This window comes from Protopterus annectens, chromosome 5.part0 (genome assembly GCF_019279795.1).
Source record: "Protopterus annectens isolate FY-2018-M chromosome 5.part0, PAN1.0, whole genome shotgun sequence".
Lineage (NCBI taxonomy): Eukaryota > Metazoa > Chordata > Ceratodontiformes > Protopteridae > Protopterus > Protopterus annectens.
Window position 1 is genome coordinate 1,283,390,057 of NC_056735.1, and position 72,089 is coordinate 1,283,462,145.

The window sequence follows — 72,089 nt, forward strand, 5'->3', positions numbered from 1 at the left end:
TGAAAGCCTACAGATGTATAAGATACACCCTACATTGATAATTACATTACAGTGACTATAAAATAGTGGCAAACCACTTTGCAATTAAGCCATGACAAGGGGCAGATTATTATTCCAGGGATAAAAATTCAAAGAGGATATTCTATAGTGATTGTCTGCCACCACTGTTGTTTTGTCTTGGCCTTAACCTATTAATCTAACAAATTAGGCCAGCATTAGAATTTGGGCACCAGTGCACAACTTTGAACACTTCTCATCTTTTTGTAGATTACTTAAAACAGAGTTGTTATTCAAATGAAGAAATAAAAGCACAACTTCAATGGGTTAAAACATTTGCAGATTATATAAGAATGTCATTTAGTCTTGACAAATTTGCAAAAGAAATGTTTAAATCAGGAAAGCTGTGTCATCAAGAAAATGTCAGTCTGTGACAGAATTTGATATAAAGGAACTTGAGCAGGAGGGAGTATATAAATATCTGGAAACTGAAGAAGGATCTCCAATAAAACTCACAAAAGAATGCTTCAGAAGACTAAAATTAATAATGAAAGCTGATGTGACATCTAGGAATAAATTTGCTCTTCTTGTTCTTACATTTTAGGGTAACTGACTGGCATCAAAAGGTACTGGATCCGTTGGACAGGAAAACAAGAAAAATGCTTCATGCTTATCAAATGATATATAAAAATGACTGTATAAAGAGATTATCCCCAGGATTCATGAAGCGTATGCAGGATAATGCCAAATATGTCCGCCGAGCGATTCAGGTACGAACCAATTCCACGTGCACTACCGGCGTGCGCCAGATCTGCGCAGCCCTCGGCATAGGTATGCTAATCACCCCATGTGCAGTGTTGCACCATGCAAATGAAGGCATACAGCAATTCACGAAGTGGTACAGGCGTAACGTAAGCCCATGGAAATGTAAACCAAAAAACACAGTTTACATTTTCCCAAACAGAACATCAGATCTATGGAAGCAGACCAGACTCATGTATTACAAAGTTAACATATGCCAATGGCAAAATACACAGCCAATGGCACAAGAAAAGATGCACAACACCTAAAAAACATTTAATGTCATGTCCACAGTAACGCACAGTACAACCGCAGGGCATGTGTGCGCAAACAGGAATACAAAGAAAATATATACAAATGTCATAAAATCGCAATGTAAGACAAGTCAGGATTTCACCATAATACGCAATGGTAGGCATGGTACACCACAAGCAAGGCGCAAGGGTTGCCAAGGGCCCGCAACAGTGTTCGGCGTGGTAACTATGAATTAGTAGTCAATGCCATGCAAATGAGGCAGGTATTACTGAATCGCAAACGTCCCGCCAGATGAAGGATGTACCAGATGGCGCAGCGCTATAACACTGAGGAGTGTCTCAGAGGTGATACATGACATCAGCAGAGGGGTGTATCACCATAGCTGTAAGCACATTGGAGCAATGCAAATCTGGCCTGGCCGTTGCTAAGCAAAGCTGCAGGACAGGGGTGGGGAGGAGGGTCTAGGATCGTTCAGCTGAGAGCACAAATGGTGCCCAAAAGCGCATGTGCACAGGGATAAAAATGTGCCCAAAATCCGGTATGCGGATGCACGCACAGCGAACAATAGCACAAACAGGAAGGTCAGGTGAAGAAAAGAAGGAAATGCAGAAGTAGGGTAATTGGAACACTACTGAGCAATTAACACCAATCAACTCATGGCGGCCAATCGACGGCATTAGACAAGCCTGCATGCAGAAACCTGCAAAACAGGATAGGGGAGGCATAGGATTGCAAAGAAAGGAGGGGAGGAATTGGAATGCAAAGATAGGAGAACTGTCATAGCAGAGCAAAGCAAACCCACAGTAGACCGGCAGTAGAACACATTCCGCAAGATAAGCCAGGTCTAGGAAAGTACAAATGAAAGCAGGCTGCATGATGCATGCCAACAAATGGTAGGTGTAACATGCACAAATGTAAAGGGAAGGGCAGGAGGTAATTTACGGCAGCCAAAAGTAATGCAACACCAAAGGCAGCACAATAGTGGTTCCGGTAATAAAACACAGAAGATACCCTGTAGCCACGATCGTACATACACACCCTATGACATCATCAGTGTTCACAGCAAAACAGTATAAAGTGTGAAAGCACCCTACACACACCTGTGTATTCCCAAACACTGCACCATAGGTGTAAACAGACAGGAAACTTTTAAAATGTACATGTTGGAAGCTGCCATAGCTGTGATTCATCAGCATGTGTTACAGACCGATGGTGTTGTGGAGGATGATGCCGACAACCACCATAGGCCTCGGAGGAGGAGACGAGTGTTCAGACCAAGGGTAACCTACCAGGGGCTACATGATCTGGAGATAGTAGAGCGTTACAGGGTGGACAGGGACATCTTACAGCAAATAGTAGAGCTGTTCCGGCCACGCCTGAGAACCAGAAACAACAGAGGGGAACCCATCCCAGTGAACACGAAGGTATGTTTAAGCTTGCGAATACTAGTCACAGGTACCTTTCAAAGGCCAACTGGAGATATAATGGGGATCTCACAGGCATCAGCATCCAGGGTACTACACCAGTTCCTGGATGCCATGTTACCACATGCCAATGAGCATATATACTTCCCCCGAACTCAGGAGGAGTTGGCCAGCAATATGCGTCACTTCCACCGTGTGGCAAACTACCCGGAGGTACTGGGTGCGATAGACTGCACGCACATACATATCAAGTCACCACCCGGAGAGCATGGTAGGCACTACATAAACCATAAGGGATTCCACTCCATCAACTGCCAGGTCGTGTGCAATTCCCAGGGCATTATCATGGATGTGTGTGCTGGCAGCCCTGGAAGCTACCACAACTCCCATATCTGGCATGCCTCACAGCTGTATCAGTTATTTGTCAGGGGGGACATCCCACAAGGCCACCTTGTGGGGGATGCTGGATATGCACTGGAGCCATGGATGATGACCCCCATCAGAAATGCACACACACCAATGTAAGAACGCCATAATGAGGCACACGCACAAACCAGAATCATCATAGAGCGTGTGTTCGGGATGCTGAAATCATGGTTCCGGTGCTTGGACACATCTGGCGGAGCCTTGCAGTACTCTCCAGGCACGTGTGCCCACATCTTCATAGTATGTGCCATGCTACATAATATGATCCTGCGGAAACAGCTGCAGCAGGGTCAAAATGGGGGAGGGCCTCACAGCCCACCGCAATTGTTAAGGCCAACACAGGCACAGAGGGATCCAGACCATGGACACACTGTGCCAGCCCCAGTAAGCAGACGGAGGCGTGCCCAATATGCCTACACCTTGGCAAAGAGGGAACGTATAGCACATACTCTGACAGTGTAGGCCCCCACGGACTGACACTCCTCTCCACCTGCAAACACAGTAAAATGGATGGCACACAAACACGACCACCTGTAAATTGTGATGTATAGGTGGCCCACTGTGGAATCCTACATAGGCAGCCCTCAAACATTGTGCACGCAACAGCCATTGGAACACGGAATGTCAACACCTGAACAGTACATGCGCCTATCAGCATCTGTCGGTGCTGTGTGTATAGGTTCTCAGGTACATCGGTAGGTACACGCCCGACTGTCAGAGGCAAAACACCAAACAGGGCAAACAGTGTCTCCCGTCGCCACAACATTGAGTAAGCAACTGTTGCTTACTGGAGAAGAGGCAATCTTGGGAGCACATGTGTTTAAGCACTGTCCTGCACACTCTCAGCACAGAGTCCCTGCTGTGTTAATGAGGGGCTCCATATAATGTAATCATGGATGTTGTGTCAAGGCAGGGGATGTACCCATGACAGGTATTCGTCACCCCAGCATGCTGCACCCACGGTTGTATGAAGGTGTAGCACATTATCAGGTGTAGCTCATTGTGATATACATACCCAATGCCGGAGTACATCCAGTAAACATCACATGGACATACCATTAACTGGACTCATCAATATGTAAACTAACTGAGTTACCCATGTGAGTGCAGTGTGGAGTAACTGCTGTAGTCTACTCCACATACAAAATGACATAATACGTGTACAACTCCCAGATGTCCAAGTGGTATATGCAGTGACCGTTGTGCATGTTCCCGGTCCCACGTCCTGCAAGGTATGTAATGTAATCCCGATGGCACGGGTAATGCATTCCGGATGCAGGTCATCAGAATATGTGTAGCACACATTAGCGGGAATATGCGTTGCCCACTGCTGGTAAGTGATGTTTAAATATGACTATACGGATATGCGCGAAACAGGGCTAAGCTTCACTGACCACTGCGCAGATCACGGTCAGTGATGTACAGAACAGGTGAAACCAGCATTAGTCACCCCTAAACAAATAGCGCCTGCTCTGAAGGGTAAAACGACCACTGCCAGGAGTTGAACAGGCAATCATGTATACGATCACCCAACACTATTGCTAGCCAATATGTACCTACGGTAGGGTTGCCACATTTCAAATGACCAATGTGGGATATATGCCAGATGTCTGCAGGCCGACACATACGCCCGGCCAGTACGAAAACCAGAACGTCAGTGTTTTGCCTAGATAAAAGCTTATTCTAGTAATGGTCATAGTTACGTGTTCCGTGTCCTGTAACATGTAGGTGGTTCAGATACAGAATAAGTGTTGTATGCAACTATTACATAAACTATAGGGAATATGTTTGTCCCAAAGTCGCAGGACATTTGCCATGTTCACAAATATTTTGCAGGACACAACTGCACAAAGAGGGACTGTCCCTCGCAAAGTGGGACGGGTGGTAATCCTAACCTATGGCAGGTGTGTAATGTGACAGGTACAGACACAAATGTGCGGAGTCCAGGAAAAACAGTATACACCAACAAACACACAATGAAAGGTGTAGCATGCCTGTCACCACCCCTGTCAGAGATATATATATATATATATATATATATATATATATATATATATATATATATATATATATATATACACATATATAATACAGATAGAAAGGATGATAGTGTGATATATGTCGATATATAAGGAGTCACTGACATCTGCAAATATATAGATAGGTCACCAACATTCAAAACACCTTGGAGGTACAAATAAATAGGATACCGCCAAGTATGGAATATGTCACACACCGACACGCATAACCACGAGGCTGAAAGACAGAAAGAACACAGTACTGGAACAGTAGAACAGCGAGCAATATTATGCAAATAGGAAGGGACATGTAGTCACTGCTGCTGGTGGTGCGGTCCACGTAGGTACCGTGTACAACTGTGTTTGTGAGTGATGTAGCCTGTGTATGTGTGTGTTGAGGGTGCCATGTGTGTTTCCATGTGACTGTAATGTGTGTGTGTGTGAGTGTGTGTGTGTGTGTGTGTGTGTGTGTGTGTGTGTGTGTGTGTGTGTGTGTGTGTGTCTGCATCATGTGTCTGTAGGTGCCAACTCGGAGGTAGATCATAATGGTAGGTGTGGGTATAGCTAGCCATAGGCATGCGGTAAACACCTGTCCCACATTGGGAGGGACAGCCCCTCCCTGGGCAGGTGTGTCCTGACATGAAACATTACAAAGGGCAACTGTTCGAGAGTTTAGGACATTAGTATGTCCCAAATATTATGCAATAGTTGCAGGAAATAGTCATGCCTGTATGTAAGAAACGGAAATGTTACATGCAATATGATAAGTAGGCAAAGTCCAAGAACAATAGGTATGTAATGAGGATAAAAGTATGTGCTATCCTGTGTACTAACCGTGGCTATATGTCAGCCTGTAAACACCACTGTGTGACCTGCAAGTGTTCAACTATGGCCAAATGAAAAGGTGGCAACCCATGCCACAGAGGGTCTGTCACCGACACCACTGCAATGACTGCAAATATCTGGGACAGACATACACGGGATAGCTGTCATTTAGAAATATCCCTGCACATATCGCTGTACATCTGGAGGTATGGAAGTATCAACCTCACCTGCATACCATATAGAAACCAATTAACAACGGCCCAATGTAAAATCCCATAACAGAAGTCTACTAAGTGATAGCTCTTTAATTAGGGAAGGAGCCCACACACATATATATGGACTATGTAGAAATGCAAGCCCCACAAAACCGTATATGCTAAGTACACCCACCTACATCCCCCACACTGGAAACAATAGCAATACAGACCGTAATCACAGCACAAACATCCAGTTAGTCAATTACATCTGCTGAACCATTAACATACCTTGTGAGAGACACATTTAAAGGCGCCATGCAAAATTGTATCCGTTGTATAATGGAACAAACAGCGATGTTACAGGTGTTGTTTGCAATAGTCCGTTATCAGATGGGTGGGATGACAGGTACAGTCACATGTAGAACCACATACTCAAGCCGTCACACACAATCCACGGGGGACATGACTCCAAACTACACTTGGCTCTACACATAGCAGTTGCAATTACACACAACAAAACACAATACAGGCCATCTCCCCGAAGGTAGGGCAAATGGCCAACGCCCAAGTGGAGAATTCAATTATACCCCATTGTTGCCGTGTAATTGGTGAATGGAGTAGCTGCACAGCTGATGTGCACGTAATTAGTCACACAGGAACACCAATTGGCGGCAGTAAACCACATGTTGCAGGTATCGACGTATATAAGGATGACTTGCCAGATATGCAAACCGTATGCTCATACCATAAAACAGTTTAAAGAGTGATAGAGAAGAGCGAGATAGAGATGAAATACCAGAACGATATCAAGGTATGCAGAACACTCGGTATGTAACTGTATGTATAGCATGTTCTATATTAACTATGTCAGCCTGGTTTGCATTAATTAAAAGTGTCCGCAATGCATAAAGTGGGAAATGGCATTTATGTAGTGATGTCTTGCTGATCATACTAACGCTTGTAGAAGTTGTGCGTCCAGCAGTGGGCCACAAGGTAAACAGCACAGACACCACAAGGGATGCAACATGAGGGCTTTAAACAGAACAATGCCATACGACCCGCCGTCAGTGGCAGGGTATGTCCAACAAGTATGTGCCATAGCAGGGGATAGTATATGTTGATATACTGTAACAGTACGCATGTGTGTGGGCATATAACGACAGTGACATGTCTACGGTGGTCCCGCTGTGCAAGTATGCTTTGCATTATGGGATACCATGTACAATATGTGTAATGTATAGTATAGTAGATTGATATGTCAGATATGCTACACAGGAGAACAGGCATATTATGCATACCAAAGGTATTGTATAGTGATGTGAGTAGCATTATTTAATTAATTTATTTATAAACTGTTATGATGAAATAAATAATGTAATCCACTCTGTTCATTTGCAAAGGACGCAAACATTTCTCCCATAATAGAATAGCAGAAGAGATGTGACAGACAAACAAGAACATGATTGGCATGTACAATAACAGGATACATATGGCCTGTAGTCAGGGGACATTGTAATAGCGTGATAGCTAATCTAAATGGAAGAGCTACTCCAGTAACCATGCACAAAGTACATGTAATAGCTCCACAGGTTCATAGTGGTGTACCATGCAGTCTGGCAAGTCTATGTGTAACAACAACTACAGTGTTCACACCAGTGGCACCTCCCTAGGGTAGTGTCCTGTGAACAGAAGAGCCATGTGTAACCTGCACCTCTGCACAGTGCAGCCACTGCAGTGATCCCTGGCGTACATGTGTCCCCCATCCACCAAGTGAGGTATCACATGAACAGTGCTACTGAGTGTCCCTGCATGATGTACATAGGAATCTTGTTCCAAAGCATGGTGAGTGTCCGGTCTGGGAATGCAACCCCCAAGCACATCCCACCCATTGTTGAATGTGTGCACATATCCATGAGCATGATGCTCACAGTGGCTATTGTTTATGTTGGGTATGCGGAGTATATCCATTAACATAGTTGCAGACATGTGCCCTGTCTTTGCAGCAGAGGTCACCCCTGAGTATGTAGTCTGCAAATGTGTACAGACGTGGTGTCTGTACTTCAGCCGCATACATTAACTGTCGTAGCTCAATAAACATCATGGTGTGTTAATGTTGTGTTATGTAAAGATGTAGCTGTTGTGTAAGGTACACCCCAAGCGGGGTGTTGTACCCTTGCATGTGTGTATAAGTCCAGTGTTCAGAGGTACAATGGGTGCCTATGTACCAGCTACATACCCAGTACAGACAAGTGTGGACACATAGAAGGATATCCACACCACAGTGGCAATGTGGTAATCACAGGAGTGTGTGCAACATACGTGTGTAGTACGAACACGTACAATGCGACATGTATGTAGGGGACTAACACCTATGTGATAACCAGTGGGTGGATGGTGTACTGCAAAGGTGATGTTCATACACCTAGTGTCATGCAGGTTGAGGCCATGATGTTCATATCAGGTATTCGTCACAGTGACACCCGTATGGATGGGGTCAGTATCAGCTGGTGGATCAACAACGGCGCTTGGTATGCAGTGGTCTGTAAAGCTAGGCAGGGAAGGTCCCTCTGTGGTAGCCTGTACCCCAGGGAAGCATATACTGAACATGAGGGCCCCATGACTGAGGACTGTGGTATGCCAAGTGTAACTGAAATGCAGTATGTGATATGGTATGCTACCCTCATTGTGTGTGTCCTGTCCATTAGCCACTTTGCATAACATCCTGAGACATATGTTTTGATGTGCAGGTGGATGTGTATGTTGTCAATAACAGAATGGAGAACGGTGCTGAAAGGCAGCGAGAGGACAATGTAGGCTGTGTGGAACCCCATGTTGTCATCAACTACTCTGGTCACTGTATGAAAGGAGGTCACCAGGTGTAGGAGGCATGCTGTGGCCCCAACAAGACCAACCCGGGTGCCATCAAAGGACCGGAGCACAACAAAGTCTCAGCGAATGATGTCCATGATGATGTGCCCTATAGCTGTGCAGAACAGTCCAGTCAGGTGTGTAGGGCAATAGTCCCAGTTGTGCATTGTGGCGCCACCTGTGTGGAGTGTAACTGTCGCTGTGTGCCAGTCAGGGGCCACAATGTCTGGTACAAGGCTATTACTGAATATGGTGTCCCAGTGGGGAGACATGTCGTTCAGAGGTTTGTGGACATCACAGCCTGGGATTTTTAGGGTGACAAGGGGCCAGTGTCCCTGGACATATAGAGTGCAGGTCAGTACTGTGTAGGTGTGACCACAGGGACACCGCAATGTTCCTGCAAGGAATGTGGCCCCGTAGGGAGTGAGAGGGTGTAATGTGAGCATTGAAGCCATCAGACAGCATGTTGCCAACATCACCTGTTTCTGTCATGTTCCAGACTGATAGTTGTATGTGTGAGCAGATGTAGGTATTGCCAATGACTACTGACATACCACCATAATGCCTTGTGGTACATCCAGGAATGTGTCGCAGTAATGTTTACGTAGCTAGTTATGGAGTATGTGATGAGGGATCCTGTGGCTCTACCGAGGCTGACCAGTGAGCTACCCCACACATGGGAATGTACACCACTGTGCAACAGCCCCCACCTGTTGTTGTAAAGTATGTCCATGAAACTGCACCCCCAGAGTGGCGTCTGTTATCTGGTGTGTACCATCATGGATCTGTGTGGAATAGCATGATCCATTTTGTCGTGTACGTGCTAATGAAGTGCACTGGGGTATGTCTCAGCGTTTGTATGTACATTGTCCACCTGCACGTGTGTCATGACATCAACTACCGCTGTCATAAGACATCTGTAGTAGGTGTTGTAGTGCTCTTGTACTGTGTATGCCGTGAAGTGTGTGGTGCCGGTATGTGGCTAACAAGGGTGATTAGCATATGTTCGGATTCCACCAATGAGGGGATAACCCCAGGTTTGGAACAGCAGTCACATGTTGGTAGTGTCCATGTCAAGGATACTGTTGGTCTTGGAGGTGGTGTGTATGGATTGATCCTGCCGAGCGGAGGTTATGACTCACGGACAGCGTATGCCTAATGTGTCGGTACATGTGTGGCTATCACAGTTAAGTGTAAGTTACTGTCAGTCTCACATCAGTAGCAGCAGTCTGAGCCCAACTGTCCAGTACACCATGAAATGAGGTCTGGTAACCGTGGGGTATGTTGAATCTGCAGCTTGTAACACTGTGTATAGCAGTTCCGGACAGTTATTTGCACGTGGAGCACCTGTGATGCATTGTGCTAAGTAACCAGCCGGGATGTGTGTACAACATAGTAGAATATGGGGACACCTCAGCCGTGGGTGTGCCAGTCCAGGTATGTGCCTGAGAGGTACAGTCTGTCTATAACCAGTCATTGCAGGTGTGCTCTGTAGAGCATAGAGGCAGGTCCCAGTCACTGCAGAGATATTGAAGTGGTGGAGTATCAGGTGTGCCTTGCCTGGGTGCGTCACAGAGGATGATGTCAAGCATTGTGTTACATGACCACATGTTTCGCTAGCCAGTTCCCGTTCTGGTGGTGACTGTTATTGGACACTGTGCAAGACAGGCAGTATAAAAGCAGCAAAAGTCCAACATGTGATCCGTACTCCAAGGGCTGACAGGTGCAGGTGAACTGTGCCAAAGCATCATGTTGTTTGACCAGGTCAGTCAAAGTGGACAGGTACCAGACACCTGTGGAATGACAGCAGAAGCATGGGCAACTGTTGGAGTGACACAGTCGGTCATTGTACAGTGGTAACAGGTCCGGATGACTGCAAAATGCTCCCCAGGGCTCGGACCACACCATCTGGGCTACAAGATTGGTGGGCTATTGCATGTCCCTGCACACATAGTCTGTGCCCTGAGATACAACTTCAGTCACACTAACATGGAAAATGACAGTCACATCGTACCTGCTGAGGTGTGGCATGGGTGCATAGGTTATGTTGCAGAACCAGTTACCTGAAGCAGGATGTAAGTGACTATCGCCTTGTGTAGCCTGCTGAGTGGAACAGCAGTGTGACCGCCGAGAGAGTCACCTATGACAGGTGTGTTGTGTATGTTATGACACCCTATTGGCTGTATGTGATGGGCACACATGTGTCTGTGGGCTATAGGTTGGTGTGGTTGTGTTTTGTGATGTGGGCTGCCATTGGTGCCTACACAGAGTATGGAGGGGTACTGCACAAGGTGTCCTCGTATGTGTGGCCTGTGGTGGGGATTATGTGAGACTATGTGATGAGTGGGGTGTGTTGCGAATGTTACAGATCCCCACATGACTGTCAGGTGCAGTCAGGGTTGGTGACAGTATAACCCCCAGCAGGGCTGCATATGTGCATCCCCCACAGGCTGTACTGTTGTATGTTGGGAGGTGTGCATTGGCTGTGTACATGAGAATAGCTCTATTGCCACATGTACAACATAGTCATCATATAGACAGGCAATAGCACTGGTACGTGCCAGCTGGATATGCCTGTATATAACTGGTATATGCCAAGTGGACATGCCGTATAAACCACCATGTCTCACGAGATATGTGAGTGATGTGTGTACGACAGCTGTTGTGCTGTAAGCAAGCTGGAAATGTATGGACAGACAGTGTACCTGTGAGGACTGGTGTGGAATGGGTGCTATACTAAGCAGTAGCTCATAACATGCCAAGAAGCTCTGAACAAGTGCTGAGCATGAACATACAATACAGATAGGGTGTTGGATAATATCAACCCACAAGTGTTGATGACAGTCATGATTGGTGGCACCGCATCAGAACACTGCCAGGTATGGTCTGCAAGTCCATGAACCATTATCAATGTAGATGTTAGCAGTACAGATGTAAAAGACAGTACGGATGTTTGACTACAAATGCCTTTGTATGTCACAGGAGTGTTCTACCAGTGGCCTGTTGACAGACTCACAACTACTAAAGGTGCTACAGTGACATGTGCATATCACACCAGTGTCAGCTACAGTAAACCAGGGTTAATGTGTTGTACCCCACCCTCATTGTAGCCCATACCACACAGACAAATGTCAGCCATCTGTGTATGTGTGGATGTGAATGGCCATGACCTACGGGCAATAGTTGTCAGAGTTTTGTGAACAACATACAGAATGGGCTGTGTGTGTGAGGTGTGTGACATATGTGCACATTCTGGTGGATGATATCAGCAATGTCACCGCTAGGGGAATATCCCTGTACCCATTAAGTACCACCAAGGCTGTGGTCAACATTATGGACACTGTGTTAGGGATGGTGTTGTGCAGTACACCTCCCTGAGTTGGAGACGTCTCCATGGCCCTTTAGGTAGTCATCCGAGGTACCCATGTCATGACAGGGTGGCATCCATGAGCACGGCAATCATTGGACAGGCATACACAGCACCTGTGTGACCAATATTGGAACACATATCACCTTCCAGGGGTAGGGGCCATGCGTGGATGGCCGATACCAGCCTCTACAATACTCACCTCCAGTATGCAGCATGCTATCCACCTTGCATACAGACATATGTCACACTATGCTGTTGGACATGCTACATGTCCATAGCCTGATCTGAAAGGCATACATCATGGACAACCACTGTCCTACGACTAGGATGACCACATGCTGGACAGATCCCTGTGCCATACCTGTGACATACACCCGCCATACCATGCAGCCCTGTCCACATAGCTGCACATATTATCCCTGTCATACATGGTGTGATGGCCGTATGGTAGATGTAGTATCAACTGTCTGGATCAGTAATGTGTCACTGATGCCCCTCGCGGTGGCGTAATGGGTATCGGATACAGCTAGTAAACCCTGCCCGTACATGCTATAGCCGATAACCTTACCTGCGAATGACGTCCGACTAGCCATTGTCCCATGTCTATCACATGTGCAACACAGGCAATCCGTGGCAGGATGTTGAACAGCTGTACAGTGCAGTGTAGATGTCTATGGCAAAACAGATGCATGTACAGGTTTCCATGCGTACTTGTGCATTGTCACTGCCCAAGTCCATTAAGGCTGTGTCTGTGTTGATATGTGACATATACACAGCATCAAGGTCAACAGCATTACCGTGGACACATCCAGGCATGTGCAGATTGGTAAGAACACCAGTGCAGGCAAACAGACATGCCCACATGAAGACAGCAGTCACATGCAGTATGAACACTGTAATGAGGTGACACACATATATGGAGATGATATCCAATGCATAATGGGTGTTACATGTGTGAGACACCTACATGCTAGTCGTGTCAGTGTCATGATGATTTGCAAAGATAACTGTGCAGATGTACTAGAAATGTATGTGCAGCTGTATCACTGTACATGTCTGAAAATGTGACCTGTTACCTTCATTATGTCTTACAGATAATGCCTCGTACACGCCTACCAGCATATAGCCAACAGGAGGATGATGTCCTAATCCCGTACCTCCATGAGAACCATGAGGTGTTATTTAGCCATGTGCCACAGCATGCACAGCAGCGGGACAACCTGTGGCAGGATCTTCACAGGAGGGTCAACGAAGTGGGTGGCCACAACCGCACCTACCAGCAGGTGCGCAGACACTGCATGGACTTGATACGTCATGCAAAACAGCGTGCCACTGCAATCGCCAGGGAACAAGGTGAAACAGGTGGTGGGCCACCAACCCAGCCTCCACTCACATACACAGAGGAGCTACTGGCCAGTCTGGGGACACCCTCGAAACAGCTCCCACAAACACTAGCAGCTATCATGGAGGTGGGTGTCTCCCAACCAATGAGCCTGGAGTAGCCTGGTAAGTCTCTACAGAACATATGGCCAGTATATCCCAAGTACGTGCATGTGTCACTGTACATCATGTAATGTAACAACATATGCAAGGTATGTGGACACACATGCTGCATACTACAGTATGCTACCCTGTGTATGCACCATACCTCTGAACTGTACAGGTATTTGCAGAATGTCCAGATGTCTGCCTCATATTGTCGGTGTGTTCCCCTTAATATCTGTCCCTTTCTGGCAAATAGCTGAGGATTGGAGTCATTAAATGATGACAAACATTTGTGTTTACGACTGCACATTCCTTGTAAAAACCATGTGCATGCAAACCTATTATTCTAGCAACTTTCTAAGTTTGTAAGAGCAATATTTAACATCTGTCCCTATTTGTCCCCATCATAGCAGACTTTGTCCAGATTTATTGTTCTAAGAGGATGAGAGGTATGGTACGCACACATGTGCTTACTATATGCTATTGTACAGGTGAATGTGTTAACTTGCACAGTGTACCCTGTGGCTGTCATACAGTCATGGATAATGTTCATACTGCTCTGTCACCCCTATACATGTACCTCTGGCGTGCCGCACAGACAAGAGTCCATTGCAGGTGAGACTGTCATCGGTATCAGGCATGTCAAAGCATAGATCTATTCACCATGTGGCCAGTTAAAACTTGTACACATGATGTTCATTCCAGACATGATATACAGGTCGCATCACCCATCATCCACACAGGCCACCCATGTGCAATATATACAAATGAAATGACACACAGACATGAAACCACAGTATCTGTCATTGCTACATGTGTGTCCAGCTGTGCATACAACGGTGGAGGTGTTCTACAATGGAGGCATATGTACTATACAGTGGAACAAAACGTGTGGTACACAAACAGTACCACACAGTGAGCAGTGATATGGGCAGCCCACAGGTGTCACCATTGTGTTATATGCCCCTGCAATGGGTTCACACATTGTGATGTGCCATCTGACATGTCTCAGGCACATAGTGTTTTGGCTGCAATATTGTCAACTTTCCCATAACCCATACCCCACATACCACACATACACCTGTTGTCTGCATAGCCCTGTGCCCTGTGGATGGTGACATATCCAACATCTATGGGTGTATGTCATATGGGACAACACAGACATGTGTGATAGATGGCCATCACACACATATGACCAACACATGTGCACACATGGCCATGGGGGATGGCCAGAGACAAATAGCCACACAGTAGATGTGATGTGGATACACCCTATCTCACTTTGTCCACACATGGTCCAACTAGACCGATTGTACAGGTGATGTGGTACGCTGCACATCTTAAATGCCTGTGCACAGCTAGTGGAGGTGTCACTGACGTCTACCTCATAAGATGTGTTGAACATGACGCCTGTGTCATAGCATGACAGTAGTCACCTCTGCAGCTTCCACTGACAGTGACACCAGGCCACAGATACTGTACATTTTCCTTGCTGCCTTAGAACATCACTGTTAGCTGTGCACCTTGTGTGTGTGGTACAACAATGTCATATGTGAAATGGTGAAGTGACAGGTCCACTATGTGTGGACATGGTTGCCAGGCAGCTAACACTCTGTAGTTATCGTGCAGGAGTGTCATCTGTATGTCCTCCAGTGACCTGTCACATGACACAGCATGGTTTGGTGTGGTGTGTATACACCTCAGCATCATGGGTCACAATCCATGGGTATGTCATGGGTATGCATGCAGTTCTGGATATGCAATGTGTACATATTATGCACTGTTTAGCAATATAGACGCCTCATGATGCCATGCAATGGCACAGTGTCTGTACTTCACACTGTACAGCAATGTAGATGGCTCACAGTCCCCTACCATGCCCATACACATTTGCTCAACATGCATTCTATCTGTAGGGCATACGGACAACACCGCAATGTGATACCCAGTACAATGCTGTACATGTGTCAGGACACCATTGTGTCAGACATGTATGCATGTTAATGCACACGTCAGCAGATTACATGTCAAGGTCACATCAGCCATGTGTACTGTTATCCTGTTCTGGTCCACATGGTGTATCATGGGGATGCATGCATACTACCATGATCGTGTAAATTGCATGGCTAATTATATGACACCTGCTTGCTGTAGTGTGCATTCCAGGGGGTATGCTTACAAACACTATTGATGTCTGAGCCGCATGCTGTCAGCTGTATCACAAGCATGCTGCATGCCATCTGTCATATCACATGCATGGTGTGTCAGTGTGTGTGTGTGTCAGTGTGTGTGTGTGTGTCAGTGTGTGTGTCAGTGCATGTGTGTGTGTCAGTGTGTGTCTGTTGTAATTTAGAGTCTTTCTTTGCATTCACCATGTGATGTAGGTGCGTTACCCTCCTGCGGTCCATCTGATGTTAGTGTCCCTACAGATGCTAGCAGTGATAAACATATGCATGAGGTACAGGCAGGTTTGTCAGGGGCTGAATCTGTGCCAGTGGTTGCCATCCTAGCTATGTCCCCCTCTTCCCCGCTCACAGTTCAGCTGCAAACACATACCGCATCACCAGTGGCCATAGAGGAAGGACAGTCAGCGTCTGCTAGCGTTGACCAGGAATGTGTGGTGGCTACAGAAGGTGTGTCTCCACACCATGGTGTCACTGTACTGATTGCAGATGTGTCACACAGGCATGTGGCTGGTGCTGCTCGTAGGAGGACCTCTGGCAGACATGCACCTGCAGGACATAACGCAGCAGATGGAATCACCAAACGCATGTTCCAAACTGTAATGGTGGCACAGGCAGATGCTGAACAACAGAACAGAGAAGGGCAGAGGCTGCAGAGGGCTGCTATCCGTACCCTAAACAACAACATCCAGGCATTGGCAGGTGCTCAACAGCAGATTGCTGATGTTCTGGACAGGCGATTGGGTGACATGGTCAGAATCCTTGATCGTGGCATGGCAATCCGCGAGCGTGAGCTGTCTGTGCTGGAACATCTGGTAGGGGTGAGGCATTGGCCACATGGACGTAGGCCAGCTACACCACCTAGTGCAGGTCAACGTGAGTGTGCCACCTCACATGGCCGCTCCCATAGTGCTGGTAGCAGTAGCAGTGCAGCTGGTGCTGCGCTGTCCACACCAGGACACAGCAGGCCACGTGGACGTCACCCTGGATGTTCCCAGCGGGGACACGGTTCCAGTGGCCATGTGTAGTTAGACAGTAGCCATTCTGTACCTCTGCCTGGTAGTGCCCATGCAACCCCTGGCAGGCACAGGACACATGGCTATGGCCGGACACAGTGAGCTGTACAACCTGGTCTGTACAATCTGGAGTTGTCAATAATACCCTTGTGTAGGCCTCACAAATGACAGAACTGTGTGCACACATACACGCACACAGCAAACACAACAGTAAGGCTCCACAACACCCACATGCATACTGAACAGACATGTCCAATCAAATCACTGGCCCTTACCCACACACATGATGTCATCCATTGTTGCAGCCTATGCCCCTGGCAAACATTATCACCCTGTGCATATGATGAAGCCTGTGCTGCATCCCTGTCATCCACACCATCGGTGCAGGGATATGCTCAAATGGTCTGATGCACAGGGTGAACAGAATAGTGAGAGGTGTATGTTACATTATTTGTGTATGCATAGTTTGGGAAGTGTATGTTGCATTGGTTGTGTGTGAATAGTGAGAGACGTGTATATGACATCGGTTGTTTACTGTCGACATGCACCAGACATACCATGTAGTACAGGTGCAGCATGCATTGTGATATGTTCACAGTATGTGTCTTGGTAATGATGCCCTGGTTCCCTCCTATGGTGTACTGGCATGTGCCTACAGGTAGCAGTGTTTGCAGTCCCCCATGTGTAACTGTGGAGTACTCACAGGCACGTATGGCAATATCAGCATGTTAAACGTACCCTCAACCTGACTGTTGGAAAGTCTAACATGACACAGATGTCCGCACATATACTGCACCTGAAGCATGTGGTCAGTTGAACAGGCTACAGCGGCTAGAGATGTGACATACATACCAGGAAACATTACAGGTATGTTGACATGGAGCAGGGGTTGTACACAGCTGTCTGTCCAATGATGACGTTAGAGGCCACTTGGTAGCATGAGGCCACACTGTGTAGCAGTAATACCCTGTCACATTACAGGAACATGCCCACATTCACGGGGTCTACAACACTATAATGCACACCCCATAGTGTTGAGGTGAGGACCCTTGCCTATGTGATCATCACCTTCACAGTACTTTGCACCCACACGACGTGACACAGAGAAGGAACATGCACAGGTAGCCAGTACGACTGGGACCGATGGCATCAACAAGGTAGTAGACCATGAGGGGTTAGTGATCCTGTTTTCACTTTATGGTAGCATACACCCTCACACCAAGCACCAGACAGCCATACATACATACATACACACACACACTGTGGTGACCACAAATGTGTTTATGGATAGCTGATGTGTGTGATGCACCACACCTGCCGACATCATGCTTTCCACACTGCAGTATTTACAGATCTCTACAACGGTGTACAAGGGTGTGTAACAATTGGTACGTAATCCGCACCATATGTGGCATATGTGGTCACACAAGTGGACACACATGGCAGTGCTGGGAATGATACACCTGCCATATGATGAGACGTTTGACAGACATGCAGTGGTATTGTCCGCATTATGTGTACCAACGCTATGTCTGGTAATTGTGCTGCTATATGCACACGGGAGGATGTAAGTGTTACAGGTGTCATGTGACGTACAGTCGGTAACACCTGACCGCTGTGTAAGTGTTATGTCATCACCGTCAAGTAACAGTGACATAGCGTACTGTTTGCACATGTCATGGTAGGATGGCGTGTGACACACCTGTGAGTCGTCCCCAGCAAACATCCATCTACACAGGTGGATCACCACTTTATGTACACACATCCCTCCATACGTGATGTACAACCAACCGTACTGTCAGTATGTCACCATATACAGGTGTCAGTGATGGGGCTGCATTGCGACTGCATGTTGTAGTTAGGCACAGATGAGTTACGGACGTCAGCCACTGCACTTGCATGGTTGCTGCATGCACAGTACAGATTGTACATGTGTGTTGGTCCTACATGTGTCTCCTGTAGTCATGTTTGTATGCATTGTTATTGGTGGACATGTATGTTGACATACATAACACATGGACTGTGGTATGATATCACGGGTGTCATGGGTGACTAGTACAGGGGAATGTGTCCTTGGTCAACATTGCTACCTCCTGTACTGTGAGCATTCAACAGACATGGACCCACCTTCCATTTGCGTATGTATGATTGCTTAAGCCACTTGTCTGCACAGGGGACAGCAAACGCTATGCTATGTATATATGTGTTGTGTGTGTGGTCCAAGCACACATCCACTGCAGTCACATGTCTGACATATCCAAACATGTGTGTTCGTTGGTGTACAGCAACACTCATCTGTCACAGCTGTTTAAGACCCAGGGCCCCTAGTATGTCTTGAGCCGACCTAGTCATGTATAGTGGTATCATTGCAATGCATAACACCTGTTGGAACCCTGTTGGTACATGTGTACTCTGCACAGTTGCTGTAGACCTCTGTACAGTCCACTGGTCATGTGTCACACGGTGTTGTGGTAATGTGTGGCTGTGTATTGCTGCACCAACAACATGGTGATGTCTTGAGGGCTACAGTGTAGACTGCAGTGTGTATGTCTGTGATCTGCACCTGTGACAGCTGTGATGGCACCTGAGTGTGTACTGGTCACTGCATGTGAGTGTCCGCCCTGTGCGTGGGGATAGTTATACCTTACTGTGCCCTTCCATGTTTAGACTCTGTCTGCATGCAAGACGGCCCTTTGCAACTGCTGTGTGAGCATGCCCAGTACGTCGTTGTGTAGATGGACATACAGGACAGTCCAAACTGAGCCCTTGCGTGTTTAGACTCCGTCTGCATGCAAGATGGCCCTTTTCAACTGCTAAGTGTGTGAGCATGCCCAGTATGTCGTTGTGTAGATCGACCCACAGTACAGTCCAAACGGACGTGTATTACTAAGCGTGTGACCATGGCCAGTGACACCTTGTGTTGGTGATGTCCCTCTGTGCATGGGCATGGCCGTTGACATCCTGTATAGCGATGGTGGTCATCCAGGCAACAAATGTCCATTTTCAACGTCACGATGGATGCCTACCGAGTACACACTGGTCGACTATCTTGAAGGGTGTACTGTCTTTGGCGCGTCCCATGTCTATGTATTGTTGTTGTAGTGCTCCATAAGTCTTTAGTTGCCCCGATCACACCACTGCCGTGTGTTTGTCTACGTCTACTGTGGGACAGTGATATGTCTGTATGCTTTCAGACTGATCACTCTCTATACAATCCCTGTCGGCATCCTTGTCTTTGCGGATGATGACACGTGCCTAGAAGTATGCCTCTGGGAGTGCTGTGTTCAGTAATCTCGGTAGCGCATTCTGTAAATGCGTCATGCTGTAGTGTGATAGGGTAGTTAGGTGTATGTTCGACTCCCAGCCCTGCCAAGTGTGTGTGTGTGTGTGTGTGTGTGTGTGTGTGTGTGTGTGTGTGTGTGTGTGTGTGTGTGTGTGTGTGTGTGTGTGTGTGTGTGTGTGTGTGTGTGTGTGTGTGTGTGCGTGTGCATGCACGCATGCTTCCGTCTGCCTGGGGACTCAGTCATGCTTTTAGATGCCTCACAGCACAGATATTTCCTACCGGTGTCTTTGCCTTTGCGGATGATGACACGCGCCTAGAAGTATGCTTCTGGGAGTGCTGTGTTCAGTAATCTCGGTAGCGCATTCTGTAAATGCGTCATGCTGTAGTGTGATAGGGTAGTTAGATGTATGTTCGACGCCCTGCCAAGTGTGTGTGTGTGTGTGTGTGTGTGTGTGTGTGTGTGTGTGTGTGTGTCTGTGCGTGTGCTTCCGTCCGCCTGGGGACTCAGTCATGCTTTTAGACGCTTCATACCACAGATATTTCCTACCGGCGTCTTTGCCTTTGCGGATGATGACACGCACCTAGAAGTATGCCTCTGGGAGTGCTGTGTTCAGTAATCTCGGTAGCACATTCTGTAAATGCGTCATGCTGTAGTGTGATAGGGTAGTTAGGTGTATGTTCGACTCCCAGCCCTGCCAAGTGTGTGTGTGTGTGTGTGTGTGTGTGTGTGTGTGTGTGTGTGTGTGTGTGTGTGCGTGCTTCCGTCCGCCTGGGGACTCAGTCATGCTTTTAGATGCCTCACACCACAGATATTTCCTACCGGCGTCTTTGCCTTTGCGGATGATGACACGCACCTAGAAGTATGCCTCTGGGAGTGCTGTGTTCAGTAATCTCGGTAGCGAGTTCTGTAAATGCGTCATGCTGTAGTGTGATAGGGTAGTTAGGTGTATGTTCGACTCCCAGCCCTGCCAAGTGCATGTGTGTGTGTGTGTGTGTGTGTGTGTGTGTGTGTGTGTGTGTGTGTGCGTGCGTGCTTCCGTCCGCCTGGGGACTCATTCATTCTTTTAGATGCCTCACACCACAGATATTTCCTACTGGCGTCTTTGCCTTTGCGGATGATGACACGTGCCTAGAAGTATGCCCCTGGGAGTGCTGTGTTCAGTAATCTTGGTAGCGCGTTCTGTAAATCTTGGTAGCGCGTTCTGTAAATGCGTCATGCTGTAGTGTGATAGGGTAGTTAGGTGTATGTTCGACTCCCTGCCCTGCCAAGTGTGTGTGTGTGTGTGTGTGTGTGTGTGTGTGTGTGTGTGTGTGTGTGTGTGTGTGTGTGTGTGTGTGTGTGTGTGTGTGTGTGTGTGTGTGTGTGTGTGTGTGTGCATGCTTCCGTCCGCCTGGGGACTCAGTCATGCTTTTAGACGCCTCACACCACAGATATTTCCTACCAGCGTCTTTGCCTTTGCGGATGATGACACACGCCTAGAAGTATGCCTCTGGGAGTGCTGTGTTCAGTAATCTTGGTAGCGCGTTCTGTAAATGCGTCATGCTGTAGTGTGATAGGATAGTTAGGTGTATGTTCGATTCCCAGTCCTGCCAAGTGTGTGTGTGTGTGTGTGTGTGTGTGTGTGTGTGTGTGTGTGTGTGTGTGTGCTTCCATCCGCCTGGGGACTCAGTCTTGCTTTTAGACACCTCACACCACAGATATTTCCTACCGGCGTCTTTGCCCTTGCGGATGATGACACGCGCCTAGAAGTATGCCTCTGGGAGTGCTGTCTTCAGTAATCTTGGTAGCGCGTTCTGTAAATGCGTCATGCTGTAGTGTGATAGGGTAGTTAGGTGTATGTTTGACTCCCAGCCCTGCCCAAGTCTGTGTGTGTGTGTGTTTCCAGCTGCATGACAACAGTACATTGCTTTTACAGTATTCACTCTCCATAACATCCCTACGGCATCTTTGCCTTTGATGCTACTATCTGCAGGCTAGACATATGCCTGTGTGAATGCTGTGATCTAATCACGGTAGCACGTTCTGTAACTGTGTAATGCTGTTGTGTGGTACAGTGGTTACATCTGTGTTCTGCTCACAACCCTGCCAAGTGTGTTGTGTGTGTGTGTGTGTGTGTGTATATATCTATCTATTTATATATATATATATATATATATATATATATATATTGTATATAGATATGTATGTTGAGATTATCACTATTAAATGTGCTGCATTATCTGTACGTGATCACCTTGGATGTATGTACATCTGCTATGGCTCTGTGATAGTGCACATACTGTGTGCTGTAGTGATCCTGGGTTACACTTGTGTAGTGATCAGTTATTGTGTTGCTGGGTATTACAAGGGGCGTTGGAAACAATGTTAGTACAGCACCTTTGAATGGTTGTGTGCACATCTCGGCAACAGTCAGCAGTGGTTATTACTTTGGAGGGTAAGTATGTCTCATATACGTATGTATTAACTGACAATACTATGCAACTCAGGTTAACATTACTGACTCCCATTTATCCACAGGTTGTGGTACAAATCCCAGGACTGTATGTGTATACATTGACAGGTGCAGGACTGGGTTAGTGTTGGATGCATGGAGGGGTGTCTATGGCCAGTAATGGCGATCTGTACAGCCTGACAGGTACGGTCTGTGACTGTTCCACAACCTCCTGTATATGGCTGACACATGCTGTACCTGTGTATATGCAGACACACACACTTACCACAAACAGCTAGGGCTATCACATACACACACCCATTGCATCACCATTGGGCCATGCAATAACCGTTGTCCCTCACACACACACACACACACACACACACACACACACACACACACACACACACACACATACCTACGTATAGATTGGATGGCTCAATGACAGCTCTGGTAATGTAACACCACACCCTGTGCATATGATGTCACCTGTGCCACCACCTGTGACCTGTGCCACCACCTGTGATGTGTAACATTGATGCAGGATCAGATTAACCTGGTGCTGATGCACACGGTGGCTTTATACCACAGTATTAGTGTTAGAATGTTGTTAACACAAAGTGTGATATCCTTCTAGGTGTATATCAGCAGGCATGATGCATTGCAGCTATGACCATCAATGTAGCATAGTTTACAGCACTGTTAATTATGATGATGTATTCTCCATCCATGTGCCATTTCACTGATGTGTATAGTATTAGCAGCATGTGTTTCTGAGTGTGCAGTACGTGTGTGATGTGTGTAGTACACATTTATACATGCTTACAAACGCATACACTGGCTTACAAGACATTACATGGGCTTCAACATTCGTACACTAGCTTACTCATTCTTCAACACGTGCACACAGGCTGACACGCATGTACACATGCTTACTCAGGCGTACTGGCGTGCACAGGCGCAGACACACTGTAGGCAGGATTGCAGGAAACATCGGTGGTATCCATGGCGTACACCGTCAGTCTCCTGACTTTCCCTAGGATAGATCATAACACGCCTCTTACACTGATGAGTACTGACAGCAAACATGTGACACTGCTCCGGTAAGATTACAGTGTTTTATACATGCACACTCATGTTGTCACCTATCTTCTACTCTGATAGTCCCCTTATCCTACACTACACTTTGAGGCTTGGCCCATATGGCATGACATATTGTGATTCACTATCCTCAGCCTCACTTGCATCAGATTGCCTACAAATGCTTGGTTACATCTCTGACAGAGCGCTTCCACACATAACAACCAGTACGCAGTAGCCATGTTGTCTCCAGCTTGCCATTCATCTGCATGGTGAACTAACATCTAACTAAACCTACATTTTGTATGTATATTATACATATTTGACTTGTTTTAAAGCACAGTGCGTTCTCGTGCCGCTGCGATAGGCTTCCACACCGGTGATCGGGGGAGGACAACTACAGTTTTATTGATATCCAATGGACAATAATGCCACTGGCCTTAAATTTGGACATTGGCATGCTTCTTTGACTGTATTCATACTGTATTTGCAGCTGACATTGCTCCGTTTAGCAATGTGCAGAACGTTACTCGCTTAACATCCGGGTACATTTCTGCACATAACTCTGCTCTTGCACGGAAAGCTTACTGTTTCATGTATCGCATATTTACATCATTTGCATAGCTTTCACCTACAAATGGGGTGTGTTGCAAATCCCAACATTGTCCGTGCAACGTTCATGTTACGGGCGGTCTTACACGCCCCTACTGGAGTTTGCTGAATAGCTTGGCAGACATCTTTCCTTGCTCTACTCTCACTCTACGCGTATACGCCAGAGGCTTCGTGTATCATGGCCTAGGCTTTGCTGTGTGCTATGTCTATTTGTGGTGAATGCATGGCTGTGGGTATGTTATGACCTGCTACGTCTGGCATTTCTACAGAGCAGCTCCCACTGTCATCATTTGTAAAAGTGACAGCCCTATAGGTACTTTATATAGACTGCTGTGTCATTTGACATGTCAGCACATACCTGCGGTCAATACTGAACTTCCTACTGCAGCGCTTTTCATATCTTCTGAGTTATCTTGCAGTCGATAATACTGTTTCCTCTGACATGTATCTGTTTCTGATACGGGATATCATTTTATTACACCAATACACACAATATATGGCGGCATCACAGGCCAGATGCCATTATATTCCAATTGCAGGACACACCCACCCAGAGGGTTGTATTCCTCACAAAGGCCAACAGGTGCTTATCCACACTTATTATTCTATCATGTATCATGACCACTAAGATCCAGCAACAAAAATCACTTGCAGATCACTAAAGCCAATAACTCTGCTGGTGTAGCACTATTCTCTTGTGTCATAGCCAAATTATGGAACTCACTCCCACCCACAATTACCTCGATACCATCATGCACCCACTTCAAAACTTTACTAAAAGCGCACCTAAAAACATGCTGGCTATGCCCTTGCAACTCCCACTCTAATATCATCCACCCCATCAAACTACTACCTTTCTTTCCACTCCACTAACTACCTTGATTATAGCAAGCTCAGATGCTCATAAGCCTAGTACTTATTATACAGCAGGAACTTCTCATTGTTACATTTGTTAATGCCTGTTATGTACTTCACAGGTAAAGATTCTAGTTGTCTACTGATGTACTATGTTCTTCATCTGTAAATATGTTGTAAGTAATTTCTATGTTAAATTGTTAATCGCTATGTAATCCAATGTAACTACTGTCTGTTTATTTTACTGTGGAGCTTTTCTCCCCGGGCCTCCGCTGAAAATGGACCCACGTCCAGTCGGACGCTCCCGGTCAACAAATTTAAGTAAATAAATAAATAAATGTACCGTATGTGTTCGCCAGTATTTGCGCTTTCTGTCAGTGGCAGAACTCACGTGCGAGTGTGGGGGACTGAACACTGTATCGGGGACACTGCATGACACCCTGAGGGACACATTTCTTTTGATTCTATTAACCTTCCACATTGACTTTCACAGGGCATACGTTGTCATTCACATTTGTTGAGGTACATGCTTTTGACTTGTACATGTTTTGTCATTTGTCCTGACGTCTTTCTTCTCACCTGTCCACCTAGTATCACTAGTTCTGTACATTTATTTAGGACGGGTTACCTTCATACCTCTCACCTGTACACATTATGGGTAAATGTCCCGAGGTTTGACCTATGATTTTGTTACTTTTTTCGTAATAATGTGCATTTCTGGTAAATTACTGGAAAGGCATTAAGGACTGTGAAGTTAGAGAATAATGACTGACATTTGTATTTCATGATTAATAACCCTCATAACATTCGTACTCCTGACTACACCATTATTCTATCAACGTTCTGACTTTGTCTGAGATATATTTAATATAGTCCCTATTTGTATTTCACATACTATGCCTTTGTCCAGCTGTCTTATTCTGAAAGGTGGGAAGGTATGGTTACCATCTTGGTTGTACGCATGTCCATCCATGATAATCGCCTACATGACACTGATATAAGTCCCTACGTCTTCCCCCAATGGTTTACACAATATCCAGTAGATGGGTTCTACCTTTTTGGAGAATATAGGCGTGTGCTATACCCACACAGGTATATTGATCACTCCCATGGGGCGGACCTGATAAATCTGTGCCAACCAACACCTAGGCCCATATCTGCATACCCATGATTCCCATACCTGACACCCCTCCACAGTACTCATTAGACATATTTAATGTGAGCGATAATAAAGTATGAAGACACTTCTAAGCACTCTCTGCTCTCTGGATATCAGGTCGTACGTCATACATTCTATCGACCCATGTGTTATTACCCTTGCACCTGCTACTGTTGCATGTACAGCTATATCGTAGTTGCAGCTGTGACTCCTTTGCGTCGATGATAATTGGACACACTTAGTACGGGATCAGTTTTTGGGGTCCTGCAAAGGACACCTATATCCATGTTTAAAGTGTAGAACTTGCAGGCCTGTCACACTGGTACTTTCCGGGCAATGGTTTGGAAAGCAGCAGTGTATTCACCTTTCATGCATGTCTGTCTATCCATAATAGCTATGCCGTGACCTATTTATGTACATGTGTTATATCTACAAAGACATATGTTTATGTTTGTTGTGTATATATCTATTAATGTATCGTGTGTGTGTATATATATATATATATATATATATATATATATATATATATATGTTCATATATGTCTGAACATTCCTCATTTCATAAATTTCTTTGGTTTAAGTCTGTGGATATATGTGTATACACAGATATATACATCCATATCATACCTTTCAACTGTACAGATTTTCGCCGAATGTACAGATGTTTGCCTCTTATCTTTGGTCCGTTTTTCATAACTTTGTGGCTGTCTGGCAAATTAGTGGCATATCATTAAAGACTGACGTTGGAAAATAATGACAAGCATTTGAGGTTACGACTTCATACCCTTCAGAGAATCCATGCTAGTGAAAACTTGTTATTCTATCCACTTTCTATGTTTGTTAGGGCAATATTTGGGAATTGTCCCTATTTGTACCAGTTGTTTTCATGGCTTTGTCCGGTTTCTTACTTTATGGGGTTAACAGGTATGAGCCATATATATATAACGTGGAGAAAACAGCATTCATTTGCTATGCTGTGAGCGGATTACACATGGGCAGGCGCACTTGCATATCCTTATTGTGGGTTACATATGTTTAATAAATCTTTGTGCTTACTTGGGCTTTCCTAATTGTGACCGTAACAGTTACATATCTGTATTCCGGTTTACGGAAATATGCAAAACACACGTTCACCTTTACATATTTAAATGTGTTTACAGCACAAACGCATTCATTACACTTTAAACTTATATGTGCTGTGGTCGTAGTTCAACCGGGACTGCATTCACGTTGGCCGGATGCCGGAACCACTATTCTATTGGTGTTCTGCCTCATTGATATGCATACCCATAGTACTTAGCTACATCAACATATGCCTCACCGCTTCACTTACAGACACAGGTGTTTGGGCACCTGTCAGCAGCTTATTCTGTTGGCAATACATATTATGGGTGGGGTTGTTACAGTCCATACTCCATGGTGAGGGGTGTTCCCATTCACATTTGACTATTTCCTGTATTCATTCATACGGGGATTATTATTTTGGACATGAAGTGACTACAGGTATGCAGTTGTACATTAAACAAATGTGAAGGGTTGTTACTGTAAATATGTACGGACCTCTGTAATACGCTGTTGTGTTCTGGCAAAGCAGTAGCTAATCATTAAAGACTGAAGTCGGAACGTGATGACAGACAGTTGGGTTTCAGACTTCATACTCTTCAGGACATTAATGCCAATGTGCAAACTGTTATTCTATCAAATATCTATGTTTCTAAGAGCTATCTTTACAAATTGTCCCTACTTTTGGGCCTTTGTCTCACTTTTATTCATGGCTCTGTCCAGATATCTTGCTCACACAGGTTGACAGGTATGGTCGGTCATGCCTGCACACAGTAAGTGTCCCTCACACTTGTTCAGGGTTATTCTGTTTACGTCAGTGTCTTCATCACCCTTATGCCATTTGCCACTATGTGAATGTGTGCAATATATTCTCCCGCCTATTCGTGTCGGGACACGTGCGTCACGGGCAGGTGTTTTATCCTGGGTAGTAGGTTATGCATGACCACGTAGGGCTGGACAGTGTCATGGACCTCAACTGCACATTCTGACTTGTGTCCAGATATCTACAAGATTGGAAATTGTGTCTTCATACCCATTCAACTATTTACACAGGTTACTTATCCCATGAGGGATATCCCAAACATTTGACATGACCAAAGCAAGACAGATTCCGAAGATTTTTCTGGCGTTATGAAAATGTGCAGGGGGTTTTACATGCAAGGGATACATGGTTTGCAATCCTGGAACTGCCTAGGGTGACACTACCTACTACATATGTGTAGGGGTCACTATGTGTGGCTGTGTCTGCAACGAACCAGTAGGCCAAGTACGGCTGGATTTGGTGGACGTTCTGGTACGGGAGTGGGTTGTGTGATATGGAGGGGATGCTGGGTAGGCCATTATGCATCCAGGTGTGTTGCATTTGTTATGGCCAGTTCCATCAGGACCAATCTGTGGGTATGGGACGGTGACATATCTATACATTTGTATCGCACATTTCCATATTCATATGTTTGTGGGATTGTGTTCTACACTATGGCCTGTCTGCTTGTCTTGCAGCTGTTTCTACATGTGTTTGTGTTTCTTTCAGCTTCACCCGCTGCTCCCTCATACACCTCCAGTTCACCTTTTCTGCATACGACACAGTATCGCCTTGGAGGATTTTACCATTACCCATACACCCCACACACGCAGATTCCTCACACCCCATAGATCACTACTTTGGTTGTTGGCCCATGACACGGCCAAAGTAACACATTGAGTACCCTACATGTGTCAGGTACCTTTATGGTTGTGTGGACTACCCTGCCATGTTTCCTTTTCACATGCTATACCTCACGCACATAGGTACATGCCCATACTTTCATTACTTGGTTGGTATACCCGGGTACTACCCATTCGACTGTGTCACATACACGTTCGGCTTGTACCGCTGACTTCCGGATTTTGCCAGCCTGTTGTACTCATTGGTAGGATGGCACCTTTTCCTATGTCCAAGCTATTCCTTACACATATCCGACTGTTGTGGACAATGCCTCCCCACAGTCGACGGTAGTGTTTCCACCTTTTCAATTGGCCACAGTGGGACATTTGCGGTGATCACATCACATTTTACAGGCCGACACATGTCCACGGTCAGTTCGGCAGATAGAACTTACAATTCTTGCCTATATATAAGCTTATTCTTATATCATTTTAGTGGCTTATTCTGTTTCTTATGACATTTATGTAATATACGTACAGAGAAACTGTTTAATGCAACTATTACATAACGTCTAAGGAATAATTTTGTCCTATAATCTCTGGACATTTGCCATTTTTACAAGTTTTTGTCAGGACACATCTGCCCACAGAGGGACTGTCGCTCGCAAAGTGGGACAGGTGGTAATCTTAGTCGATGGTACGGATCATACTGTTACTTTCGGCCTACATGTGTCCTTATTGTTGTAGCTGTTTATATGCTCCTTCTGTTTCGTTTACATGTGTATTCTATTTCCTATCACATTTGGTATGTGAAATACGGACATTTATTTTATTTATTTATTTTACATTTGTTAACCGGGCTAGTCTAACTGGATATATTTCCATTTTCAGTAGAGGCCCGGGGAGAAAAGCTCCGGCAGTTATACAACTTAGAAAATCATCCGCAGGGATTAAATAAAAATAAAAATTACAAGTAAATAATGTTTAAAATTAAAAAGTATGCCTTATAGGAAGTAGTAATAATATAGAGTAGGAATTACTCTTTAGGCATATCAAATTACGAACAACAGTTAGTAAGTCAAGCAAGGAGTTAGCATGTAACAATCAATTTAGAGTATAAGTAGTTGAAGTAAGAGTAGAATAAATAAGAAATAAGAGGAGGTGAAATTAGAAAAAGAAGAAGAGAGGAAGAAGATTAGTCAGGATTGCTGCAGGGGCAAAGTCAGTGAGAATTTAGGTGTTTTTTGAGGTTGTGTTTAAATAGAGGCAAGGAAGAAAGTAATGTTAGTTCATTTGGCAGTAGGTTCCAGATTTTTCCAACTGTGTTAGAAAAAAGAGAGTCTCCAGCCAGGTTGTTAGACTTGCATATGCAGGCAATGAGTTTGTTAGAAGAGCGCAGGGAGTTAAGATTTTTGTACTGGAGGATGAGATTGGAGAGTATAGGAGTGTTGTTGGGTTGGTAGAAGATCTTGTGGGCAATGGTGAGTTGGGATACTATCAGTTGGTTTTGAAGTTCCAGCCAGCCTAGTTGCCTTAGATTCAAACAGTGATGGGTTCTAAAGGGATTGCCAGTTGCAAATCTGGCAATGTTATTATAAGAATTTGTTAGTTTGGTAAGATTATTTTTCTTTAGGTTAGTATATATGGGCGAAGCGTACAGAAGAGTTAATATTAAGTGAGAGTGAGCAATTTTAGTTGTGGCTATAGGGGTGAGGAAAGGTTTGATCCTGTATAAGGAACCAATTTTTCTATTGACAGTTTTGATAGTGTTATTGATGTGGGTATCAAAAGTAAGGTGATTGTCAATAGTTATTCCGAGCAGTTTGGTGGTTGTATCAGGAAGTATGATAGTGCTGTTATTGGAGGACACAGAGAAATCAATGGGTAAGGTTTTATTGGTGGGTGTAAAGAGGAGGAGCTTAGTTTTTTTCGCATTGAGAAGGAGGCATCTCTTAGTAAACCATGTTTCTACTATGTTAAATACATCTTGGGTTAGAGAGTGTAGTTCTGAAGGGGAGTTTGCTGAGCATACTAGTGTAGAATCGTCTGCATATTGAATGCAGGTGGCTTGTGGGAGTGCTAGATGGAGGTCATTGATAAATAATGAAAAGAGCAGTGGTCCTAGAATAGAGCCTTGAGGGACTCCGAGGGTCACAAGCTGGAGGGATGATATATTGTTTTGCCAGAGAACTGCTTGCTGCCTATTGCTAAGGTAGGATCTGAACTATTTAATAGTTAGGTGATTGAAGGCAAGGGATTCTAGAGTGTTGATGAGGAGGGCATGGTTGGCCATGTCAAAAGCCTTTGAGAGGTCAATAAATAGAGCAGATGAGAGGATATTGTTATTGCAGTTTCTGTTGATGGTATCAATAAAAGATAGTAGAGCAGTTGTGGTACTATGTGATGGCCTAAAGCCATGTTGACAGTTTGCTATTATGTTATGTTGAGATAAATGGTGTAGTACTTCTTGGTGAATGCATTTTTCCGTTATTTTTGATAGAGGAGATAATAGAGCTATTGGTCTGTAATTAGAGTAATCATTTGAATTGCCACCTTTATGAAGGGGAATAATATGGGAGATTTTCCAAATGTCAGGAATGGTTCCTTCTTTAATGGTTCTGTTAATGAGGATGGATACAGGGTATGCAATTACCTTAGCTGCTTTTTGCAGGTATTCTGATGGTATTTGGTCAGCAGAAGGGGTACTAGGTTTAAGTTTTTGGATGATTTTACAGATGAAAGTAGTAGAGATGGGTTGCAGTTTAAAAGATGGTAGAGAAGATGATCTGGTATTGTGAGGGCTTGAGTTATTTGGGATTAGTTGACTAGCTAGAGATTGAATGGTCTCTGTAAAGAAGGTATTGAATGAATTGGCAGTTTGAAGGGGGGTATTAGGATCAGTGTCAAGAGGGGTAGGTGTGTGAAAGCATCCAGGGGAAAGGAGTTTGTTTATACTGGACCAAAACTTTTGGGGATTATTTTGATGAGTTTGCTGTAACTTACAGTAATAGTTCTTTTTGTCCATAAGAATTGCATTTTTAGTGCAATTTCTCTGTTCCCTGAAGTAATGTTGATCAGAGATATTTTTATTAGCCCTCCACTTAGCCCAGGATTTGTTTCTTAGTAGAATTTTTTGTCTAGTTTCTTTAGAGAGCCAGGGGGCTGGTTTGGATTTCATACGGATAGACAGTATAGGTGCATGTTTGTCCAGGATGGATAAAAACGCAGAGTTTAGATATTTTATAGCTTCATCAAGTGGTAGAGTTTTTAAGGGGTTCCAGTTACAGGCGCTGAGTTCATTTTGGAATGATTCTTGGTTGAAGTGTTTATTGGAACGCGCAGTCCTAAAAGTAGAGGGTTTAGGCATATCTTGTTTTTGTTTAATAATGTAGGTTAAAGCATGATCACTTAAATCATCTGGGAGAGTGCCTACCTTATAGTGACTTGTGGGATATGATTTGGACATAAGATTGCTAAATATATCTACATTTCTCCTCGTGTATTTTGTTATGGGCACATCTGCCCAGCTATGTACCCTCCCTCACATTATGGGTCAGCTGGTGACCCTCTCCATTAGGCTGGATGTACCTACTGGCGGCGTGCTAAGATATGATGTGTTTCACTTCCATATGGTAGAGCTATCTACACTACGTTGGACTAAGGGCACACGGTTTTCCATGTCATTTGTTCAAGGATTAGGGACCCGTTATTCCCTACCGTGCATTTTTGTTTGCTTCTTTATTTTCTGTTCGTAGGAACTATCTTGCATGCTTTGCATATGTTTCAGTATCCACGGACACTGATAGGTGCGATTACTATTACAGCCGGAATATAATATTCAGCAGTTTAGGTTGCTCATCGACAGCTGACATTGACACGCCTCCATGCGCAACTTCGATACGCCCCATGCACTTGTGCACGTTTCCTATGCACGTGGCTGTGGCGGTTGCATGCCTTCATTAATATGCATATGGCGCTACTACTCCATATATACGCCGCACGGCCAGCGCAAGCCTTATGCTGGCCTTGCGCCGAGCTTCATGAATCCCGGGGTATATATTCCTGTTTCTGAAAGATGTATGAGCCTTCTCAAAATTAATTACATGTATCAATCTGCAGTCATGGGACTGCATACATATCTGCTGACCTCACTAGATCCAAACATAGTGAAAATTTTAAAACATGAGAAGTCTAACATGACTTCGCTTCTTAATTTAAAAGAAATATTTTGGTGTCAAGCAGGAATGGAAATTAAACCAGAAGTAGACAAAAAACATACTGCAGCAGAATATGTCAAAAAACAAAATAAAAAATGTAAGGAAAAGAATCAGATGAGAATGAAAGAAATGTGGAAAAGGCATAAATAGTGTGATCTTCTGGAATAACCTCATTTTGATCAGGATTTGACACAAAAATGGTGAGGAGAGGTGAAGTAAATCCAAAAGATGAAAGGTTAATAATGGCAGTCCAGGATAGTGGACTATGTGCACATTGATTTACAAACTCCATTGAGCATGTGGGAAAAACAGAGAAATGCAGATTCTGTAAAAAAAAAAAAAAAAACTGAAAACAGTTGCATATCTTTTTGCTGGGTGTGATGCACTCCTGACAGAGGGCCTGTTTACTGACGAGCACAATAATGTGGCAAGACTGTTACATTGGTGGCTGTGCACACATTACAGTACTGAAGTAGCTGAGAAGTATTGCAAACATGAACCACAAAGCATTATAGAGAATGGTGAAGTGTACATGACATGGGATCACCTATTACCAGAATTCAAAAATAGATAATGCTAGATATAGTAGTCCTAGAAAAAAATACAAAAGTAGCATTGATCATTTAAATTGCTACACTCAGCAATTACAGTGTCTTACATAAACAGAAACACAAAATCATAAAATACCAGGATTTGAAGCCAGAAACGAGAGCAATGTGAAAGAACTATACCCAGGCATTTATGTAGTAGTAGGAGCAATTGGTCTAATAAAAAAAATCTACAGTCTTACTTAGCTATGCTACCAATACATGTAACTCTATATGAATTACAGAAGGAGTCAGCTCTGGGCACATTATGAGTGCTGCAAAGAGCACATGTGGCTAACATCAAAGATTGAAATAATACTGATGTAATGAACTTTAATCATACCCAGACTTAGAAATGGGGTCCATTTCCATCATGGCATTAGAAATCTGAACTACTTCAAGAAATTAAACTGGGGTAGGAACTACAATCTAATGTTATTGCACCAGATGCATCCACATATAGGGTAATTGACTGACTGCTATGAGTAAAACAGCTCTGAGGCTCCATGGTCGCTACACCTGTCAGATCCCTAATTTCCCTGGCTTAGCACAGTGCTGCTGTGAAGCTGATTTCCTGAGGGGTTTCATGGGCCCACCTTGTTAATGGCCACACCAAAGCTACCTGGAAAGGATCAACTGGGCTTTCAGGAACGGGCTAGCATGGAAACTATGTGGGAACAACCTTGTGGCTAAGCATGGTTGTGAGACAGTCAGCCAAAAAAAAAATAGTGCAAGAACTTATAATGATAAGCATTACTAAACCAAACCGATGATAACATTTACAGAAACATCAGTGGTGAAATACAATAATACTGGGACATTTAAATGAGTATGTTAACTTTGCCTTTAATAATAGTAATAATGTGCTCACTTTGTATGGAGTTAGAAATGTCGAGCTTGCTCATCTCTCATTACAACTGTGTTAGCAGCAGCATAGCTAGGGCAGGATGAAGGGAGCAACTGCCCCAGGTGCAAAATGTTTTTTGGGGGGGGGGTGCAATCACTCTTTAATACATAACAGCTTTTAAAAGATGGTGTTGCATTTGCAGTCAGATCTGAGCACTGCAGTGCTCCATATGTTGTCTAATCTGTAGTGAATGCTTGCTGCACTTGTAACAAACTGTTTGCTTTAGTTTAAAACATTTTCTTTTTTTTTCCATTGTTAAATTAAATCCTGAGCTCTGTAGCTCTCTGTGCAGAGAATAAAATGTGACAAGTTTGCTAAATTGTAGCAAGCAGTTTGCTACAATTTAAAAGAGAGATATTTCTTCTCTCTCACTCTCTCTCTCTATTTTTTTTAAACAAAAGCCTGAGCAATGTAGTGTTCAGTGCAGAGAATAGAGATTTTTTACTGAAATAATGAGGAAAGAGGTTCGAGGTCAGGGTACAGAAATGGGACCTGATTAGCAGACCCAGACATATAAATTCTTTGGTGCGATACCAGGATGGAGGAAGTAGCAAATAGGCTAAGAGAAAACTAAAAGTAGTATGTACATGGGTGACCAGTGAAGGTAAAGCCTCCAGATGGATAGCGTCATGGTCTGTGGAAGACCCCCCCCCCCCAAAAAAAAAAAGACATGATTTTTTTTTCTTTCTTTTTCAGGCATGTGTTGACATGGCCAAAGCTTGACTTCCATGTTTCTACTGACTCTGCTCAGAAGTGAACAAGTGTTGTTATAGCATTTCTTTTGTTAGTTGGAAAAGTAGTTCATTACACAAAGATGGTATGTTTGGGGAAGGCAAGGATTTACTGTTTAAACCTTCGAAATGTGGAAAACAGATGCCATTAAGTGCTATGCATAGAGCAGACTGCCAAGGAACAAATTTCTCTGAGTTCCTGTTTTCAAGAGCTGTCACAGATGCAATGTTTAAAAAAATAATTATGCTGTCAGTGCCCCACAAAGATATGCCAAGGAGTGCTACCAAGATTTTTAAGTAATGATTATTCATTAATCAGCAAATATTATGGCTCTGGAGAAATGTACAACTGACTGGATGGCAAAATAAAGCATCAGGTAGAATTTAACTTTTCAGGAAAGTGCTTGGATGTCTCAGCATCTAATAGGATCATAGAAATTAGGGCTGCAGAAATAACACAAGGATCTTTGGACTTTGGGGGGGGGGGGGCTAGAGGGTTGAACATTTGGGTGTTTTGAAACAATAACTTTCATTGTTTCACAAGCAGTAATTTTACTGGATACATATATTCTAGCTCTGTCCTAATCTTAGTCCTTTAAAAAACAGAATTACAAAAGATGTGAAACATTATTTGGCCAGAACAGATAAAATTATATATCTCTTTATTTTGATAAGGTGGGCATACTCTCTAAATTACCAAAACCAGAGCTTAAGTTTCTTCATTTGCTTATGCTGGTGGGGAAGAAAATAATCAACAGAAGTTAGAAAAAAAGACATCTCCCTGTCAGAGATTTATGTTCCTATGAAGCAACTTAGAGTTTGGGAATGCTGTCATATCAACATGCCTTGTGTCTCACTTTTAATACTGAAATAGGCAGTTTGGGAGGTTAAGTTTCAGAACATTAGGTAAAGAGGTATTTGGTTAATGTAGTACCTTGATAGCTGGACATCATATACACATACAATTAAGAAATAAGTGTTGTCTTAAAACACATATTTTAAATTACTTTTATGTATTCTGTGTTACAAGTATATGTTGTTAGTCAACTTTTCACTTTATACTGTTGTTTTACTCTATTAATGAAGTTGTGTGCATAAAAAAGAAACAGACAATGGGTCATATCCTAGCAGAAACAGTAAAGACCAGTTGCTGCTTCCTAGGCAGGAGACAGCCCAAATAGCCATAGGCTACTGTGGCAGTGTGGAATAGGAGCATCTACTGTTATGGTAATTCCTTACACAACTGTATAGGTTCATAGGTAGGTACTAGGCTATCAGCCCAAGGGCCTAAGTAAGTCTAGCCAACAAAGTTCCTTGGCTTATGCCAACCCAAAAAAGTTAATTTCCTGTGTCCCTGTTGAGCAGAGCCACAGAAGTGATCCCCGGGGTGTATTTCCTATTTCCCATCCACTCATCAAGATTTATCTTGAAGAGTGTTAATGAGGAACTTTGCTTGACATAGATGGGTAGCTTGTTCCAGACTATGGGAAGTCTCTGGGACAGGAATCTATCCCTCCAGCAAGTTCTGTTTATCGTGGTGACAAGGTTTAGGTCCCTAAAGCATGTAGCTCAGAGGGATTGGAATATATTTAGGTGTAGCATGTCCAACACCTCTGGGTTTGACATAGCTTTATATGTTAGGCAGAGATCGCCTTGGAATAGGTGATATGCTACAGAGTAAAGCTGGAGTTTTTTGAGACGATCAGTGTAGGGCATCTGTTTGAAGCCAGTAATTCTCTTTATGAGGTACTTCTGTGGCCTTTCCAGCTGCTGTAGATGTCTTGTGAGGTACATTCCAAAAGGGGCATTGTACTCTATAATGGGTCTAATGAGTGTTGAGTAGAGGGGAACAATGACCTCTTTTTTCCCAGATGAGAACCCTTTTGTGATGAGGTGTGCCATGTAGAAGGATTTCCTGACTACTGTGGCAGTGTGATTATCAAAGGAGAGACTACTGTCCACCTGGGTCCCAAGGTCTCTTATCACACATTCGGTGTTAAGAAGACTGCCGCCTATGTGGTAGTTCATGGGTACAGAGTTTTTACCAAAGGGGATAACAATGCACTTTTTGGCATTGAGCTTGAGGCCATGGTTCTGACACCAGGCATCTGTCTCAGTGAGGCCCCTCTGTAGGATGTCCACATCATTTGGGGACTCGACTATAGCTCCTAGTTTGCAGTCATCTGCGAACTTCGTTAGCCAGAGGCCTTCTGTGTTAGTCTGTACTTCAGAGAAGTTGATACCAAACAAGAGAGGTTCCAGGACTGAACCTTGTGGTACTCCACTTGTCACTGGTTTGAAGTCAGATTTGGAGTCTGCAACTTTTACAGTGTGGGTTCTGTCATTGAGCCAGTTGGCAACCTATCTTGTGACATAGGGATTTATACCTAGTTTAGTGAGTTTATCTATAATTCCAGAATGGGGGATGGTGTTGAAAGCCTTGGCAGGGTCAAGATAGGCTGTGTGAACATACCTTACCCTCATCTTCGGCTTTGGTGACTGACTCAAAGAAGTCGACCAGGTTCAGGAGGCAAGATCTGCCTTTCACAATCCCAAACTGGGTGGGGTCCAGAGTTTGGAGGTTACCAATGTCTTTGTTTATGAATTCCATGATGATACATTCCATGGCCTTGCAGACCACGCTTGTCAGGCTAATAGGGTGATAGTTCCCAGGATCAGTGGTGGCTCCCCGTTTGTGGAATGGGATAACTGTTGCTGTGCGCCATTCAGTGGGCACAAAGCCTGATGTGAGGCAATGACTGAACATGGTGCTTAGGTGGGGAGCCATTTCATTCTGAAGTTCATGTAAAATGCAGCCTGTGATGTTGTCCAGTCCCATGGACGCTATGTTTTTGGCTTTAGAGACTGCTGCTTTTACCTGTGAAGTTGTGATTACAGGGACTCTGCATTCTTCCTGTATAGATATGGGTGAGAGGGGGGTAAAATTAGCACTGAACCTATCTGCCAGGATGTTGGCAATATCAGTTGGTTCTGTAATTTTTGTGCCATTGTGCTGTAACTCAGAGCAGATCTGGATGTTGCCATTGAGATTCTTGACATAGCTATAGAATGCTTTGTTGTTGTCCTTAGAACCAGTGTCAATCTTGTTTTCATAGCTAGCTTTGGAGGATCTTATAAGGGATCTCAACTTCTTGCTGAGGTTGACCAGGGAGCTCCTCCACTCATGGGATTTTACTCTCTCTTTTGCAACAATTTCTTCCTTCTGTTGTAGAGTTTGTTTATGGCAGGGGACCACCAGATTGGCTTCCTTTTTTAGGAGGATAGCATCTTGGTTCTGTTTGGGATAGCACGATTCATGCACTTGTCTAAGTGTTTATAGAGTGCATTTGTGTAGGATTCAGCAGTCGTAAATGTATTGTCCATCTGCATGGGTGTCATGAAGTTCGCCACTTCTGTCTTAAGAATCATGAAGTTGGTTTTGGAGAAATTTTTTACCATGGTTTCCTTAATGGGGGGTGGGGGCAGGATGTGGATATCTAGGGTGATTAGCTTATGGTCAGATCTGACCAACGAGGAGTTGACCTCAGGTGTTGAATACCGGTCACTCATGCTGGTAATGACTAGGTCAAGGATATTGTTGCCCCTGGTGGAGGTGTGGATAAATTGATCCAGGGCATTGGAATGTATGAATTCCAGAAAGTGCTGAGTGAAGGAGTTGGTACATGAGCAGTTTCCCAGTTAATGGTGGGGTACTTGAAATCGCCCAATATTAGGGTGTTTAGTTTAACCCTAATATTTTCCAGTATATCAAGAAAAGAGGAGTGGGAATCCTGGGGCATGGTGGGGGATCTGTAGCAAGCTGCAATTTGGATTGCAGTTTTACCCAGATTTAGTTGCACTTGGATAACCTTGGCTGCATTATGCTGAGCAACTAGCCTGGTGGTGTGGATATCCTTAACAAATATAGACATACCTCCACCTTTGGTGTTCCGGTCCAGGTTAGATGGCTGAAAAGTGTGGTATGAGTTATAGCCTGGTAATGCAGGGGTGCTCTCTGGAGCTTTGAACCAGGTCTCAGTCACTGCACAGACATTGATGTTCTCCATTTTAAGGAGTACCTCGAGTAAGTGCATTTTGAGATTTAGACTTATAGCATTGAGTAGCATTACCCTCAGTTTTTGCTTGCCTGTTTCTGTTATGGTGGTAAATTTGTCATTTGAACCTTGCCTAAAAAAGGCACTGTAGGGGCGGCAAGAGCCTTTGCCATTATCCAGAATCCCAGGGGTGACAGGTGCAGGCCATCTCTGGAAAAGCATTATGGTCTGTCAACCATGTCGTCCCAGGCAGACAGATACTGGATCCCCTTAGAATGACACCAGAAGCTTAGCCAATTGTTGAAGTCAATCATTTTGTCCTTGTACTGCGGTATCATTCTGGGCTATGGCAGGATGCTACTCAGGGCTAGGGTCATGCCTGCCTTGGCTACAAGATCAGAGAGTTCTTCCATGTCTCTTTGTATATAGTCCAGGGAGGTACATCTCAGGTCATTCACACCAACACTGACAATCACAGAGTCATATTTGTACTTGTTGTGGAGTGACCTGAGTGCATGGGTTATGTGGCGGATCCTGGCACCCGACAGGCAGCTGACAGTAACCTTCTCCTTGTTTAGCCTGGTGAGTGGGATATCAGTGTGCCTGACTATAGAGTCACCTATGGCTAGTGTGTTGGGTACATCGTTTTGCCTTATGGGCTGTGGTTGAGTGGCACACTGAGTCTGTGGGCTATGTGTCATTTGGGTTGTGTTGGTGGTGGGAGGTTGCTTGCATTTTTGCTTTGGAGGTCTCTGGTTGCTTGAGCAGAATATTATTGAGAGCCTCCGTGAATGTTTTTGTGTTTCTATGTGTGGATTTTGGTGGTGTAGGTTTAGTGGGACTATGTGATGAGTGTGGTATGGTGTAAGTGTTTACCTTCTCCTCTTGACTATCAAGTTCAGTCTTGGTTGGAGAGAGCTTTACCTCCAGTTTGGCTGGATAAGTGCATCTCTCACAGGTTGTAGTGTTGGGTGGTAGGAGGAGAGGGTTGTCTGTGTACATGAGGCAATTGCTACATTGCCCCAAGATGCCCAGATTCATCAGATAGACAGAAGAGAACACTGGGAGCTGACTCTTGGACATGACTGAATAAAAAAATATTTTCCTCTAGACAAGATAGGAAAGTGAGTACAAGAGCTGTTTTTCTCTAAGCAAGTGAGGAAAGTAAGTACCAAAACTGTTTTCCTCTAGGTAATGAGGAAGGGTGAGTGCTATAGTAATTTGTAGTTTATTTAGTGCTTACAACAAGTTCTGACAACATGTTCTCGCACAAGTAAATCTGCATAAATTGATAAGAAAGGAGTTTAGTGATATGCAGAATTGTTCCTACTGTTGTGAACATGCTTCACATGTATATAAATTCACAAATATTTTCATCTATTTTTGTCTGCAACAAATGCGGAGCTGTACAGATCTCTCAAGAACTTTCCATGAGACTGTGCAGGGATTATGGCTCAGCACCAGTGTCCAGCAGCTTGTCCAACCTTTTTAAAGACTAAAATTAACTTTAAAGATATCCTTATAAAGACTCTCTGTTATGGGTTTTAAAGGGTTAGAAAAGGAATACAGATAGTACACTTTTAGGGTTAAAAATTTGTTGAGTCAAAGAACAAGGCACAGGAGAGGGCCACATCCTCATAGATGTACTTTGTATGTATGAAAAATGTATTTTTTTGAAAAGATGGGGGGGGGGTGGAATATGGGTTAATGCATGGAATTGGGTCTTACCTGAAAAAGAGTGAATGCCATGGTGGGCCACACACAAGGAGAAACGCTAGGCAGAATGCAGTTGCCCATAGTGTCGCCAGTGATGGGTCTTCAATTGGTCATGCTTTGACATCTGATGAGGAGTACCTGCTCTCCATAAAGGGCAGTGACCTTGATGCAGAGGAGGATGGGTGCAAGAATCATTTGAGATGGCATATAAAACAGTACTTTCGGACACCTACAGCATCCACACACAGGAATGCAGAAGGCATTAAAAATTTCAGGCTAAGTGTACTTGTCATGGTATAATTTTACATGTTTCCCTGTCAGGTGTTTCATCAACATCAGTTGTAGCACAGCGTCTGAAGACACTGCATGGTAAGTGTCAACATCACACCCTTAGTATAGCATAATATCCTGTCAGAGATCACATTAACCACATTGCAACATAGTTCTTCACAAGTTCACCAGAAAAACAATCAAATGCTCAGTTGCAGCATAGTAGGCTGATGTAGACAACAGAATGGCTGTCAATGATGATGATGATGACATAACTCTCATTCTTAAAACACAATGTCAGGACAGTGATGCACAGCCTGAACCACCTGATGAAAAGACATCCCTTTCTGAGGCAGCTGTACCCACTATTTCACCTGTACACAAGGGATCCACGTGAAGACATCTCAGCAAGTTCTTGTCTGCACAGCAGCAGATGTGCTGTGACATTGTTCAGGCCCAGGCTACTACCACTGAGAGTCAGACAGAGATGGACAGAGTGTCACAGTGTACATAAGAGGAAATTCACCAGTACATGGGAAATTCACCAGTACGTGGGAATTGTGGAAAGTAGAGAGCCTGCCAATTGCAATTCTCATGTGCAGTATGATTACATACTCAGCCTCTGTGTACACCTCCATCAGCACACTAGTAAGGGGTTACCAGACACATAGGATCACTGCTGGACTTGGAAGAGGGAATGTCCACATGTATGGTAAATGTACAAGTGTGTACCCCATGAATGTTGTTGGCATTAATGTGGATTCCTTCAAAAAAAAAAGGGAAAATTATGCCCTGTCAGACTTCTACATCATGCAGTAGAACCTCTCAGTCAGGGTCTAGGCTCTACAGCACTGTTAGTCAATATCAAGCAGTTCCCCTGCATCCATTAGATCCTCATCAGAACAATTCAGCATCACATTCACATGCTAGTACTTGCTAGCGATCTGTGAGACCATTACCAACACTATCTCTCAAATGTAAATGTAACTTTGAACATCAGTAATATGTATGTTACGCACCAGGAAGACACTTTGTAAACATGGGGTACATGACTTCACATGACATGCTTCACGGGAGAAATGGTATACTTATTTTATATATTTATTTGTTTGACATTTGTTTACTGGGAATGTCCGACTGGGCACAGAACCCATTTTCAGTGAAGGCTCCAGGATAAAAGCTCCAATAACATATAATTCATACAGAGTAGTACACAATTTATAATACAAGTGTGATAACAGAAGAGAAAACTCTGCAATATTTACGTAACAGTAATGAGGTGGCAGAAGAAACAGCAGTATTATATTTACATTTGTAAATATTTGCAGTTTTCTGTAACTAGCTGTTTAACATTATTGTGTTTCTACAATTTTTACAACTTGAGAGCTTGCTTGTTTACAGAGGAGAACTAAGATTAGGCTTTGCAGATGAGTCATTATTACAAAGAGATGAAGGGGGATAGTGGACAGTATAGAAGATGGGAAGCTGAAACGAAAAGAGATGAATAATAGATGAAGAAAAGGAGGAAAACAAAGAGAATGATCGAAAGAAGAGCGGCCATGTTCCTGAAAGAAATGAAAGAAACACACCAACAATAAGAAAAGAAAGAGAGCAGCTGCAGCAATGACACGTTTCTTCATGGAAAACAAAATACATCTCCTTTAACAAAAAAAGTACAGCTTTAGAAACACAGCAGTGAATTACTCAGACTACAGCCATAAACATAATACATAACACCTGTTCCTTTATGTTCATGCAGAATCTCCCAGTATAACTAGCACGTTTGCCAATGACCACTGAGCACTGTACAAATGATAGTAGCTAATATTATATGACCAGTACATTTGTGTATGATATGTGGAGAAGTGTCTGATGTACACCTATGAACCTACAGTGTAAGATGACCGTGCACAACACAGAATAGCCCACAGGTAACACTGTGTGCATTACATCTTATCATTGCAAATTTACACTGTCACTTTGTGAATGTCATGGTCCATAGCTGTGGACTAGATGCCATCATTTTGCCTGCACAGCAGCAAACAATAAATGAGTCTACCAGAGTATTTGCCATGTTGTTGCTATCACCTGGCTATCATCACTAGTGGGATAAATGATAGAGGGAGCTGCACTGGCTCTATCTGTGATTAGCTGTGGCAGTTACATGCCAGAATGACACATGATCATGTTATTTAGAATTCAGCAGGCTACAGAATTTCTGCATATAGTGGAAAACCCATACTGAAAGCCCCTGACCCCTGACTCATCCAGGCAATGGAAATGGGCTTTGAGCAGGCCAAACACTCAGTCAGTGCCTGTCATATATGGGACAGGGTATTGTTAAAGTACCCCTCATCAACTTCCTGCAGTTTGTGGACTGATGACATTAGCCAAGGTTTGAGTGGGTGGCCAGTGTCAAATGGAAAGCAAAATGGGGGTGGGGGTGGGTAGTGGGGATTTGTTTGAGTGAGTGTGATTACTTAATATTAATATCATAGCTAGGGCAGGGCAAGATGGGCAACTGCCCCAGGTGCAAAGTGTTGGGAGGGTGTAATCAGCTGATCCCGACTGGTAATACAATATTGGCTGTTAAAAGATGGCATTGCATTTGCGGTCAAACCTGAGCACTGTAGAGTTCCATGTGTGGTCTACATTGTAGCAAGCAGTTTGCTACAGTTTAAAATTAACAAAAAAAAAAAAATCACTTTTTTAACTAAAACCTAAGCCCTTTCGCACTCCTTGCAGGCAGGGTATAAATTGTAGTAACTGTTTGCTACAGTTTATTAGAGGAAATGTTTTTCTTTTCTTCTTTTTTTTTAAAGTAAAACATGAGTGCCTAGTGCTCTGTACAGGCAGGGTATAAACAGTATCAACTGTTTTCTACATTTGTAGTAAACATTTTGCTACAGTTTCAGTTTATTAGAACTTTTTTTTTTAGTGAAACATGAACTCCGTAATGCTTCATGCAGGCAGGGTGTAAACTGTAGCAAAAGGGCCTGAAAGGCTAGGTGGGGGGGGGGGGGGGAGTGCATCTGGCCACCTGATTGGTAGCATTTCATTTTCAGTTGCTTTTCAATGCATGGGGTTGGGGGCATGGATCTGTTATACGCCAGTTGCTACAATGTAACATTGTTACAATACCTGGTCTTAATACATTTTGCACCACACCATCTTCTCTGTACAAGTCATTGAACAATATTGGTACCACCTTTCAACACAGGATGGCCACTCAGTCTGCCTTTGGCCATATCTGCAAGAGTAGTATATGTAGCCAATGTTGTTACATCTTTAATGGATCACACACGGTTATTCTGAACCATTCCAGGGTTATTCCTTGCCGAGACAGATATACCTGCAACACCACTGGTATTGTGTATGTGGCTCTTTGTTCTGTATGTTCTGGTTTTTATATTGGAAACCCTGAGTGAAGATTAAATAAGAGAATCTATGAACATGTAAATTCCATCAAAATTCCATCAAAAATGATGATGAAAATAATGCTTTATTTAAACATTCTAGTTTTTGTAATGATTTTAAAAAGTTTACTTTTTGTAGTGGAAAAGGTGTTCAGTTATGAAAGTACTGAATTATTCAATTTTGCCAATTATTTCTTGAGGATTGATCCTTTCTTGTTTATTTTTTTTAAATTCCAGCTTGTGTTTACAACATAGGCAAAATTCTTCCGGTGTATTCCTCCCTATCCATAATCACTGTCTTCCTCCATTGTCTGCTTTCATGTGCATGACTGTAACTTCCCTTAATTCTTTCTGTTTATAAGTCATGCTAAAAACACTCAATTAGCTGGTTCACTTAAACATTTTATGTTGTCTGGTATCAAATTCACACACAATCTTAAATGCAGACGATGCTTTTTCAAGGTGAGAGTTAAACAATAACTCATCTTCTTAATGCTGCCTTTACGTATGAATATAATGGTAGTATTAATAACGTCTTCTTAATGCTGCCTTTACGTATGAATATAAAGGTAGTATTAATAACAAGTCTTCTTAATACTACTTTTACATATGAATATAATGGTAGTACTAATAACTCATCTTCTTAAGATACTTTTACATGTGAATATAATGTTTCTTTCAAGTAGTAAATAATACAATTTGTTTTCTAACAAACTTTTCAATCTGTAAGAGTGTCTGATATGTTTCCCTTTAGCATACACAAAGAACACACTTTTCTTAATAATTTAGAATGTCTGTCAGTAATGTCCACTGAGGTGAAGTTGCAGATTTTCAGTTCTTTAGCTCTACAAATGTGATCATTTTGTAAAAGACTCCTAATCCCTCAGCATCTGATGTATCTCCACTACATCTACTCATGCGCTGTAAAAATATCCTTTTCTGTTGAAATATTTTGAAGGGTTGTGATTCTTTTTTTTTGTTGATAACATGGACATTATTGAAAACTGCATTGTACTTGGGCAGCAACTCATGGACTCCTTCTCACCAGAATGTATTGGGGGGTTCTCTGTCTTTAAAAAGGCATTGCTGCTATTTTTCAATTGACCACCTCATCAAATTGCTGTCTTAACAGAAAGGTAAGGTTTAGGTTTGAATAAATGATTGTTTAAAAAGAGTATATGCCATATTCTTTTCAGTCTCTGTCTAAGTTTTTTGCTTGTACATGATTTCATGACTTCAGAACTTATCAAATGATAGCTCATATTGATGTTTAAACTCTTGAAATGTGATATGTGCAGCGATGTTGTTATTAATGGCTTACATCTTTATAAAGATTCTGTAAATGTTCATTATATCGATCACTACTGCAGTAGCTGTATCAGTATGGGTTATATCCTTCAAAGGATGTAAGAGCTGGCCAGCTTCCAAAGCTTTAGAGCACCTTCCTTACTCCCAAGATGTCAGTCAGGTTTAGTTGAGCTGACTAAAAGACTTGTTTGGGTGCCAAGCCCTTCAGAGCTTTGCTGCCTCAGAGCAGTACACTCTTCCTTGACTTTTGAGGATTGATGGTTGGCTTGTACTGATCTTTTGTTGGGCAAATGAGTTTACTTTGGAGGGGGAAAAAACTTCCATTTAATAATTTTGATTTTCTGTTCAGGAAAGTTATTTTAAAGCTAGTAGTTTAGGTTTAAATGGACTGTCATGAGGCTGTTCTCTACTTTTAAATGGGAGCTCTATTTTTTTCCTGTCAGCTTAAAAGGTGTTTAAAGTAACTTAAAAAACTTTTTTTCTGTGGAGAAATTTTGTTTATTTTACTTTATGGAGCTGTCAACGTGTTGTAAAGTTCTTTGTACTGTGTTTGTGTTTGGAAAAATTGACAGTTAAAGACTTTTAAAGAATTTTTGTTTTTACCGGCATTTGCTGCTTGTTTTCCTTGGGAAAGAGACACAATTTTCGGCTTGACTATGGAACAAATTGTTCGTCCCATGGTCGGTGCTTCTTACAGCCAAAGCAAACAACCTTTGTCATCACAGCAGGCTAGCAATTTGCCTCAGCCATAGGTGAATGGCTCTGTTTTGGCTATTAGTTATGCCTCAGAACACTAATCTTTTATCCTAGATCCCTCTGGTAGAGTTCTTACAGCCAGGAGTTAGCCACATCCTTTGTGGCTATTCAGGTCCCTTCAGTGTACAGGGGAGACACACTCTTAATGGTCCTGGGAGAGGTAGCAGGGAAGGCTTCCCTGTTTTATCAGAATGCTCTGTCCATCCCTGGGGAAGCTGCTGCCATTAATAATATGTTAGTCCCATTTGTTCTGTTAAAAAAGAAACAGAAAACTAAACATAGGTTCATAGGTGTGTACTAGGCTATTGGCCATGAGGCTTTTACAAGCCTAGCCCATAGGATTACCCTGGCATCATGCCAACCGACCTTAGTTCCCAGTGTCTCTATCATGTAGAGTCACTGGAGTGATCCCCGGGGTGAATTTTCTATTTTCCATCCACTCATCAAGATTTGTCTTGAAGAGGGCCAGTGAGGCGATCCACTTGACCTATATGAGAAGTCTATTCCATAGCATGGGCAGTCTCTGGGTTGTGAACCTGCCCCTCCAGCTTGTTCTGTTGATTGTGGTAATGAGGTTGAGGTCTCTGGAGCATGTAGTGTGGAGGGATTGGGATTTCTTTAGATTTAGCATTTCTAACAGAGCTGGGTCAGACATGGCTTTGTAAGTCAAGCAGAGATCGCCTCTAAGTAGGCGATATGAGACAGAGAATAGTTGGAGTTTTTTGAGTCTGTCCATATAGGACAAGTGTTTAAGGCCTAAAATCCTCTTTGTGAGGTATTTATGCAGCCTCTCCAGTTGTTGTAGGTGTCTAGTGAGGTACATGCCAAATGGGGCATTGTACTCGATGATTGGCCTAATGATGGAAGAGTAGATGGAGACAATGACCTCTTTCTTCCTGGATGCAAAACCCTTAGTAATGAGATGTGCCACATAAAAGTACTTTCTGACCACAGTGGCAATGTGGTAGTCAAAAGAGAGGTTGCTGTCAACCTGTGTTCCCAGATCTTTTATGATGGCTTCTGTGTTCAGTGGACTACCATCGATGTGGGAATTCATGGGAACTGGGTTTTTCCAAAGGGGATGATGACACATTTTTTTTGGCATTGAGCTTAAGGCCAAGGTTCTGACACCAGTCATTGGTCTCAATGAGGCCTTTCTGTAGGATGTCAACATCACGTGGGGAGTTAATTATGGCTCCCAACTTGCAACCGTCTGTGAACTTTGTCAGCCAGGGTCCCTTCGTGTTGGCCTGGACTTCAGAGAAGTAGATACCAAACAGGAGAGGACCCAAGACCAAACCCTGTGGGACTCCACTCATGACTGGTCGACAGTCTGACTTGGAGTCAGACTGTCGACCAGTCACAACAGTCTGACTTGGAGTCAGCTACTTTCACACTGTGTGTTCTATCTGTGAGCCAGTTTGCAACCCACCTAGTGATGTAGGGGTCAGTGCCTAGCTTAGTGAGTTTTTCTATGACTCCTGAGTGGGGAATGGTATTATAGGCCTTGGCCAGATCAAGGTAGGCTGTATGAACCACCTTGCCTTCATCCACAGCTCTGGTGGCTGACTCAAAGAAGTCGACCAGGTTGAGCAGGAATGATTTACTCTTCACAAAACCAAATTGTGTGGGATCCAGAGTTTGGGGGTTCCCTATATCTTTGTTTATTAGGTCCATGATGATGCCTTCCATAGATTTGCATATCAGACTTGTCAGGCTAATGGGGCAATAGTTCCCAGGGTATGTAGTTGCTCCTCCTTTGTGGAGAGGGATGACTATAGCAGTGTGTCAGTTGGTAGGGACAAAGCCTGAGGTGAGGCTGTGATTGAACAGGGCACACAGGTGTGGTGCCAGTTCACTCTGTAGTTCATGTAGAGCACAGCCAGGGATATTGTCCAGTCCCATAGAAGCTGTATTCCTGGCCTTGGACAGTGCTGTTTTAACCTGTGCAGCAGTAATACTGGGTGCCTGGAAGTCCTTTGTCTAGAGACCTATCTGTTTTCTTAGTGAGAGAAAGTGAACAGAACTGGTTTAATCTAGCCAGGGCATTCCTGCATCTGTTATTGTTTGGATAATTGGTTTGGTTTCTGTTTCTGTGCCTTAAATAGCCAGTGTTTTAAATCAGCTATACCTGTTGCTCAAGCTGCTGCACAGAGACTGACCTACTGCCAGCTGTGATATTGAGAAAAGATAAGAGTTTATTCTCATTTATCGTCTGCACTTTTGATTTAATATCTCTGTAATCTGTGCAACTGTTTTTTCCCCACCCACTCTCCCAGTTGTTGTGGTGGTCTTTTTGTCTTGGAGGCTTTGAGTTGCCCGTCTCTGGTATAAAGTTGATACTGGATGCCCCCCCCCCCCCCAGTCACATTACATCAGCTCATTCTACTGTTAATAGTGAGAACTTAGCAAAAGCCCACCCCTTTAGTGTCTGCATCTTGAATTGCCTCATTATCTTTCTGTCTCTTCACTTTCTACTAAAAAAAAACAAAAACAAAAAAAAAAACAAACAAACCTGTTTCCTGCCTTTCCTGGAACTAGTGTAGTCCAGATACAGCTTTGCTGTATCCAGGACATTTTGTAAGCTTCTGAGTGGTCACTAGACTTCTTGTAGAAATTATTGTAGCACACAACTGTGCTACCAGCACTAAACGTTCTACAAGGAAACAGCTCCAGTACTTATTATTAATGCCCAGCCCTCCAGGCATGTCTAAAGGTCAGTTCCCTGTGATTTCTCCTATTAGCCTGGTGAGCTTGGGCATCCTGAGGCAATGAAGCAACTGCCTCATGTACACTGACAACCTCCCTCCTCTTACCTCCCAACACTCAGACTTGTGAGAGATGCACTTATATATCCAAATTGGAAGCCATGCACTCTGCAGCCAAGACCGGAATAGCTGGTCAATAGGAGAAGGTCAACACTTGCATCACCTCACATGGAACACATAGCCCTCCAGAACACACACCAGCACTGCCTTCACATAAAAATACAAACCACACACCCACCTTCGCAGAGGCGCTCAATAAAAATCTACACAAACAGCAGAGACCTTCAAGGCAGAAATGCATTTGACCAACACAACACTAATCATGAGGCACATAACTCTCCTAAACAGTGTGCCACTCAACCAAAGCCCCTAAGGCAAAACAGCTTGCCCAACACACTAGTCATAGGTGACTTGATAGTTTGGCACACTGATGTCCCACTCACCATGTTGAATAAGGAGATTTTAAGCATACATTTCAAATTAATACAACCATTCAGACCAGGTGGACATGACTTTTCATTTTTAATGCCACTGTAGTTCACATTTCTCAAATCCATAGTTGTAATCACCTCCCAGAATGTTCATTTCCACATTTTGTTAGTCACTAAATAGAAACCTTTTGTATTTAACACAGACCTTAGTATTGTTGGCATTATTTATTATCCTCATCCTTTTGTCTTATGACATACTAATTATCATAGTTGTGCTTTGCTTGGTTTTGCAAATGTAAAACCCTCACAGCTTAAATATATGCCAATATGTCCTACTGCTGCTGCTGTGTTATAACTTTAACATCCACTGGTATTCATGAGTAGGAAGTAAATTAAAAGCTCTTTCAAATATAGCTGCAGTAATGACAAAACCCACAGCTGTAAATACCACTTATCCTGAGTTATGTGTCATCATTTACTTTTCTACTTTTTAAAACAGACTTCAAATTGACACCTTTCCTGTACACAACCATGGGGGTGGAGCCAAGTGCTTTAAAGATGTGATCTCCTTATCTAATTACTGATACTGAATTTTTTTGCTCTCTAAAGAGTCTACTGTATATTTTGTATGTTCTCAAAAAAATTCATCGTTATGCTTAAAACCTAATTATGCAGTCATTAACAGGAGCAAATTCTCTATTTCTATATGCTAGCACTTTCTCTGTGATTTTATTCACCCTCTCCCTAGTGGAACCACATTTAGTTAGAGGTCATACAAACTTGGAGCAAGTGAAAGAGTGTAAAAAGAAATAAAATTCACATTTCTCTCTTACTCGTTCCAGCTGCTGAGATCTAAAAACAAAGCAAAATGTCAGTGGCAAACCAAGTTACTTCATAATAAACATCAGCAACATTGATTTATGACATTTTGTATTACAAGAAAATGTCACATCAGCTGTGGTGCTCCCTAAGTAGAAGTGAGCTTCCTTCAGTCTTGCACTCTTATTCTTTGGCAAAGCAAAAACATTATTTCCTACCACCACATTCAAAACTGCTGGCTTTTCATGTAATTTGTAACCTATGTAATATGCAGCATGAAGTTATCTCAAGTGCATCTATGACTTGACCACAAAAGGTAACAATATTCTTGTGGCTTGGCACTGGTATGTTCTTTATTAGAAACGTATTACTAAGTTATAAACAATTTATTTGATAACAGCAATATGAAACCACAGGAATTATACTTCTCTATAGGTAATGATGCCACCTACTTAACCTATACATTTTTTTTCTTTCTAGGGACACCAGGCTACTTTCATTGCTAAAAAGAGTCCAAACACTCGTGGTGTTATCCTTTGGGGTAACTTACCATGTCTGCAAAGGTAAGCATAGACTACTGTGAGATTCTAGATCTTAAACATTTCTTCTTCGAGGAAAATATGCATTGTATGCATTTTAATAATTAAAAGATAAAAAATATCACTTATCGTTAACTATAGTTAGATACCTAGGTTTATAGAGCCACATGAAAGGCTGATGTTTACTTTGATAGTAACTACTTTTTAATAGTTCATTTATTTTGATGGTGAACTGTCTTTAGCAATTTTATGTAAGTATCCTCTGAATTATTTTAAGAGGTTATCTGAAAACATTTCTGCATAGACATCAGTAGTTTATTTGTAGCAAATGCTCAACATTCTTGACAGTCTTGTGTGAATTAAATAATTAATGCTCACTTGATGGCACAGGTTTCTGCAGATTTATAATTGACAAAGTTCACTTTCCAGAGTTTAATTATGAGAAGTTGATTTCATTAACAAGCTAACTGTTGAGTCTTCTCTTTTTCTATACTTAATAATGTATATGAAATCATGACTCCATATTTTTTAATTCACCTATCAAAACATTTTGAAGCCCTATATAAAAGAATAAATCATTATCTGCATGCAAAGCTTATGGCTATGTTTTATAGTTAGCTGAGATAACCTTCTGCATTCCAAATGAATTAAAAGGTTTATACACCAAAATGTCATGACATGCTCAGTGTTTATATGTATTTACATTCCTGTTTTATATTCATGATGTCTGACAATAGGAAACTGATACCAAACACTTCACAAGTAAAGTCACATTATGAATAATGTGTTCTTGTTCTTATTGCACCAAAAGCACGTGGCACAAGTGCTATGGCTAATGTGCATTACAGTGAGGGAAATATAACGGGTGGGATTCGTGAACATGTCCTGCATCTGTGCAATGCTACAGTAAAGTGATAATGGGAGGGATTTGTGAACATGTCCTGTATCTGTGCAATAGTGCAGTAAAGTGCAGCTCACTTATGCCTTACTTTCTGAGGCTGTGGGATGGTGCTCTTCATTTCATACCATCTCCATGATATCATACTGTCAGTCAGCAGGCCTTAACACCTTACTGCCTGATGTATCAGTATACAGTATCCCAGAACCCAAGTAAATATTCAGCTGTGCTTCAGTTATAGTACTCACAATCTAAAGATTAAAGGGTTGCGCAGTGCATGAGGCTAGCTTTATTTCATATCTTTATTACATACAGTGCAGCATTGTGGCTGCCATATGAGAGGGAGCTGGCCCCTTTCCAATAATATGCACTTGACACTTTTTCTCAGTCCAACATTATATTTCTGGGGCTCTCATTCCTTAGCAGTTCCTTCTTACCCTTTCTAAAGATCTACTGTACATTTTGTAACATTGCGTCTCATATTATTACATGAGATGTACTGCTCCACAGTGATCTCATGATTTGCAAATTACCTGCCTAGTAATAATTGTCATTTAAATCTATAGTGCATTGTGGGAGAGTGGTGAGAAAGTTGTTAATAAAGATGCTAAATAAGACAGGACCAGGTATGGAACCTTGGGGTACCCCTGTGGAAGTATTGAGGAAGGGAGAGTAAGACTGTTGCCATTTGGTGGATTGCTGCCTATTAGAGAGATAGCTATTGAACCATTGTAGGGTAGGTGGTGAAATGTGGATGGTAGATAGTTTAGAGAGGAGGATAGTGTAGGAAATAGTATCAAAAGCTTTGGAGAGGTAGAGGAAAAGAGAAGCAATTATTTTACCAGAATCCTGTGCCTGGTTAACTGTATCAAGGAAGGAGAGGAGGGCTGTAGTGGTGCTGTGCACTGGTCTGAAACCATGCTGAGTGGATGACAGAATTTGATTTTCAAGCAGGTGGTTGAGGAGTTGGGCATGGATGCTTTTTTCCAGTATTTTAGAGAGAGATGACAGAATAACTATGGGTCAAAAATTTGTGCTGTCTGTGTTGGTCCCGCCTTTGTGTAAGGGGAGAATGAATGTTTTTTTCCAGATGACTGGGACAAGAGAATCTTTAATTGATCTGTTAATGAGTATGCTGATGGGATAAGCTATAGAGTTTGCAGGAAGTGTGGGGGTAGATTGTCAGGGGCTAGAGTACTGGGTTTAAGCTTAAGTAAACTTTTTTTATTGTGGCAATGGGTATGGGGGAGAATTTTAGGTTAGAGTTGTGTGTAGGATTGTTTACTGAGATGGTTTGGTCACTAGCTGTCTTGGTGGTGTTAACCATAGGAAAGGTGGTGGTTAGGTTAGCTATGGTGTCAATTAAGTAGGAATTGAAGAAGGTGGAAAGTTCGGTAGAGGTTTTGTGTGGGTCAGGGGATGGGATGCTTTGAGAACCTGGTTGTAATAGATGGTTGAGGGAGGACCAGAATTTTTTAGGATTATTTTTATGTTGACTTTGTAGGAGGAGGCAGTGGGCTTTTTTATCATTGGTTAGTAGATGTTTTGCCTGGTTACGGAGTTGTTTGTATTGTATTAGAGTTGTAGGGTCTTTGTTTTTCTGCCATGATTTCTAGATTGTATCCCTTGTGGACATGACTTCTTTGGTGGATTTTGAGAGCCAGCTTGTATGGTTATGTTTTATTTGTTTTTGGTGGGTGGGTTCTTGCCTATTTAGGATGTCTAGGAATGTTGAGTTAAAGAACTCAACAGCCTCGTTAAGTGGCAGGGATATGAGGGGTTCGCAATTTACTTTAGCTAAGGATTTATTAAATATGGATGGTTGGAACTTAGTCAAATTTCTGGTTGATTTGTATTGGTGTTGCCCTGGGGTTGGGGTGGTTTTGCGTAGGATATATGCTGGGTGTTGGTTGCTAATGGTATTAGGCAGCATGCCTGCAGTGATGATATTGTTAGGGTGGGACCCTAATATCCAGTCTTTTGTGGAGCCCCAAATGTTGTTTTTGTGGGGTCTGGTGATGTCTTAAATTAATTAGGAGAAGTTGTAAAGGTTTATGTTTTTTGAGGGATTGTTGTGGGCAATGTCTAGCCAATCAATGTTTATATCACCTAAGATGATGGCTTCATTATCTGTGTTTTGTGAAGTCCAGGCAAGTATGTTTTCTAATATTGGTATGCTGTTTCCTGGAGGTATATACAGAGCAATTATGCAAATGTTTTTATGGTTGGTAAGTTTTAATATAGAGATTCAGCTGGGGAGAAGTTGTGTGTTGCTTTTGAGTAGAAAATTAATGTATATTTGCTAGGGAAGAGTATTGCTACTCCTCCTCCTCCTCTCCTTTTCGGCCAATCAGCTCTCAAGCATGAGTAGCCTGGGGGAAGAAACTCAGTGTCTTTTACATATGATTTCAACCAGGTTTCAGTAGCTGCTATAATATCAGGGTTGTTTTGTGAAATCCATGCCTGGAGTTGAGGTATCTTGTTTCTAAGGCTTTGGAGATTTATGGTTGACAGCAAGAGAGATTTGCTAAGTTTGCTAGGGCTGGGGAGGGTTGGATCTGGGTTGGGATGCACGTATATCGCCACACTGGGATATAATGCTTTGCCAAATTATGTGGGCTATACTTGAAAATAGTTTTTTTCGTGAAAATAGTATAGTTGCTGCTGGTTGTGTGATAATGGAGGTGTCTGTGGAGAGGTAGAATTTTTACTTTGGATAGTAAAGAGGTATTAACTGTGAATAAGCTAGGGTGGATGTATGAGTAACTTGGTAAATGTGGGTTATGTGTGGTGGTTGTACAAGTGGATGTAGGAGGTATGTTGGGTATCTGGAAGGTTGTGATTATTATTAGGACATAGAGCATAAGTGAGAGAAATGAGAGTATATAAAAATTAGTGAGGGACATAATGGTGGTTGAATGTGGTGTGATAACACTATATGACCCTATTTAGAATGGGTGGGGAGACCGATTAGTTAAGAGGTAAGGTATGACTGTAGAAAATAATTAAAGAGGTTATAGGATAGGTGGAAGAGAGGGGTGGCAGGGGTAAGGTTAGGTATAAGGATGATGAAGGAGGGCGGGGATGGGGGCAGGGAGGGGAGCGTAGTGAGCGTAGTGAATGGAGCTCCAGGCCCCACAGGGAGAAGGGCTGAGAAACTATCAGTGTAAGGTGAGGAATATGCTTAAAAATATCAGTATGTAACAAAAGACTGATCTGAGTAGCTGTGGAATACTTTAAATAATTATCACTGCAAGCACACAAACAGGGTTGTTTGGCAGTTATGGAGATAGTTGTGATTAGTATAAAAACTATAATGAAAGTAAAAGCAAAACTTTACCAAATTCAACAGTAAATGCTTGGGACTGGGATACTAAGTGAGTGTAAGGCTGATTCAAGGTATTATGACCCAATCTAGTGGCAGTTGGCTGGATCCCTTCACTGCTGTTGTGCATACACCTTTAAGCCTCAACACTTTACAAAAACTAAATTGTAATTCACCTATTACAATATAAAAGCTGGAGGGAGTCAGGTTCTTGCTTCCCAGAGGTTTTACATAGTTAAGATAGCCAGCTTCAGTGGAGAAGGTAGATATTGCTTTATGCAGATAATTCCAGGTTGGGGGGGGGGGTGTCACGCAGGAAATAAACCCGTGCAAACTATTACAATAGAAAAGCTGGAGGGAGTCAGGTTCTTGCTTCCCAGAGGTTTTACTTAGTTAAGATAGCCAGCTTCAGTGGAGAAGGTAGATATTGCTTTATGCAGATAATCCCAGGTGGGGGGGGGGATCACACAGGAAAGAAACCCATGCAAACTATTACAATAGAAAAGCTAGAGGGAGTCAGGTTCTTGCTTCCCAAAGGTTTTACTTAGTTAAGATAGCCAGCTTCAGTGGAGAATGTAGATATTGCTTTATGCAGTTAATCCTATGTGTGGGGGGGGGGTCACGCAGAAAAGAAATGTGTCAAAATTGCTGTGTATGCACAATGAACAGAGGGGTGGGGAAGGTACAACAGCTACAGGATGAAATGAATGTTCTGCAGAGATGCAGGCTTGCTGACTTAAAACCTTGACAGACTCATTGGTTGGAGCAGACCCAGGTGACCACAACCATTCAAAGTCCTCCACCACAACTGACCATGTAGAAAGAACGATCAAAACAAAAAAGAGACAAAACTATAACACATTAGAACGCATGAGTATAAGAAGCTGATTTTACTTTTAAATTATAGCTATCTATATACTGCCTGAAGAGGGTTTACTTGTGAAGAATCATGTCTCATTTAATTGGCACATCATTATTCAAACCCAAAATGTCTACACTCCCAAGATGGGCAAAAACAAAACCAGGCAACAAACTCCCTGCACCTCCTCAGTATGGAGGCAAGCTCCCCCATTTTCCAATGTATACCAAATCTAAGATCACGCAAGATGAGAGGAAAGTGCAATACTCACCTACTTGATCTTCCCTGAGTCTGTTTGTCATGATAATATAATGGGAATCTACTGGGCTCAACATTCTGAGCAATATGCAGTAGGTGGGTTGGACACTGTAAATTAACTACAGTTGTGAGTGTGCATGCAAGTATATGGTGTAGATTAACTACAGTGACAGGGCTGACCACTTGGCAGTGTGAACCTTGGCTCTAGATGAGGGATGGTTAGATCCCGAGCACTGATCAGGTGTCTGGTGACAAACAGTAGGGCTCCCACCTGGAGATCCTGTCACTTCTCCTTTGACAGGCTTCCCAGTTCAGTGCAATCTCCTCTGCTTCTGTAAAATGTAAAATAGATGGTAGTCAGTGCAGTCTGTCTCAGTGAACAGAAGACATTGTCAGCAGCAAGCACTAACCAGAAGACATAAAGCAAAGCATTATATATACAGTGTTTACTGTATAGAATGCTGTTGGTCACATCTTAACTTCTGCGTGCCAGTGGTGAAGCAGGTAGGGGTGACACCACCACAGTTTTCTATACCTATTCTGGCACTGCTCTTTACAGCTACTGAGGCCAGTGGCACCATTCATTGCCCTTTGAAGCTGGCACAAGACATCACTCCTATCCATGGGGGTCATCATGTTGCTCCAGTAGGTACTGTCTGTAATCTGTGTGGTCTCTAGGCTGCACTAGTTGGGTGCCTGTTGAAACTAGCATATGAAGAAGCCATGCCCACTGAACAGGTCAGTACCAATAGGAAAATGGTAGCCTGATGAGCATGAACATACACTATGGATAACGTGATGTAACACCAAGGATGCACAAAGGACAGTACTTGTAGCATGTACTATGCATACTATGAGCTGCACAGTATCCATGAATGAATGTATGCAGTGGACATGATCTTCTAACCCAGGAATGGGCAAGATGAGCATGACAGCACTGACTGTGGCAGATAATGCAGCTCATTGTGGAAGTGATTTGGAAATGATTATGCTAAATCACCTTATTTGCATAACTGCTATGCTTGAGGCCAGATTTTGCATGATAAAAAGTGAGGCTGCTGTACCATGGGAGACCAAATTATCTACTATATTACAATTTAGAAATAGAAATATAGTGGGTAACACCTTTTACTGCCACACAGGCATACTGACAACAGGTCATAGACCTCAGGAATGCAGGGTGCACACATGGGTGCTTAGAAGCATCATGGACAGATACTAAATGATAGAGTATGAAGGATAACATAGCACAAGGGAATGGCAGGTTTTTTTCATGCTTTGGGATCTAACCATTAATGGGAACAGGGCACAAGAGCAAGATATTGTACTATACTGGTATAATGGGGGCTCATATTGATAGGGTGAAGAAAAAAGAGGAAGAGTACTGTCCTTGTTTTGTGGGTGGGATCACTCTGACAAATGTAGAGTAGAAGAGGTGGGGCAAAGTATTGTCCAACTGTGGTGGGGGAGGGGGATAAACTGTATCATATGCATACAGACTACAAGACATGCTACTGGGAAAAGTATGTCTGCGATACATAGTTGTCACCGCACACTGTTGACATAGAAGTAGGGAAGCTGTAGGCCATTGCTGCTGCCATTGTTGTGGAGGGTAGGAATAACAGAGTTGTAATAGACAGTATCTGGCCACCACATGAAGGAGGTGAAAACTGCTGTGACATAGCGGTCTGCTAAGGGCAATTGTGAATACACACACACACACACACACACACACACACGCGCACTGATCCACTTCTGCAACTCACATGTATACCCATCATACCATGGAACTGAGAAAATGAGAATGACTAGTAAAGCATCAGAGACAGAGGTTTTACTTTCAGGTCTTGCATGCATATGTCATGCATGTCCTTGCCAAGGTTAAAGCAGACAAGGCTTTCCAGGAGCAGGTATAGCAGGGTATTATGTAGGACCTGAGTGCTGTGTTGAGCCATAGTAAGACACAAACACACATGGATCACAGCACAACAATATGATACTGCATGTGAAGTCCAAGCCATAGTATATTGCTAGGGACAGAGCCACCACAGGAGTTGGACCATCATCAGAGAATCATTTCACATAAATGGAAGAGCTCATGATAAACCTTTCCAGTGCGTGGGAGAGAGAGAACCCTCATACCTGGAGATGGCCTGACTAGTCATGAATTCCCAAGCTTCTGTAGGCATGCACCTGGTTAGTTCTAGCATGCTCAAGCACTATTGTGCATTGACTCAACCATATGAAGATGTTATTCAGCAGACCACATACAGATACCTGTTTTGCAGATACATAGGATTTGCAGCTGTGGGAACCTCCAACTCAAGATATGTATGTGCAATATGCTTTGCAAGTAAATGACACATTCTAGCATATATGCCACATGTTGTGCAGAATAATACATGTGCTACAGCATTGTCACAAGTATGTTATCTTCATGCTTTCTCAGACTGTTATGGTGGACAGTCCACAGCACATACCTGATGTCAGCAGGTCACCTATGGCTGAAAGTGACAACAGTATGCACATGGCACAGTCTTATGTCTTAGTAGCACTATCAGCAGTATTAACACTGGAGGGTACACACAGAGACCTACACATGATGTGATGTTAAAGGGACAGGCTGAACCCCTGGCATGACTTCTGCTTAGCACTTACTGTCCACTGCAACTTAGCCCCATCCAAACTACATGGGAGTCACCAACATAGATGACAGCAGTGAGCTGTACTGACACTGGGGTTCATGGACCCACCAGAGAAAAGAGGCACATAGATGGTCATTGCCGCCATGACTCCACCTTATTTCCTGATTTGGATTCCAGAGTTGGCATCAGGGATGCAGTTAAGGCAAATGGCACCACTGGAATCCCTCCTACTGGTGCCCCCCTAACAAAATTCCTCTATTTCCAGTTAAACAGCAATTATATTACTACAACATAAGAGCATTTTGCTTGTTTCCTTTATTCAGTGTAGTTTTGCATACTCTTAAACACAGATGAATAGCAATTAAAAAAAAACTCCAGAAATGCAAACTTCTAGGAACTACAGTTCTTCTATGTAATAACTTTTGTGCTTTTTTCTCAGACAAAGTATACATTACAAGCATGCTGTCATTAAAGCATCTGCTGTTGTCATTTTAGCTTCTTAAATATTGCTAATATGTTTGCAAGGCAAAAAGTGGCATTTCCACTCAGCATCAGTTAGTGCACTACTAACAGGTTTTACTGCCATACTTTGGAGATGATATACACAGTGAGGTTCTTAACAGCTTGAATCTGAGCAGCCATCCCCTTCGCCCCACCTTTTCTACAAATCTGCTTGGCACCAATCAGTGGAAGTGCAGACTGGTTATCCATGCATAGTCAGTCACTATGTACTCCACGGCTGAGATTATGAATGTGCTGCCTGGCCTGTGTATGGATGTGTAACCACTGCAGGGAATGCTGGATGACCTGCACTGTATGGATAGTGAAATGACATATAGGAACATGAAGTACACTTGCCTACTGAAGGTATTAGTGACCTACTTAGCAGTCATTGATACATCCATGAGGATACTAGCAGAAGCACTCAGTAGCAGTGCAAGGGGCTGTACACATTGTGCATAGTCACAGGCCAGACTTATGCAGATAATCACAATGTTCCAGAGACTGCAGCACTGCCACCCTCCCCCCTTGAGCTACCTCAAACCCTAGGTATGGGCACTGTGAGGTCATGGCTGATGCTTATTCAACTTCACTGTAGAGATACTCCATCAGGACTGCCACAGTGGGGTCCAGAGTTACACACCATCCCTATCCCCTGTAAGCCTTCTGAGTGCAGCTCCTGTTCATGGCCATCCTCTATGTCATGGGCAACTTTTATCTTTTGCCTCACCATATGCAGGGGCTACAACAGGGTTCTCATACAAGATCCCAAAGTGTTAAACCATACTTCACACAGGGCGCATCCAGCCTCAATACTGCAGGACCACAAAGTACACCTGGCCAATGTTCACTACATGGCAGTTCCACTCTGACCTTGGGAGATGTGATCTCTGACTCTCTCTTCTGAGCCCACTACACCCCTGTGATGCTACCACATACACCCTCTTGTAACCCTTACACCTATGGTAACATCATAGTCATCTGCCAGCACATAGTACTTCATAGCCTGTGTGTGTTAGTGGTTATATCAGTTTTATCCTGTGTTTTCCTTTTCATGTCCCACATAGTTCACCAAATGCTGTCTCTTTGCTAGTGCCTCAAAGTATTGTGCCTGACCCTGCCTCAAATGGAGTACTTCTGCAACAGGTTCCTCCAACAGCTCCTCACCTGGCTTGACCCCTCCTCTGCAATTGTCATGGTTCTGTTAGGCAGTACTGTGATGTTCTCATGTTGTATTTGCTTGTGTACTGCCATATTGTGTAACATGGCAGAGACCATGAATAAGCTGCTACAGGGTTTTAAGTGAAAACCACAATGCACAATATGTATTCAAGTTTGGAAGAATCCCTTCAGGAATCTGAAAACACACTCTACAATGTTTCAGGATTGCAAGAACACAATGTTGTAGTGTTTGGGAGCTTCCAATATGGTAGTCATTCATGGTTCCAGGGCATATGCTGCATCACCTGCAGCTTGCAATAGCAGATACAATTATGAACAGCCTGCTCCCTATGTTGATGGGAACCGCTTTTCCAGGATTATGCAACTGTCAATGTGTATAACTGCCAACTAGATGATGTTGTAAAACCACCCCACATAAACCTCTGTTAGAGAACTCACATTTGCCTGGTGTGGGAATCATGGGAACAGGCTAGATGGTTCACTGACACATTGTATATAATTCCCTGTGCATTGCACAAAATTTAGCAGTTGATGGAATGGATGTCACTCTGGTTGACATACCAAATGACATATGGAGCAGGTGGGTTCTTGATATCAAAGCAGGATCCAGTCAGTAAATAATAGGACCTAAGGACAATGGGCTGTGTCTTAAATACAAACACAATATTGATTTGCTTTGTTGCTGTCTGTGGAAATTACATATGCTCCTCAACATTCTATTAATGAACTGGTGTAGATTCATGAAGTCAATGCCTGTGAACCTGCCCACATGACTTCTTAAAGATTTCACTAGTAAATATGTTAATGTTGCATAAACCATTACATCATCTAGGACAGGCACTCAATGCATCCCCTTTGAGTCCATGTTTGGGAGTAATATGTTTCCTAACTCCCATATTTTGCATCAGTCCACGTATGTTAGATGTTATCAGTGATCTGGCCCTAAAGGTGATGGTATGCCATTCTCTGGTAGTCTTGTCTACGATGTAAAGGGCAATGATGTACAGCATTGCAGACTGCATCTCTCAAGGTAGCCACTAACACATGTTGACAAGCTACAGCAGATGCAGCTTTTTGCATCCAAGTGTAAGCAAAATCTCTGTACACCAAAAACTGCTGGTGTTCAAAATGACTGATTGTCTCTGCTCATCTCACAGATTTTATATGTTTCTGAATTGTATCTTGATATTTGATTTTGTCATTTGCGTATTCTGTGAGCAGAACATAAGCACAAATTCCAAGTTGTCACCTGTGAAACAGTTATTAGGCTTTCCAATGGTCAGAAGTCTCCAGGAAACAATGTCTGTGCGTGCTCCTTCTCTCACCAGGAGAAAACAGAAGCACTAATCCGAAGATGACTACCAAGAGGCAGAATGTGGGCTCTCCAGTAATTGGTGGTCTTGCAATAGATGTTGCAGATTTTAAAGGTAAGATGAAACAAATTGGGTTAATATCCTAAACACTGCAGTATGCACTAAGGTAAGATGGAAAAATTGGATTAATATTCTAAGCACTGCAGTGTGCACTAAGCAGTTAAATATGAAAGAGGGGGTAACTAAGATGTTAAGTTGTCTATCTCGCTTTCATTCTTGCTGGTTGGGATCGGCTCCGACTCGGCCATCTTCAAAAGCTCGAGAGCTGTTTACTAGCTCGAGGCTACCCCTTATCCCATAATGCCTAACGATAGCTACCCAGATCTCGTTTGCCACTTCAGCTGTGAGGGTGTCGTTTTTCTGGCTCAGGCTCGTATATTTAACTTTTTGTGTAAACTTTCCTCTAAAATTTAAATTTTTCTAGTATCTTTTCTATTTAGATTTAGTGATAGGTGTTGTAGTTATTTTTTCTATAGTGTCTCTCCTTTTTTGCAGAACTCGTTTAAGTTAGAGAGTTCTCCCTGCCCCTGCCCCTCCCCCATCCCTAGGTTAGCCATTTAACTTAGAGGCCCTCCTATTTCTTTTCCTCTTATTGTAAAAAAAAAAAAAAAAAAAAAAAACTTAACTATATTATATCTTAGATTTCCTTCATAGTTATAGATAGTACTAGTGTGTTTTTTGTCTAGTTTAGTACTGTTCTTGTTGTTGTCTGTATTTACTTAGTTAGTCTTCCTTTTTTTGTGGTACAGCATGTCTAAGGAAGCTAAAGTTTCTGGATTTAAGAAGTGTGACTCATGCAGTCAGAAAATGTCTCTGACAGATGGGCACACTAGTTGCTTCTACTGTTTAGGCGCTGTTCTCCTGCAGGACTCTTGTTCTATTTGCCATGCTTTTAGTCCAAGAGTCCTGCAGGAGCATAAGAACAAACTGATTCTTAGGGGTCTGTTAAAACCCCAGGATTCACCGGCAAAGAGTTCACAGCCAGTGAAATCCCCAAAATCCACTAAGCCATCGGCTCCACTCTCGGAGCCAACTCCTGTGCAGGATTTACCTTCAATGTCGGTTCCAGCTGGCACTGAAAAAATAACCTCCCCGTCGGTTCCATCGGATGCTTCGGGGCCGTCGTGGAGCCACAAGAGGCTGAGGTCCCCTTCCGTAGAGTAGGTGCATTCGGCTCCTTGGTCTCCATTACTTCAAAGTGAGCGTAGCCACCGATCCTCTCACTCCTCTCGATCCTGTAGAGGCTGTCGGATCACGATGTGGAGAGAGTAGTCAATAGGTTGCTAAAGCCGCAGGCACTAGCTAAATTATTGTCCAGCCCTCCTCAACAGGTATCAGCTCTGTCCACTTCTCTTGATGTTCCTCCTCCGACTCCAATGAGTTCGGAGCCGGAGTTCGTTGGGGTTCGGGTAGTGGAACCATCGGCTGCGATAACCATATCTCCTTTGGTTCCAACGTCTGCTCCGATTACCTCGGTGGTACCTTCCATCGAGGGATCTGGGTGCCGGGGCTCCCTCGTTGGCTCCGAGGGGGCGAGTGGCATCGGACCCTTGTCCGACCCCGTTCTCCCTCTCGGAGCATCGGCGCAGGTGAGCTCGGCTCCAGCATCGGCCTCGGAGCCATCCCCCTCGGCGCGGAGAAATATTCCTATTTCTTCGGAACCAGAGCTTTCTCTGCCTCGTGGCAGGGATGCCTTTGAGGTCATGCGAAGTGTGCTGTCCCCTGAGTCAGCTGCACTACCAGCCCCACCAACTCCATCCCCTGTAGTGCCTGTGCCAACCTCGGCTTCTCCTCCAGACCCCAAGCGTAGAGAACTGATGCTCCAGGACACCCCATTGGGTGTTTCCTCTTCTTCTGAGGCCTCCCCTGATCACTCAGAGGAGCCCCCTCGGAAGAAGAAGTGCAAGAGGAAGCACATTGACTCCCCTGAGTCTGTCACTTTTGATACAGACTTAGATGAATCGGAAGGGTCCCAGAGATCCCCCTCTGAAGATGTTTCCTTCTCAGACATCCTGGAAATGCTTAGGCAGAGGGGGAACTGGAATCCGCTAGCCCCTACCGAGGATGAGTCTGTATTCCTGGATGCTTTTGGTACCCGACCTTCCACCTCCTGGGTTTCTCCACCTTTCGATCCACTTATGTTAGTAGTGGCTCGAAAGGCTTGGTCAGCTCCAGATACAGTGGAAACAACTCCAAGGAGACCTGGTAAATTTATTACAGCTCCCCAGGATAAGCAATTCCTTTCTAAAGGTGTGCCCGTTGATGCCATGGTAGTAGCAGCAGCCACCAAAAAAGAGTTAGCGGAGGCCTCTTCATCTTTTCATCCCCCTAACAAGGAGTCTAGGATGATGGACAGGTATGGGAAGCGAATGTTTGCTTCAGCGACCTTCTCCATGAGGTCACTGAACTACCTATGTCATTTTACTCGACTTCAAAGGGATCTCCTTAAAGAGCTTGGACATACCCTTCAAGATCCTACAGTTGAGGGAGCACAAGCCAAAGTAGCTATCCCAGCTAGCGATGCTTAATTCTGTAGTTAACTCCTCCATGAGGCTCATTTCCTATGCAGCCGATGGGGCGTGTAGAGCCGCGGGCATGGGTGTGGCCCTTAGGAGGCATGCGTGGATGCAGCTGTGTAACTTTGCGGAACCCTTTCGAGCGTCCTTCACCAATACCCCCTTTGATGGCTCCTTTCTCTTTAGGCCACAGGTGAAAGACACGTTGACCAGGTGTGAGCAAGAAGACAAGACTCTCTCTGCCATGGGAGTCCATTTTTCCACTCCTTCTAGACCTTACCCTAAGAGTCAGACGAGTGGTGAGATGTGATTCCATAAATCTCAGGGAGCCTTGCCTGACACACGTAGTGATTTTTCCTCCAGAGGCAGAGAGGGAAACAATAATAATAGACACCGCCCTCGTGGCAGAGGGGGTCCACAGAACCAGGGCAACAGAGAATCTTTCTCTGATAAGCCCTTCCAGCATCCCTGAAGGGTTGCCCGGCTGCTCACCTTTGGAGGCAGTCGGGGGAAGACTTTCACTGTACCCAAAAGTCTGGCAAAATTTAACAAAAGACAGATGGGTATGGTCCATTATATCCAGAGGTTACAAAATTCCCTTCCATCAACCCCCCTTACAGTCAAAGAAAATCCTTCAAGATGTTCCACCCAATCTGGAGGAGCAAGTAGTAATAGAAGTTTCAAAACTGCTAGAAAAAAGAGCCATCCAGGAAATCTCCGCAGACCAACACAGATCTGGAACTTACTCAAGGTTCTTTTTGGTACCAAAAAAAGACAGGGGACTGGAGACCGATTCTGGATCTCAGCAGGCTAAACAGGTCTGTACAAAGAACGAAGTTTCAGATGGTCATGCTACAGTCCATTCTACCCTTTCTGGGTCAAGACAATTGGATGTGCTCGATAGATCTTCAGGATGCATACTACCATATCAAGATGGACAGGCGCTCCAGGAGATATCCGCTTCCGGGTGAGGGCCAGTCATTACCAGTTCAGAGCTCTGCCCTTTGGTCTTACCACAGCCCCCAGGGTGTTCACCAAATGTATGGCAGTGGTCACGGCTCACCTGAGATGTCAAGGATTCCAGGTGTTTCCATATCTAGATGACTGGCTCCTCACTGCTACCACCAGGCATCAACTCCTACAAGCACGGGATTATACAATCACAATCTGCACCCAGCTAGGCATTACAATAAATTTCAAAAAATCTGCCTTGTTGCCCTGTGAATCTATCACTTACATAGGAGCAGACTTAGACACAAGGGATATGTTCGCAAGGTTACCACTAGAAAGAGTGTCCGCAATTCGTCAACAAGTACAAATTCTAATGCAGAGCAAAAGGATCCAAGTCAGGTACGCCCTTCAAACTCTGGGTTCCATAGCGGCTGCCATTCTTCTAATCCCACTAGCGCGCTTTCATATGAGAATTCTTCAGTGGCTTCTGTTCACGCAGTGGTCTTTCCAAGAGCTACCCATGACTCACATGATCCTGATCACGGAGGCATGCAAACGACATCTTTCTTGGTGAATGGTCTCCCCACTAGTTATTCAGGGCAGACCTTTCATACAACCCTGTCCCATATCCACAGTGATGACAGATGCCTCCCTGATAGGGTGGGGGGGGGGCATTATCTGGGCAGGACAGTCCAAGGCACTTGGCAACCTCACGAGTACCATCTGCACATAAATGTCCTAGAAATGAGAGCTGTGCTCCTGGCATTTCAAGCTCTTCAAGATGCTCTTCCTTCTGGGACCATTGCTATTCAAACAGACATGTCAGTGGTCTGGTACATCAACAAGCAGGGCGGAACCAGATCCTACCCCCTGTGTCGAGAAGCACTCAGACTTTGGCAGTGGGCGAGTTCCTCCCAACGTTTTCTGATTGCGACGCACATCCCTGGGAGATCCAGCATCATAGCGGACAGGCTCAGCAGAGCTATCCTCATGCCTCACGAGTGGCTAATGAATCAGGAAATTGTGAATCTTATTTTCTGCAAATGGGGACAGCCTTGCTGCAATCTTTTCGCCACCCCCTTCAACAGCAAATGCAGCAACTACTTCTCCCTTCTTCCGCTTCCACATCACATACCCAGAGATACTGTAGTCCATTATTGGCCTCAAGGACTTCTTTATGCCTTTCCTCCATTTCCCCTGATACGGAAACTCATGCAGAAAGCAATATCGTTGGGTTGCAAAATGATCCTCATTGCCCCCTACTAGCTTTGACAGATATGGTTCCTGTTCCTGCACCATTTCCTTCTCGATCAGCCCTGGACTCTGGACCCAATTCCAGATCTCCTGGTTCATCAATCAGGCGGGTTGCATCAGTCCCTCCAAACTCTCCATCTCACAGCTTGGTTGCTCCACTTCCAACCTTAGCCAGGCTTCCTAGCATTTCCCCAGCAGTCCGTGAGATTATCATCTCCTCTCATAAGTCTACAATGAGAAAAACTTATGCTAGCAAATGGAAACGTTTTTCTTGTTGGGCAGAGGCTAGGAATGTGGATCCCTTCTCAGTCCCAGTCCATGAAATTCTGGAATTCCTAGCACAACTGTTTCACTCCAGATCTGCTTCCACTACAATTAGGGTACAATTAGCGGCCATTTCTAATTTTCATGTTGGTTTGTCAAATTCTAACATTACGTCTCATAAGCTCTGTAAAGCTTTTTTGAGAGGGACATCTATTCTTAGGCCTCCAGTGAGAGATCCCCCTCCTCCTTGGGACCTTAATTTAGTCCTAACGTCCTTAATTCTGCCCCCTTTTGAACCAGCAGCATCCTGCTCCATCAAGTTTCTATCTTGGAAGACACTCTTTCTGGTAGCTATCACTTCAGCTAGGCGTGTCTCCGAACTTCAGGCACTATGTGTTTGTCCTCCCTACCTGGTGTTTCATAAGGACAGAGTTGCTCTGAGGACTAAGCCTTCATTTCTTCCTAAAGTCTGCTCAGAAAATAATTTATACCAACCTATAGATCTCCCTGTGTTTTTCCCAAATCATAGCAGCAAGGCAGAGTACAAACTCCACCAATTGGACGTTCATAGACAATTGCATTTTTACCTGCACAGAACTAAAGAAAAAAGAAAGTCAGACCAATTATTCCTTTCTTATGCCTTAAGCAAACAAGGTCTCCCAGTTTCTAAGGTGACCTTATCTAGATGGTTGTCCCACACTATTACTTTTATTTATCAGTAAATAAACAAAGAGTTACCAATTAAACCAAAAAGCCATTCTACTAGGGCCTTGGCCACCTCTGTAGCCTTTCAGTCTATGTTGCCCATGGATTCTATCTGTGCAGCTGCCACGTGGGCAAACCCTCATACCTTTATTTCTCATTACAAGCTGGATATGGTCTCCCAGAGCAGAGCTGACTTTGGTTCCACTGTTCTGAAGAGTCTGTTCCACTGAGACACCCAGGATATTAGGTGCTAGGGATGCTATCCCAACCAGCAATAATGAAGGCGAGATAGACAACTTAACATAAAGAAGTTATGTACCTACCATAACGTTCCATGTTAGTTGTCTTCATCTTGCCTTCTTTCTTGCTTCCCACCCTCTGTCCCCCTGTCCTAGTGGACTGAGAGGAGTTCCTGTTTCACTGGCTAAGTGTTCTTTTGTTTTCCTCTATTGACTTAGAGACTATGGGAGGTATAAGTCAACCAGTTCTTTTGACTGGTTTATTCTCTTGTTATGTCTGGAGTTAGCTATTTCAAATGAGATCTGGGTAGCTATCGCTAGGCATTATGGATAAGGGATAGCCTTGAGCCAGTAAACAGCTCTCGAGCTATTGAAGATGGCCAAGTCAGAGCCGAGGATCGGTTCCGATTGCAACCAGCAAGAAAAAAGGTGAGATGAAGACAACTAACATGGAACGTTATGGTAGGTACATAACTTCTTGTTTTAGCTGTCTAAGTGGAAAGCTGCTTATTTTAAAAGAACAAGATAGAGTGAAAGAAGGTGGGCACTTTCTATTCTGGATTTGTGGAGTACAGTGGGATGAGCAATTCATTTAAATAGTTTAAGGGGAGTGATTTCACAAAATGATAATTTTGTGATTACTCGTAGCAGCCAATGAAAGTGGCGAGGGAAGGAAATATGTGGTCAAATCAACATAAGGGGCAGGCAACTAGAAAGACAGTTGAGTTTAAGAACACAACAGCACCAGAGTGGGAGGGTGTGAAAAAAATTCTGTGGGTCTCACAAGAGACACAGATGTGTTTTTTTTTTTCTAGTTATAATATGCAAAGTAAAACAGAAGTAAAACACAGTGTAAAGAAACAAATCACAATATACAAAATTGAAGAAGGCAATAAAGTAATGCAAAGAAAGCAAAAGTAAACTAACCTTTCTCTCACAGCAAGTTGTAGCAGAGTCTGGGTGAGGTTTTCCAGTAAAGCCCATCAGACCTACATTTGTCCATTTTACTTCCCACTTTTCACTAGGAATTTTCAGAGGCTAAATCTGCATTTAATGGATACTTGTACATTAAGATGCTTTGTTGAAAATACACTAAACTCCTTCAGAAGTATAAGTTAGGCAGTCCAATTTGACATTACCTGTTGACACATTTTGCCCATTATCCAATTGTTATTTATCAGAGGCATTTTTTTCCCAATTGTTGTATTGCATGGTTTCTTCTGGCAAGAAATTATTTTACTACTCGATAAAAACTCAATATCTAAGTATTGTCTGTTAGTACTATTGACATTTTAAAAGTTAAAGATACAGAAGTTATTGTTCATGCATGAATGAATGAAAAATCCATTAAATGCTTACCTTGTGTGTCAAATCTGGCTGTGTTATTATTATTATTATTATTATTGCTATTGTTATTACTGTTTTTTTTTTTTTTTTTTTTTACTTAACTGTTCACTTTTGCAAACAACTCATGCTTTTTTGACTATTTTTGGTGTCTTTCTTTTCTCAGCAACATAGATTCACTCTCTAAAGCATCAACAACTGCTCAGGAACAAATTCAAAAGTATTCCATCAGAAACTATATTTGGAGGATCCGGAAAATTTTCATGCCCCTGAAAGAATACTTTAGAGTGTCACCTTCCCTCACCCTTTAACTTCAATTGACAGTGAATTTTATATAGATAATTATTTATTTTGTTTACTTATTTAGTTAAGTTCAGTTATACAGTAGATTGTTTTCTAATGTTTATGCTTAATGCTTTTGATCCAAATTTTTTTATTTAAAATTTGCTTAGTATATTCCATTCTTAAATGAATACAGTAGTAGAGAGAGACTGTTTTATTTTTCTGCTTAGTAATATTGCCTCACCTCAGCAAATCTTGTACAGAGATTGTACCCTAGCTGTAGTAGTCAATAAAGAAATGTTATGTTTAGTATTCATTTAGCCTCCTCATCTACTTATTTTTTAAATTAGTTTACCTGCCTATTAGGACGTGTTGTATAAAAACATGCATGGATATAACGTGATCACTGACAGGCCATAGCCTAGTTTTGCATTATCATAACATTATTTTATTTTTGTTTTTTGTATTGCTTTGCCAAAATAAGTTTTTCTTTATGTATGCCCCAATCACAAGTATGTAACATCAACAGTATTTTAAACTTGTACACCCTAATGTTGGTCTGCATTCCTAGAGTCTTGGGGCAGTGTTATGGCAACATGTTTTGTTAAGCTTGTCAGATACATTGGAGATGCATTGTTAGACTTAAAAAAAAACCTGTAATCGTTAGCCTAGTATATACTTATGAACCCAATTCATTGAGTTGGAATTACAGCTCTGATCTGCCATATTGCCACACAGCTGATTACCCATGAGGTTGGAGTTAGTCTAGCATTATAGTGGTAGGGACTTGAACACATTGGTCCTGGTAGAAAATGTAAGTGCCAACTCCCTACCCAACAATACATTTGCTAACCCAAAATGACTCTGTATTCAGAACATACAATGCATATGAACCACATTATACATGTAGAGAACACTCTGAAAGCTGTCAGAACCATATAACCATGTTTTGGTGTAAATCCCTATCTCATCATGTGGGTGGCCAACTGGCTCACCAACAGGATAGTCATGGTCAAAATGGGCACCTCCACCTCTGACCTGTCACTAGTGGAGTCCCCAGGAATCTGTCCTGGGACCCCTACTCTTTGGCATCTACTTCTCAGAGGTCCAGGCAAAGACAAAAGGTCTGTGGCTGAACAAATTTGCAGTCAACTGTAAGTTGGGTGCTGTCGTTGACTCCCCAAATATGCTAACATACTGCAAGAGGGTCTCACAGCAACTAATGACTGTGCCAAAGTCATGGCCTCAAGCTCAACACAACAAAAATGTATCATACCATTCGGGAGAAATACAGCCCCTACTGATTACCACATCAACAGCAACCCCTAAATACACAACCTGTGGTGAGAGACCTGGCTACTCATCTTGACAGCAATCTCACTTTCAATCATCATGTCACAGCAGTGGTCAGAAAAGCCTTTTACTGGGTTCATTTTATAAGTAAAGGTATTGCATCCAGAGAAAAGGAGGTTATTACCTCTCTGTACTTGTCCCTCATTAGACCAATAATTGTGTATAATGCCCCATTTGGTGTGTACCTCTCCAAATATCTGCACCAGCTGGAAAGTCCACAGAAAGACCTCACAAAGAAAGTCCATGGCCTCCCACACCTGTCCTATGCAAACAGGCTCAAGTCACTATCACTCTACTCGGTATCATACAGATTACTCAGAGGTGATCTGTGTCTCGCCTACAATGCAGTCTCAGACCTTGTTTTACTAGAGATGCTCCATATCTGTAAGTTAACTCCTTACCCACTCGAAAAGCCTGAATATAATATGTAACATAAACAAACCTGCTGGAGAGACAGGTTTGTCTCCCAGAGGCTGCCCCATCTCTGGAATAGACTCCCCATACACATCAGACAAGAGTGCCTTACTGACGTAACCTTGATGAGTGGATGGGAAACGTTAAAATTTTTCCATGGGTTCCACCTGTTTCCCCTCATTGACAGGAGTGACAAGTGCTGACTGAGGTTTCT